We start from the raw sequence: 72,089 nt of genomic DNA, 5'->3' as shown, positions 1-72,089 counted from the left end.
ATGGGCCCAGAGCAGAAGACCAGGGGCAGAGACCTGTTTGGGGCCTTAGGCCAGCTGGCAGGTAGCCATCATCTGAGGATTAAAACCTGGCACCACTTCATGAAGGTAGGGACTGGGCCGGGAGGTGGGCTGGTGCATCAATTTCCTACTATACTCCAAAGTCACATCGAGTCTCTTGCTCATCACTCAGCCATCTCTACCTTCCTCAACTGCTGATAGTGGTGTAAACTAAAAGAGGGTATCTAGGTACTAATGGGAAGCCTGGAATGTGGAGAGGGCCACCATTCTTGCATCTCATTGATCAGAAAGAAACATGAAAGAATGGGGGTGTGGCCAGAATCCTGTGATGCCAGCAGCATGGGCAGAGTCAAGATGACAGCGGGTCCTCCAGCCCTTTGCAATGGAACTCTGTCCAATTCAATTGGGGAAAAGAAGGTGACCTGCTTTAGCTGGATGGCTGCACAGATAGTTGTGTATGTCTGTTTGTTGCCAGTCCTGGACCTTGAACTCAGGATCTGGGCACAGTCTGTGAGCCGTTTTTTCTCAAGACTCACCCTCCACACTGAAGCCACAGGACTTCTGGCTTTGTTGGCACTGAAGTTTGTCAGGGGTCTCAAAGACTTTCCTGCTTAGGGTGACTTTGACCATGATCTTCACATCACAGCCTTGTAAGTATCAAGTAGGAGTGCTGAAAGCCACTGGTGCCTGCCTCATCATTGGTCTTGCTGATGTTCTTGGACAGACATGTGAGTTCCATATTCATGGGTTGAAGTGGTGGGAGCTGGAGCCCACAGTTCTTATCCTGGTCCTGCCACCTCCAAATGGCAGGAGATCCTAAGAAACTTGTTCCTATCCATATAATTAACAATGGAATGTGATATATGTCATGATTTAATGCGCAGTTCTTTTATGATTTTAGGATAAAATTATACACAATTATATTACAGGACACTGATCGATTTTAGTTAATATTTTATGAAGCATTTAAACAATCACATTCATAAAATGGAGGTATAATGAAATACCTATGAATTGGGCCTCACATAATATAAAGGTGCCATTTTTTATGCCAGGACTGGGATTTGAACTCATGGTCTGGGTAACTCTGTTGCACTGTGTGGGAAGGGAAAGCTTGCCTCCCTGAAGTCAAGAAATTCAAGTATTTTCCTTATGCCTGAAATTGATCCCCACGACTAGAAAACATCCTATTCATGTACAATTTATACATATGATTTATATTTATATACATATGTTGACTCCATATTGTGTTAAGTATAGCTATTTTATTTTTTGTTTTATTCATGTATTGAACGTTTATGTTATTGGCTATTATGGCACATAGAACATTGACTACATTGATTAAATGGGATATAGGTCTACATATGTATTCTACTTCATACCTGACACCGAGGACATTCACAGAAAAAGAAAACATGTGTCACCATCAGCTTCTTACTCCACGATTCATTGCTTGGAAGTGCTGGCATCTGAATTCATGGCCTACAAGGCCAAACTTACAAATGGGTGAGTGTCATCACGCCATCCTGGGGCAAATTGAGTGGACAGGCAGAACCTGAGATTGTGCCACAGGTGTTAACAAAATAAGAACAGATTGACATTCAGATGGCAGTATGCTAATAAATATATATTTTATAGAGAACCAGAGATGTCTATACATTATTAAGTTATATAGACTACATTCCTACCAATTCCTGGGTATTTATAATGCCTCCATATAATTGTTATTGTTTTCATCCTTAAACTATTAATGAAATCAATCAGTGTCCTGAAGTTATTGTGTTACTGTAATTAATAATATTCTTTTTATGCATCATAAATAATAAATAAAATCAATCAGCCTCCTGAAATGATGCAGTCTAATTTTATTTTATTTTATTATATATATATATATATATATATATATATATATATATATATATATATATATTTCACTCTGAAAATTCTGTACAGAGGGGTTACAATTACATGGGCAAGATTATGATTACATTACTTATCAAGCATTGTAGCCTCCTCCTTTGTTTCCCCTTCACATCCCTTCCCATCCTCCTCCCTGCCCCCACCCAATCCTTCCACCCCTCCTCCCCCACCAAAGTTGTAATGTTCATTTACGACATTGTACATCTCATTGTTGCAAGGGTTCCATCTGTATCCCTACTTAAACGATTTGTTTTTCCCCTTCCCCTCCACAAATTATACCGACACCAAATACAGTGAAAGCAGGGGTAATACTGTGGGGGAGGGACATACAAAGCAACAAAGGAATAATCTTATAAATGTGTTAGAGACAATTGCATGAAAGAAAAAGAAAACATTTGCATACATGTCTTAGGGTTCATTTCCCTAACATCATCTGATCTGATCTTTTCTGCTTGATTCAGACATATATAAGATATTGCAAATAAGGGAAACCATTTGACCTATGTTTCTTTGGGCCTGGCTTACTTCACGTAATATAATTTTTTCCAAGCCTTTCTATTTCCTAACGAATGGGGCAATATCATTCTTTCTAATGGAGGCATAGAATTCCATTGGGTATATATACCATATTTTCTTGATCCATTCATTTACTGAGGGGCATCTGGCTTGATTCCAAAATAAAAGACCCGGAATAACAAAAACGGTCCTCAACAGAAAGAATACTGCTGGAGGTTTATTGCAGTCTAATTTTATAGCAGCATCACTCACGACCAACGCATTCAACTGTGGCATTGATAATATTCCATTGTTATTCCTATGGATGGGAATCAGTTTCTTAATATCTCCTGTCATTGGTTGGTGTCAGGACGAGGATTCAAAATCAGGACCTATGTTGTCACGTAGGCCTATGGCTTCCCTGAAAGTCTGCCATCCTTCAGCAATGCAAGGTGAAGTACCCTTTGCAACAGTGTCTTTCAGACCCAGGAGGGTTACCGTGCAAAGGAAGAAAAATTACAAAGGACATATTTTTTCTGTGCATTGTTTTCCCTGCAAGGACTGGGGGTCTAGGATCCCAGGAGCAGCTGTTTGTTCAGTTGCTGCACCCCAGCATAGGGTGATCAAAGCTAAGGCAGAGTTGCCACGACCTGAGTTCAAGCCCCACGCTGAGGAAAATTAAAAAAAAATTAGCTCCCTGGCTTTGGATTTGAACTCAGGATCTGGGTAAATCTGCAGCAATGTGGATGAAGGGGAAGATCACTGTACTTGAAGATAAGAAAGTCAGGACTGTTCACTAGTCCTGAATTCAAGCCCCATCTCTGGAAACATACATTGTAAAATAGGATTTATACTTACTTGTAGATGGTCAGTCCATGCATGTTTAGTGTTGTTCCTTGTATTTTTTGTTTTATTCATTTATTTATAGTTGATTTTACTATGATGAAACCCATTCTGTTTATTACATTGATGACATCCTATCACAGAGCATCAAGATTTGTAGAAATGTTCTCCATCATCCCTGACACCCAGGATTCTCAGAGAAAAGGAAAACAAGTTTCACACTTGGCTTCTTACTCCACGATCCACGTGTTGGTAGTACTGGATCTGAACTCAGGGCATAGCAGGACCAATTGGCCAATAAGTCTAGGTGAACACACCAACCTGTGAGCATCTAAGTAGCTAGGCCATTCCCAGCATCTGACATTGATCCCCAAGGTGGTCCACTATAGTCATAAATTCATAATTTAAACATAGAATCTATATTGACATACATGTGTGGACAGCCTTTTGTATTCGGTGTAGGTCTCCTTTTTTGTCTATAATTCATGGAGGTATTGTGTATTTTACTAAATATGGTGACAGCTATAACTGTGCTAACATGGATGATGACTGTTCCCATGGTTATAGAGTTGCCCTATGCATTCTCCATCCTAGTTGAGACCCAGGACTTTCACAGGAGAGGAAAACGTGTGCAACAACTGGCTTCTGACATCAGGATGAATCTTTTGTCAGAGCTGGGATTTGAATTCAGGTCTGGGCAGCTCTGTTGCACTGGGGGCGAAGGGGAAGCTCACCATCCTTGAAGACTAGAATGTCAGGACTGGTCCAGGGCCTGATTTGAAGCCACAACACTAGACAAAATAGCACTAGACAAAATATCTATAGGTGTGGTATGCATCTTGCGTTCAGTGTAATTATTCTTTTTATCTTGTGTCATATTCATGGATGTATTTTGTATTTTATTGAGTATGGTGACAGATATAACTGTGCTGACATGGATGACAACCTGTTCCCATATCTATAGAGTTGCCTATATAGCATTATCCATCCTCGATGAGACCGAAGACATTCACAGAACAGGAAAACAGGGTTTCTCACATCAGAATGAATTTTTTGGCAGTGCTGGAATTTGAACTGAAGGCCTAGCAGACCCAATTGGTGAATGGGTCATGGTGAGCACAACAGCCTGTGAACCACTGAGGAGCTAGGCCATTCCTGGGACCTGAGATAAAGTCCTGGTGGGGGTCAATATAGTTATAAATTCATAATTAAACAGAGGATCTATATTGACAAATATGGCTGGGCAACATCTTGGTTTCGGTGGAGTCACTCTCTTTATTTTGTGTCTTATTCATTGATGTATTGTATATTTTCTTGAGTATAGGATGACAGATATAACTCTGGTGACCTGGATGACAACCTATTCTCATGAGTGTAGAGTTGTCTATACATTTTCCATCCTAGGGAGACCGAGAACTTGCACAGCATAGGAAAATAGGTGTAACGACTGGCTTCTCACATCAGGGTGAATTATTGGCAGTACTGGGATTTGAACTCGGAGCCTAGGAGGCCCAACTGCCCAATGGATTCACATGATCACACCAGACTGTGAGCCACTAAGGAGCTTGGCTGTTCCCAGTAACTGAGATTGAGTCCCAGGGAGGCCAAAATAGTCCTCAATGCATCATTGAATCATGGGATATGTATCCACATACATGAGTGGACTGCATCATGCATCGAGTGTAGTTATTCTCTTTATTTTGTATGCTATTCATGGATGTATTGTGTATTTTTTGAGTATATGATAACAAGTATAACTGGGCTGACATAGATAACTTATTCCCATGGCCACAGGGTGGCCCACACATTCTCAAATCATAGCTCATACCCAGGACTTGCATGGGAAAGGAAAACAGGTGCAACAATTGGCTTCTGACATGAAGATGAATCTTTTGGCAGGGCTGGGATCTGAACTCGGGGCCTAGCAGGTCCAACTGGAAAATGGGTCCATATGAGCACACCAGCCTGTGAGCCAAAAGGAACTAGGCCATTTCCAGGACCTGAGGTTGAGCCTCCCCGGGGGGGAGATTGTGGAGCACAATAGTCATCCATTCATAAGCTGAAGGTAGTATGCAAAAAAGTACATATTTGTATTGAGTAGGAGAGATGGTGATCTATGATGGAATCCAATCTGTGTGACTACCGATTCTTGAACCTTTCCTGATGCCTCCATTTCATGACTGTGATGCTTGTTGTCATGCTTCATCAACTCTTCTTTACAAATAATCAACACCCCATGAGTCTTGCCTATCATTTCATACTCGTATCATGCACTAATTACTCATTCAAGGATGAGATCGATAGCATTCCATTACTCGTTCTAGGTCCAGAAACCAGTAACTCAGGATCTTCCACCATTCCCACTTCATAGCGGGGGTTGAATCAAGCCTCAGGCCTGGAAAAGATACTCCTTATATACATTTGAAAGGTAGGATTTATACTTTCCGTACAGATGTTCAGTCCATATTGTGTTTGGTGTGTTTATTCATTTTATTTCTTGTTTTGTTCATTTATTTACCATTTATTTTATTGACTCTGATGAAACCTACACTATTTATTACATTGTTTATATCCTACCATATAGCATCTAGATTTTAGATGTGTTCTCCATCATGCCTGGCGATGCTAGGATCTGAACTCAGGGCCTAGCAGGCCCAATTCATGAATGGGTGAGTTTGAGAATGGCAGCCTCTTGCCAATGAAGCTGTGAGGGGGTTCCCACATGCTGAGATTGACCCCCAGGTTTGGCCAAAACAGCAATACATGGATAGGCGGACGGTTGTATACAAATCAATATATATTGGTAAAGCACGCCAGAGCCATCTATCTATGATTGAATGACATCTACTACGTTCCTACCAACTCTTAGGTATTTATTTTACTGCCATGGAAGGAATATTATTCTTTTCATGCTTAATAAACTATTAATTAAAATCAATCAGCATTCTAGGATTATTGCATCTAATTTTAGACTAGACCAATGCATGAACTACTCTTTCAATCAGTATTCCTATTTATAGGAATGAGTCTCTTGTGATCTCCTGCCATTAGTGTCAGGACTGGGATTTGAATCCAGGGCCTATGTTGACAGGTTGGCCTTGGCCTACAACTTCACTGATACCCTACCAGCCATCAGCAATGGCAGGTCAGGTCCACTTTGCAACAGTGTCATTCAGATCCAGGATGGTCACTGTGCAAAGAGAAAAATCCTAAAATCCCAGCCCTCTGTAGCTCGGCACTCTTTATGCTTTCCAGCTATTTTTTTTCTTCCTGAAAGCTCTCTGGGCCTAGGATCTCATGTTCGGCTATGGGTCCGGAGACTGCACCCCAGCCTAGGGAGATCCAAACTGAGGCAGAGTTTCCACAACCTGACGTAAAGCCCCATGGTTGGCCAAAAATAAATAATTAAATAAATAAATAAATATCCAAAAATAAAAATAAATAAATAAATCATATAACTAGATTTTAAAAATAAAGCTCCCTGCCTGGTTTGGAATTTCTGCCAGTTTTCTTTCCTAGCCTGGGATTTGAAATCAGGATCTTGGTAAATCTGTAGCAATGTGAGGGAAGAGTTGCCACTACTTGAGTTCAAGCCCCGTGCCAACCAAATATGAAAAACTAAGTCACTGAACTCGGCAGAGGGAGGTAGTTGTGGAGATGGGAAGCAAGGGATGGTAGGGAGAAAACAAAGGAGGAATCAACAATGTTCATTAGTAAATGAACTCATTACCTTAGTCCTGTACCTGTAACCTTTCTATACAACATTTTAAAAATAAATAGTTACAAAAGAACAGGAACAATATAGTTCTCAGAGAAGCACTTTGGAGGTAAGGGAAGGATGTGTGAATAGCTGTACAAAATTCTACTCTGCCTTTTTTTAATGTTCAGTATGGAACTGTAAACATAACTGCTTCCATTAAAAAAGTAAGTTACTGTCTTGGAACTGGGGACAGTATTTCCATCATTGCTAGGATTTGAGCTCACCGTCTAGGTAAGTCTTTTGCACCATGGGTGAAGGCAAAGCCCACTGTCCTTGAGGAAAAGAAGTTCAGGCTAGAGTTCCCAAGGCCTGAATGAAGGCCCTGCAATAGAAAAAGTATTTCATTACATGTGTAATATATTATATATCCTTACATATATATGTTAATTTCATATTATGATTTTATTATTGATTTTGTATTTCGTTTTTATTTGATTCATTCATTTATTGATTATTGTATTTATTATACACAATATAGGTTACACTTTGCACATCTATTATAAAATTATATACAATAATATAGGACATTGACTCATTTTTCATTAATATTTTATTAAGTTTTGAAACATAATACATAATTAAATGGAAGCATTTGTCACAGTATTCAAATGTTTAGAGTCTCTCCCAAGTATGAGTTTGTCTTATCTTTGGACATCTTCCTATTGGGATTTCTTTAGATGATTTATAGTCAGATGCCTTTTCTTGAGGATATGAAAGTGAGGGATACAATTGTAAGTGTGGGGCCAGAAATGTGGCTTAGTGGTAAAGAGCTCGCTCAGCATGCATGAATACCAGGGTTTGAAACCTCAGTGCCACATACTTAGAAAAAGCCAGCAGCTGTGGTGTGGGTCAAGTGGCTAGCCTTGAGGAAAAGAAGCTCAGAGACAGTACCAAGGCCCTAAGAACAAGCCCCAAGACTGTCAAAAACAATAGGCCACATGCCAGTGCTCATACCTTGAATGCTAGCTTCTCAGGAGGCTGAGAGCTGAAGACCACAGTTCAAAGACAGCCTAGGCAAGGAAAGCCTATTAGACTCATCTCCAGTGAACCACCAAAAGACCCCATGTGGTGCTGTGGCTCAAGTGGTATAGTGTTAGCCTTGAGCTGATGGGTTCGTGGACAGTGCCAGGCTTGAGTTCGAGACACACAATTGGAAAAAAGGGAGGGTTAATCAAAGTACTTTTCCTATTTGCTAATTATGAGAACATTCTTTGGAAAATGAACACTGATTGGCACCAGAATAGAAGTAAGAGCTCCAAGCTCAAGTGTAGCAGATCCATATGCCCAGCCTCTCAGACTCTAGCATTGTAACCTTGTGTCCTACCAGATTCTGAAAGGTCCAATGTTGAAAGGCTTAATATGTTCCCCAAACCCTTTGTGATAAGCAGTTGACTTGTATTGTCAATGTCATTGCAATTCTGAACCAAGCAGAGCACCAGTAGCTCAGGCCCGTCACCTTACCTCAGGAGACTGAGGTGTCAGGATCACAGGGTGAAGCCAGCCAGGGCAGAAAAGTCTATGACACTCAGACTTCCACTTATGAAAGGTCAGATGTTCAAGATCTTCCTATGTTTCCTTTGGTGATAAGTACTTGCACTCTAAATGTTCTTAGAGTTCGTGAGCTATAGAAGCAGGAAAGAAACATTATTGACCCATCCTGGGTTCAAATGAAGTTCTCAGGATCCAAACCCTAGCCATGTTAGCAGGAAGAACAACAGTGTAACACTGTAATTGAAGGCAGAAAACAGTTTCCAAAGCCAAGCTAGATGCAGAGACCAGCCCTACAGGATTAGGAGGCAGAATGTACACACTCACCAGGGAAGGGAGCTGCAAAATCACTTCATTCTTTCCAGGAACAGCCACCAATGGGGGGAAACCTGAAACAGTTGTTAGAGTTGAACTAGGGTAAGGCTTTTCTCAGCCTCTTAAAACAATGAGTAATTAACCTTCTTCCCTCAGGTGAAGGGAGCCTCAGGCTATCTTTAGGTAACCAATAGAGAGCCAGTTTAGTGGGTGAGAGGGGAGGAACAGAGTATAAAAACACTGCTCTCTGGTCTTAGGGAGTGGGTTTTTCACTCTCCATCTGTCAGATTTGAAGGCCCTTCTTCTATCTCTGCCAGTCCTTTCTCCTTCCTTCATTCTCCATGTCATTAATGCAAATCCCCAGTTCAAGCCCCTGAGTTAGAACCTAAGTCTGCCCGTTTGATTCTGGGGCCCTTGGATGCCTAAGAAGTGAAAAAGAGACAGTATTCCTGCCCTGTGGTTGTGTGAAGGCGATGCTGGTGGTCTAGCACACTGCAGAAGGCCTCATGACTGGGAATTGTTCTCTTCTTTCCTCCTGATATCCAAGACCAGATTCATCTATCATCTTTCTATCTATCTATTTATTCTATCTATGTATCTATGTATTTGTGTATGTATGTATGTATGTATCCATCTATCTATGTATCTATGTATGTATCTATCTATCTATCGATCAACCCACCTACCTAGGTATCTCTTTGCCAGTTCTTGGGTTGAACTAAAGGCCAGGACAATGTCTCTAGCACTCTACTACTTGAGCCACAGCACTGATTCTGGATTTTTCTGTGTATGTGCTCCCAAGGAATCGTACCCAAGGCTTCTTGCATGCTAGGAAAGCACTCTCTCAGCAATCCACATTCTCAGCTTCCTCATCTTTTCCTTAATGGTAGTTTTTACATAAGTGTGCTACCATTTTATGTCCCCAAGTTTAATTTTCTGAATACTGGTTACTTCTATGAAACCTGATCTTCACTCCCCCTGCCTGATTTGTGACTATTCTTGCATTGGTCCCATAATAAAATGTAAATAAAAGCTGCTGAGAGCTTCAGTGTGCATAATATAAGGAGACAGGCCTGGAACCCTGGAAGAGAAAAACCATGGGCCTGAAATGCAGAATGATGCAGTGTGTGCAAGGAGCATATCTGAAAAATAAACCAGTAAATAAAAGGAGACAAATTGCATATGGTCTGTTTGCACTCAGGGAGGTAATATACACACATAAGGGCATAAGGCACTGATACATAAACTTGGCCTTCTCTTTTTGAAAATTTTTGTGGCCATCCCAGGGCTTGAACTCAGGGCCCGATGCATTCTTCGGCTGTTTTTCACAAGGCTGAGGCTTTACCACCACCACAGATCCACTTCCACCCATCTGGTCATTAATTGGACATAAGCGCCTCCCAGGTTTCCTGCCTGGTCTAGCCTCTGTCTCCTGCTCGGCTTTCTCTCTGAAAGCTGGAGCTCTACCTTTTGGGCCACTGCTCCACTTCTGGTTTTCTGGTGGTTTATTGGAGATAAGAATCTCATAGACTTCCTGCTCAGGCTAACTTTGAAGGACGATCTCCCGAGAGGCTTCAAGGGGCTTTCCTTAGGGACTCACCGAGTAGTCCCTCCACACAAGCCCTTAATCTAAATTTTAAGAGGCACTAGAGAAAAAGAGATACATGAAGATGCTTCTATTGTGTTCTAGATACTTAAGGTTAGAGACACACAACACTCATAATTATTGGATCATTTTATAGGCAAAAGGAGCAATGCAGACAGTATGAGAATTGCTCCAGCTTTCGATCCTCTCATCCTGAGACAGTAAATTCACTGCAGCTTAATGTTAAGTGACAGAACTGGCATGTAATGTGGACATTAGCTGCCAAATCCTGTGATCCTCACTTCTCACTTTTGGCTTCAAACCTATGACCAGAGGAGAAGATGAGGAGAGAAAATCCTTTTCAGAGAAAGCAGCTGTAAAGAACATTGGGGTAGTTAACTTTTAAATTCAAGCCATTGGAATGACCCTGTTAAGAAGTCAGATTGTCCAGATTAAAAAATGAAGAAGGGAAGAAAGGCAGGTGCCCGTGGCTGCTGACTATTATCACAGCTCCTAAGGAGGCTGAGATGTAGAGAATCTTAGTTTGAATACAGCCAGCATAGGAAAGTCCATGACACTGTTATTTCTAAGATATCACAGGAAAACCCAGATGTGGGGCTGTGATTCAAGGTTAATGCATTACTCTTGAGCAAAAGGAGCTCAGGGACAACACCTTGGCTCATAGTTCAACGCTGGACGTGCCACCTCAAAAAGAGCCTGTACTTCCATGTCTTTGGGTATGTATGGGTGTATTCCTATAGGTGAAGTTCCAGAGTAGCTATGATGAACAGCACCAAGCAAGGAAATTTGTATTCAAGAAATTTATTTCATAACAGAGACTGCTTTCATGACAGTGCATGTTCCGGGGTTCCCTTCACTGTTCCCAGTGTAACCTGAGGGTTACTCTGCATCCCAGGCCTGCTGGAAGAAGTCACTCTTATTGTCTGGACAGGCAGACAAAAGACCTCACTCCTGTACAGCTGTGTAACAATCAACTCCATCCAGGTCAGATAGTGAGAATGATTTTGGGAGGGCTCTGAAGGTTAGGAGAAAAAGGTCTCTTTGTAGCCCAAACTATCTCTATCCCCAGTGCTCTGGTTTGATAGGAAGCCTTCATTTGTGCCACTTCCAGTGGCAAGCCAAGTCCTGTGCATTTATCCTGCCATTGTGAGACTATATTCCAGTATTCAGATACAGTGCTCAATATAATTCAGGATACCTTCTGGCAGAAAACCAGGGCACTGAACCTCATGAAATGTTTCATTGAGCGCGATGATGGGCCTATGATGCCTCTCCTAGGATTCCAGAAGCTTGGGAAATCCAAGCACATATCTGATATCACAAAGCTTCCTATCATCTAGGGCTGGTGAATCTCATCAGATTTTGAAACCTTTGACCTCTCCTAGTTGGTCCTTGGGTGGCTAGGTTTGGGGGTTGAACACAGGGCTGGGGTGCTGACCATGAGCTCAGTGCAGAAACCCAGTGCTTTACCATTTTGTGTAACAGCATCACTTCTAGTCTATGTGTGTGTGTGTGTGTGTGTGTGTGTGTGTGTGCTTGCACATGTGCTCAGGCTCATACACCATTCCTGGAAGTTGAACTCAAGACCTGAGCTCTGTACCTGAGCACTGTAACTAGTTTCTCTTGTACAAGGATAGCCTTCTTCCACTTGAGCCAGAGCCACTTCAGGCTTTTTTTTAGTGATGTAGTCCTGAGAAATCAAACCCAGGGTTTCATATATGCAAAGAACTCTATTCCTAAGGCACATTCCCAGCCCTCTACTTCAGGTTTGTTAGTTTGTTTCTGTCTTTTTGTTGTTGTTATAGGAGTTGATGTCTGGGCCTGGGTGCTGTCCCTGAGCTCATCAGCTCAAGTTTTGTGCTCTACCATTTGAGTCAAAGTACCATTTCAGTTTTTCTGGTGGTCCATCAGAGCTTAGTGTCTCAAGGACTTTCCTGCTCAGGCTAGTTTTGAACCATGATCCTCAGATCTCATCCTTCTGAGTAGCTAATATGACAGGCATGAGCGACAAGCACCCAGGTTCAACTTCAGGTTACTTAGTGGTGAATTGGAGATAATAGTCTCATGGGACCTTTTGTGTCTGGGATAATTTGGAACCCAGATCCTCAGATCTCAGCTTCCTGAGAAGGCAGGATGACAACCTCAGCTATAGCCCCCTAGTTGGCACTCTGCTGCAAGGGGGTCCTTGGGTCCATGTGGTAGAGTGCTAGCCCAAGAGGTAAGGGGCAGCAATCAGGCCCCTAGTTCAAGGTTCATGACTGAGAAAAACCAAAACAAAAAATAATATTCTGCAGGAGACAACTCATTACTTTTCAGTAATACATAATTTTTTCTCTGCCATGGGGACATATCTGAGCCTCAATATTCTTGTCTGCATCATCATCTCAGTTGTGGAGTTCTTACAAGGACTTGATGAAAGAATGCTCCCTGTGAAAGACACAGCACATGGCACTCTTTCCATGACTCAGAACACAGCATCCTGTGAAAGACTCAGCACCCAGCACCCCATGCAGGACTCAGCACACTGCAATTTGTGCAGGACTCAGCACAGAGCACCTCATGAAGGACTCAGCATGTAGCTCTATTCAACAAGCTGTCATTAGAATTAGGGTGCTCTCATTGGTATCACCATTCTTTGAGGAACATTTCACAAACCACTCAAGTTCACATCTAATGGTTTAGTGGGGTGTTGTTTTTGTTGTTGGGGTTAGCCATGGGGCTTGAACTCCAAGCATGGGGTCCTGTTCTAATACCATTTGCTCAAGGCTAGAACTCTACCACTTCAATCCATATTTCAAAGAGTCTAGCAGACTTCCTGCCAGGTTTTAAAGCCCCCGAGCAGCCAGGATGTTGGTGGTAAGCCAAGGTAAACCAGGATGACAGGGGTAACCCATTGAGCTGGGTTGCAGCAGTTTACATCTGGCCAAGCCAGGTTAGGTGGCAGCTGTCAGCACCAGACTACTAGCTTTCTCTGTGATGAGGTAGTGGAAGTCCTGTCCTTCTCTAGTTACATTTGAACATTCTACCTTTTTGTGGCTTTAGTCCAGGAGCTTGAGTAAGGGCTTTGACACTGTCCCTAAGCATTTGTGCTCCAGGCCAGCACTCAATTGATTGAAAGATAGCAGAACTTCCGGGTTTTCTGTTTATGTCACACTGAGGAATCGAACCCAAGACTTTGTGCTAACTAGGCGAGCACTCAACCACCAGGCCCCAGGAGTGAATGAGGCATAGATAGAGATTACTGTTTATAAATATTATATAAACAAAAAGATTTCTGTATATTATTAATTTATAGATATTACTACCAATTATTAGGTATTACATTATGTCTCCATTTAATGATGTGTCACAGTAAACAATTAATAAAACATTAATTAAATATCCTATTCGTATTTAGTACATATGTACATACACCCATATATATAATCACATATTTTATAGAATGAGACAGATGTCTATATATTATTAATATGCATCATCTCTTTTTACCAATTATTAGGTATTTAGGTTTCCATGCAATTTTTATTCTGTTAATGCTTAATAAAATATTAAACTTAATCTATGTCCTATAATTATTGTGTCTATTTTATCCTAGAATGATTCACTACTAATTCAATCTTTTTTTCATTTATTGTAGTGACAATTCTTCCACTTATGACATTTTTTACATTTATGACATCCTATTACATAGCTTATAGATTTGCATCTGAATTATACATCCTACCTGTCACCGAGTACTTTCAAAGAAAAAGAAAACATGTGTCACGCTTGGCTTCTCACTCCACAATTACATTTTTGGCAGTACTGGGATCTAAACTCAGGGTCTAGAAGGTTCAATTCATGAATGAGTGACTGTTAGCACAGCAGCCTCTAGCCAATTCAGCTGCCAGGCTTTCCTATGCCCTGAGATCGAGCCCCAGATGTTGACCCCATATTGAGCTTAATATAGCTATTCATTTTATTTTTGTTTTATTCATTTATTTACCATTTATTTTATTAACTGTTATTAAACATGAAATTTTTATTACATTTATTACATAGGATATAGATTTGCCTATATATGAAACTTCACACCTGACACCCAGGACTTTCACAGAAAAGGAAAAAGTGAGTCACCATGGAGTTCTTAATCCACGATTCAATTTTTGTGAGTACTGGCAACTGAATTCACGGCCTACAAGACCCAATTCATGAATAGGTGAGTGTCAACACACCAGCCTGGGGCATATGGAGCGGACAAGCATCTCCAGCACCTGAGATCTAACCCCAGGCATTGACAAAATATGAACAGATTGACATGAAGATTCAAATAAATACAGATATTTATAGAGTGCCAGAGATGTCTATATATTCTTCAGTTATATACACTACATTTCTACAAATTCTTGGGTATTTATTATGCCTCCATGTAATTAATATTATTGTTTTCATCCTTAATGAAATAATAATTAATTCAATCGCTGTTTGGAAACTATTGCGTCCATGTAATTAATAGTATTCTTTGAATGTGTCAAAAAATACTCATTAAAATACATTGTCCGCCTAAACTCACTCTGTCTAATTGTATAGTAGTATTCAGAAACAACCAATTCCACCTTGCTATTCATAATTTTCCTATGAATAGGAATGAGACTCTTAGGATTTCCCTCCATTTGTAGGGGACAGGAAGGGGCTTCTAACATAGGACTTATGTTGCTATGTTGGCCTATGGCTTTCCTGGTAGCGCGCCAGCCTTCAGCAATGCCAGATTATCAACCTTTTTCAGCCGTGTCATTCAGACACAGGATGGTCACCTTGCAAACCAAACAAATGTAAAACTGGCAGCTATCTGCAAGTTACCAGGTTTTTGTTTTTTTTTTAATGTGTCGCATTATTTTTTTTTTCCCCTGTCAGCCTTTGGGGCCAAAGAACCCAGGTTCAGCTGTGGGTCCAGTGGCTGCACACCAGCCTAGAGTGATCAAAGCTGAGGCAGAATTTCCACGACCTGAGTTCAAGCCCTGTGCTTAACAAAATAAAAAGAAATAAATAAGTACATACATTGATACATTTAAAATATTTAAAATATTATGAGGCTACTTGTCTTGGAATTCATGCCCTTTTATCTGCCAGACCTGGGATTTGAACTCAGGCTCTGGGTAAATATGCAGCACTGTGGGGGATGGGGAAGTTCACCTTGCTGGAAGACAAAAGTCAGGCCTGTTCCTAGGGCCTGAATTCGAGTCCTAACACTCTAAAGAATAATATGCATATACATTTTAATACATGATTTATATTTACATACACATTTACTGCATATTGTGATTAGTGTACTTATTCATTTTATTTGTTTTTTATTTATTTCTTATGTATTTTAGTGAGTATGATTACACATATACCATTTTTTGCATCTTTTTACATAAGACATAGATTTGACTATGTATTCTACATCATTCCTGAGACCCAGGGCTTTCACCAAAAAGGAAAACAAGTGTGACAATTGGCTTTTCCACCAGTATTAAGTTTTTGGCAGTTCTGTGACTTGATCTCAGGGCCTAGCAGACCCACTTCAGGAATGGTTAAATGTTAGCATACCAGTCTGATGCAAGTGAAGTTGGTAGGCAAATTTGAGGACCTGAGATCAAGCCCTAGGAATGGCCAATATGTAAACAGATAGATGTTTAGATTGCAGTGTGTGTGTGTGTGTGTGTGTGTGTGTGTGTGTGTGTGTGCGCATGTGTGTGTATTTACATATTATATACATCTACAAATATAAAAAGAGTGAGACAGAGACTTTTACATAGATTCTAGTGTGTAACCCTATATAAAGAGTTATGTCTATAGCTTATATTTATATATTCCATTCCTACCAATTATTTGGTCTAAAATTATGCCTCCATTAATTAATCACGGTAGAACACTTAATAAAGAATTAATCAATGACCTATATTTATTGCATACAATCTTATACTGGAATGACTATCTAATTAGTCATTCAGTTAGTATATTTCAAACATTCTGTTAGTGTTCCTATGCATAGGAACAAGTTTCCTAGGATCTTCAGCCGTGTATAGGTGGCAGTGCTAGGATCGAACTCAGGGCTTAGGTGTCTGGGTTAGACTCAGGCTTCACTGACAGGCCCCAGCCTTCATCCATGCAAGCTCACGTAAATTTTCAAGCTGACTCATTGAGACCCAGGAGGGTCACAGTACAAAGGAAACAAAGGTAAAATTATTGTGTAAAACTTCCTGTTTTTCTACTCCTCCATTTTTGTTGGTTGGATGTACTTTTGCCAGTGCTGAGAGTTGAACTCTGGTCCTAGGATCCCTAGATCATTTGTGGGTACAAAAGCTGCACCCCAGCCTATGGTAATCATGGTTTAAGACAAAATAAAATGGTTCGTTGAGCCAAAGGAGCTTAGGGAAAATGTCTAAGCTCACAGATCAAGCCTCAGAACCTGCCACAAAAAAGAGCCATTAATTCCATGTGTCTGTGTATGTATGCATGTATTTGTATCAGTGAACATCAAGAGTTTTTATGAAGAAAGCTACCCAGCTAGGAAATTTGCTTTGAATAGAATGATTTCATAGCATAGAGAGTGATTTCAAGACAGTGCATGTTCCGGGATTACCCTCACTGTTCCCAGGGTAGCATGAGGGGTTCTTCATACCTCAGGCTGCTGGAGGAAGTCTGCCTCATTTTTAGAACAGGCAGACAAAAAGCCTCACTCTTATATAGCTGTGTAACAAGCAATTCATCTGGGCCATTTAGTGAGGATGAATGTGGGCATGCTCTGAAGATCAGGAGAAAAAGGCCTCTTTGTACCCCAAGCTATCTCTCTCCCCAGTGCTCTCTTTTGACAGGAAGCCTTCATTTGTGCCACCTCCCGTGGCAGGCCAAGTTCCCTACACTCATCCTGTCTTTGTAAGACTATGTTTCTGTTTTGAAACAAACTACTACCATTAATTCAAGAGTCCTTCTGGAAGACAATTAGGGCGCTGAACCTAATGAAATAATTCATTATTGGCAACGGTGCCTATGTGTGTGTGTGTGTGTGTGTGTGTGTGTGTGTGTGTGTGTGTGTGTGTGTGTGTCTGTGCTTGCACGTGCACGTGCGCACTAATGCACGCGTGTATACACCAGTCCTGGTGCTTGAATTCAGGACCTTATCACTGTACCTCAGTTTCTCCTGTACAAGGACAGCACTCTACCACTTGAGCCACAGTGCCACTTCAGGGATGTGGAACTTTTCTATGGATGTGGTACTGATGATTCAATCCCAGGGTTTCACACATGCAAAGCATTCTAACCCTAAGAAAAATTCCCTGCACTCCACTTCAGGTTTCTTTCTTTCTTTTCTTGTAAGTTGGAGGAGTTGAAGTCTGGGTCTGGGTGCTGTCTATGATCTTTTCAGCTCAAGTCTAGTGCTCTTCCACCTGAGCTACAGTGCCCCTTCAGGCTTTCTGGTGGTTTATTGGAGATAACCATCTCAAGGAATTTCCTGCCCAAGCTGGCTTTGCACCATGATCTGAGATAGCTTTGAAACGAGACTTTCAACTTCCTGAGCAGGCAGGATGATAGACCTCAGCTAAAGACACCTAAGCCATGACAATTTGCTTCAAGGGGGTTCTTGGCTCCGCATTATAGAATGTTAGCCATGAGCCCAAGAATAAATTCAGCACCTAGGCTCTGAGTTCAAATTTCATGATGGAGAAAACTAAACCAAAACAATTGCCTACAGGAGACAAGTCACTAGAGCTCAGTATATACATAAATTTGGCCCTGCCTTGGGGACATATGTGAGCCTCAACTTTCTCATCTGCACAATCATCTTACTTGTATAGCTCTTATAAGGACTAGATGAAAGTAAACAACTCATGAAGGACTCAGCACATAGCACCCTGTGAAAGACTCAGCACACAGTACCCCATGAATGACCCAGCACCCCATGAAGGACTCAGCACCCAGCACCTCAGGAAGGACTCATCACCTAGCTGTATCCCATAAACTGTCATTAGATTTAGGGTGCTTTAATCAGTATTAACAGTCTTTCAGATACACGTCACAAACCACACAAGTTTACATCTAACAGTTTAGATGGGTGTTTTTGTGGGGAGGGTCATCAGCCTCTGGGATTACACTCATAGGTTGGAGGTACTGTCCTAAGGTATTTTCCTCAAGGCTAGAGCTCTACTACTTTGAGGCACAGCTCAGAGTCTCCCAGACTTCCTGCCAGGGCTGAGTTTTCAACCTACCAGTGTCTGATCTCATCCCCCACGCAGCAAGGGGTGAGCCAGCAGCATCTGGTTCTATGGTTGACCTTTGGCTAAGTCAGGTTAGATGGCAGCCATCAGCTTCAGACCCCCAGCTTGCTCTGTGATGAGGTATTTGAAATCCTGACCTTCTATACTTGCAGTCAGAACACTCTAATTTGTTTTTGGTGCCAGTCCTGGGACTTGAGTATGGGTCTAGACACAGTCCTTAAGCTTTCATGCTCAACACCAGTGCACTACTGCTTGAGTGACAGCAGTACGTCCAGCATATTCTGTGCATGTGATAGTGTGGAATCGAACCCAGGGCTTCATACATTCTAGGCGAGCACTCTACAACTGAGCCCCAGGAATGACAAGTGTAGAAATAGATATGTAGATTGTTACACACACACACACACACACACACATATATATATACATATATATATACACATATAGAAATATATATATGTAAGTATGTATGTATAAAACGAGACAGAAATGTCTGTATATTAGTTAATTATATATACTATATTACTACCAATTATCGATAAATTATTCCTTCCTTTTTTTAAGTATTATGGTTGAATACATAACAAAGTATTAACTGAAAATTAGTCAATGTACTATAATTATTGTGTATAATTTTATAATATAATCATACACTAACTACTAATATAATTGTTTCTTTGTAACATTCCATTCGTATGGATATATATCAGAATGCGTTTCTTAGAATCTACTGCCATTCATAGGTGGCAGTCCTGGGATTCACAGACGGGGCCTAGGTTGCTGATTTTGGCTATGCCTTCCCTGAGAGTCTACTAAACTTCAGCAAAGCAAGGTCATGTACACTTTCTGTGCCCTGTCATTTAGAGGATTGTTGCAATGCAAAGGAAAAACAATGTAAAACTGCCTTCTGGGACTTCCCAGTTTTATGCTTCTCCTTTATTTCACTCTCTTTTTCTTTTTTTTTTTCAGTTTTGGGGCCAGAACTATGGGTCTGGGTGCTGTCCCTCAACTCTTCAACTCAAGGCTATCGCTCTACCACTTGAGCCATAGCACTACTTCCATTTTTTCTGCTTATGTGGTGCTGAAGAATCGAACCCAGGGCCTTATGTATGCAAGGCAAGCCGTCTATTACTGAGCCACCTTCCCTGCACTTCTCCTTTTTTTTTTTTTTGGCCAGTCCCAAGGTTTGAACTTGGGTCCTAGGATCTCAGGATGGGCTGTGGGTCCTGAGGCTTCACACCAGCCTAGGATGATCGAAGCTGAGACAGAGTTGCCATGAGCTGAGTTCAAGCCCCAGGCACGGCCAAAATAAAATTAAGGCCCTGGCTTGGAATTTTCACCACTTTTCTGGCAGGCCTGGGATTTGAACTCAGGGTTTGGGTAACTCTGTGGCACTGTGGGGGAGAGGAAGTTCACAATCGTTGAAGACAAGATTTTCAGCCTAGTTCCTAGGGCCCAAATACAAGCCCCAGCACTGAAAAAAATAATATCCATATATGAGATCTATTTACATACATGGGTTTAATCCTTATGACATTTATTACCCTTATTTTTTTTATTTTATTTAGTATTAGTATATATATAGCATCTATTTCATTTATTACATCTTATCACATGGATCTATTTGCATATGGATTATACATCTTACTGAGAGCAGGACTTTCACAGTAAAGGAAAAAAACATGTCTCAAAATTGGCTTCTAACTCCACATATAAAATTTTCGCCATGCTGGGATTTGAATTTACAGCCCACAATGCCCAATTCATGAAAGGGTCAGTTGTAGAAAAAAAGGCTTTGGCAAACTGAGGTGCCAGTCAGTTCTGAGGACCTGGGAACAAGCCATAGTAGTGATTGATAGATATAGATAGATATAAATATAGATATAGATAGATAGATGTATAGTTTGCAATATATATGAGAGAGAGAATGTGAAGATATTAAATTATATATATATTATGAATTATTAATAAATTATGCCTCTATTTAATGAAGTATTATGTTTGAATACTTATTAAAGTATTAATGTAAAAGTAGTCAGTATTCTTTAATTGGGAGAATCATAACACATGGTGCTAGAATGGAAGACATAATCCACTACTTTTTGTGTGGCATTCTATAAGAAAATCATGAACCAGCTGCAAATTTAATTGTTACTTTTATAACATTCCTGTAAGCATTCACATGAATAGGAAAGATTTTCTCCAGATTTTCTTCCATTTGTAGGTGGCAGTCCTGGCAGTCAACTCTAGGCCTGGGTAGTTTACTTCTAAATGCAAACCATTAGAATGACACTGTGAAGATTTCAGTTCATCACAATGAAAAAAAAAGAACAAGAAGAAAAGAAAGGTAAGTGTCAGAGGCTCCTGCCTGTAATCCTCGCTCTTCAGGAGTCTGAGAGGTAGAGAATGCCTGTTTGAATTCAGCTTGGAAAGGAAAGTCCACAGCACTCTTATTTCTGAGGGATCACAGGAATAAAAAATTGCCATGAATGGGGCTGTGGCTCAAAGAAAGAGTGCTACCCTTGAGCAAAAGAAGCTCAGGGACAGTGCCTGGGCTCATGATACAGCCCCCAGACATGCCAAACAAACAAACAAACAAAAAACAAGTAACTCCATGTCTCCCCAGGTATGTATCATGCATTTCTATTGGTGAAGGTCCAGAGTCCCTATAATGAAAGGCACCCAACTAGGAAATTTCCTTTGAATAGAATGATTTCATAGCACAGACAGTCTTTTCAAGACAGTGCATGTTCCGGTGCTTCCCTCACTGTTCTCAGGGTAGCCTGAGGTTTTCTCCTCACCCCAGGCTGCTGGAGAAACTCTGTCTCATTGTTGGAACAGGTAGAAAAAAAGCTTGACTCCTGTACAACTGTGTAACAAACAATTCATCCGGGGCAATTAGTGAGGATGAGTGTGGGCAGGCTTTGAAGGCCAAGAGAAAAAGACCTCTTTGTACCCCAATCTATCTCTCTCCCCAGTGCTCTGTTTTGACAGGAAGCCTTCATTTGTGCCACCTTCTGTGGAAGGCCAAGTTCTCTGCACTCATCCTGTCTTTTTTAGACTATGTTTCAGTTTTGAAATAAACTGCTACAATTAATTCAATGGTCCTTCTGTCAGACAACAAGGGATCTGAACCTAATAAAATGATTCATTATCGGCAATGGTGCCTTACTAGGTTTCTGGAAGTTTGCAAAATCTAAGCACATGGGTAATAGAACAATGCTTCCTGTCATTTAGGGCTGGTGAAGCTCATCAGGTTTTGAAACCTTTGACCTCTCCTAGTTGGGTCCTGGGTGGCTAGGTTTGGGGTTGAACAAAGGGCCTGGGTGCTGACCATGAGATGAGAACAGAAGCTCAGTGCTTTACCATTTGGTGTCACAGCTTCATTTCTGGTATCTGTGGTGTGTGTGTGTATGTGTGTGTGTGTGTGTGTGTGTGTGTGTGTTCATGTATGTGTGTGCATACACTTGTCCTGGAGCTTGAACTCAGGACCTGAGCACTGTATCTGAGTTTCTCCTGTACAAAGATAGCACTCTATCATTTGAGCCACAGAGCTACTTCAGGCTTTTTTTCTAGTGATGTGGTACTAAGGAATCAAACCCAGGGATTCATACATGGAAAGCACTCTACTCCTCAGACACATTCCCAGCAGTCCACTTCAGGTTTTTTTCTTTCTTTTCTTGGAAATTGGAGGAGTTGAAATCTAGTCCTGGGTGCTGTCCTTGAACTCTTCAGCTAAAGCCAAGCACTCTACCACTTGAGCTACAGCACACCTGCAGATTTTTGGTAGGTCACTGGAGAGAAGCCTCTCAAGGATTTTGCTGCCCACCCTGGCTTCAGGCTGTGATCCTCAGCTCTCAGGCTCTTGAGTAGCCAGGATGACAGGCGTGAGTCGCCGGAACCCAGTTTCCACTTCAAGTTTCTAAGTAGTGAATAGGAGATAATAGTCTCATGGGAACCTTTGTGTCTGGGATAATTTGGAACTGAGATTATTACATCTCAGCTGCTGAGTAGACAGGATGACACACCTCAGCTACAGACACCTAGACTGTAACACTCCTTTGCAAGGGGTCCTTGGTTCCACATGGTAAGATGCTAGCCATGAGCCCAACAGGGAAGGGTCAGTGGCTAGGCCCTGAGTTCACGGTCCACGACTGAGAAAAATAAACCAAAACAATTGTCTGCAGGAGACAACTCAATAGAGTTAGGTACATACATCCTTTTGGCCCTGACATGGGGATATCTGAGCCCCAATTTTCTCATCTGCACAATCATCTGACTTGTGGAGCTCTTACAAGGACCAGATGAAAGAATGTACCCCGTGAAGGACTTAGCACACAACACCTCATGAAGGACCCATCACATAGCTGTATCTCACACGCTGTCATTAGAATTAGGGTGCTTCCATTAGTATCACCATTCTTTCATAAACACATCACAAACTATACAAAGTTCACATCTAATGATTTAGAGGGGTGGGATTTATTGGGTAGGTAGAGTCAGCCACGGGGATTGCACTGAAAGGTTGGGGATACTGTCCTAAGATCTTTTGATCAAAGCTAGAACTCTAACACTTTGAGCCACAGCTCAGAGTTTCACAGATTTCTTGCCAGCGCTGGGTTTTAAACCCACCAGTGTCAGATCTCAGTCCCCCAGGATCTTGGATGATGGGGTGAGTGAGCCAGCAGCATCTGGTTCTGTGGATCTGAGTTGCAGCAATTTACCTCTGGCTAAGTCAGGTTAGATGGCAGCTGTCAGCACCAGATTCCCGGCTTGCTCTGTGATGAAGTATTTGCAGTCCTATCCTTATATAGTTGCAGTCAGAACATTCTATCTTTTTTGGTGCCATTCCTGGATCTTGAGTAAGAGTCTAGACACAGTCCCTAAGCTTTTATGCTCAAAGCTAGTGCTCAGCTGGTTGAGCAACAGCATGACTTCTGGATTTTTATGTGCATGTGGCAATGAGGAATCAAACCCAGGGCTTTATACGTATTAGGCGAGCACTCTAATACTGAGTCCCAGTAGTAACAAGTGTATAAACAGATAAATGTGTAGATTGGTAGATAAATAGATAGATAGATAGATAGATAGATAGATAGATAGATAGATAGATAGATAGATAGATAGATAGATAGATAGATAGATAGATAGACAGATAGATAGATAGACAGACAAACAGACAGACAGATAGATGCATGAAACAAGAGAGAGATGTCTGTATACTATGAAAATTCATACATGATATTGCTACCGATTATTGGAATGAAATTATGCCTTCCCTTTTTAGGTATCATGATTGCATACATAATAAAGTATTAATTGAAAATTAGTCATGGTAGTATAAATGTTGTGTATAATTTTATAATATAATCAAACAAATTGAAAATTAGTCATGGTAGTATAAATATTGTGTATAATTTTATAATATAATCAAACACTAACTACTTATTTAGTTGTTACTTTTATAACATTCTATTTGTATGGATGTACTTGAGAATTTGGTTTCTTAGAATCTCTGCCATTCACTAGTGGCAATCCCAGGATTCGTCCTCCACACCTAAGTTGCCAGTTTCGGCTATGGCTTCCTTAATAGTCCACCAAACATCAGCAATACAAGGTCATGTACTCTTTCTTTGCATTGTCATTTACATCCAGGATGGTCACAATACAAAGGAAACTAAAGTAAAACCATCTTCTTGAACTTGTCAGTTTTATGCTTCTTTTTTTTTTGCCAACCCCAAAATTTGAACTTAGGTCCTAGGATCCAAGAGTTGGCTGTGGCAGAGGTATCAAGACCTGAGAGCAAGCCCTGTGCTCGGCTAATAATAATAATAATAATAGTAATTCCATGGTTTGGAATTTGCACTATTTTTCTGGCAGGCCTTGTATTTGAACTCAGGGTCTGGATAACTTTGTGGCACTGTGGATGAAGGGGAAAGGCCCACCATCCTTGAAGACAAGAAATTCAGACCAGTTCCCAGGGCCTGAAATGAAGCACCAGCACTGGAAAAAGTAATATTAATATATGAGATCTATTTACATACATGGGTTTATTGCATATTATGTTTATTACCCTTATTTATTTAGTATTATTACACATATAACAGTTCTTTTATTACATCATATCACATAGGATATATTTGCATATGGATTATACATCATACTGAGACCCAGGACTTTCACAGAAAAGGAAAAAAAAGTGTCAAAATTGGCTTCTTACTACACGAATAAATTTTTGGACATGCTGGGATTTCAACTTATGTCCTACAATGGCCATAAATGGGGTCACAGTCTTAGCACACCAGCCTCTAGCAAACTGAGCTGCCAGAAAGTTCTGAGGACCTGCGATCAAGCCACAGGAGTACCCAATATAGATAGAGAGATAAATTGGTGTGTAGATATATACATACATACATATATATATATGAAGAGAGAGAGGGAATTTGAGGATATTAGATAATATATATAAAACCAATTATTAGTTAGCAAATTATGCTTCCATTTAATGAAGTATCATGTTTGAATACTTATAAAAGCCTTGATTAAAAATTAGTCAATATGCTTCCATTAGGGGAATCATACCATGGTGCTAGAATGGAAGATATAAATCCAATAATTTTTATGTGGCATTCTAAAATAGAATCATGAATTAATTGCAAATTTAATTATTACTTTTATAACATTCCATTAGCATTCACATTAATAGGAATGAGTTTGTCAGGATCACCTTCAATTTGTGGGTGGCAGTCTTGGCATTCGAACTCTAGGCTTGGGTAGTTTACTTATAACGCAAACCATTGGAATGACAGTGTGAAGATTTCAGATTGTTATGATTACAAAAAAGAACAAGAAGAAAAGAAACCCAGGATCCAGGGGCTCCTGCCTGTAATCCTAACTCATCAGGAGGCTGAGATATAGAGAATGCCAATTTGAATTCAACCGGGACAGGAAAGTCCAAGACATTCTTATTTCTAAGAGATCACAGGAAAAAAACAAACAAACATGAATTGGGCTGTGGCTCAAGGGCCGAGCACTACCTTTGAGCAAAGGAGCTCACGGACAGGGTCTAGTCTCATAGTACAAACCCGGAACTGTCCACCCCCCCCCCCCAAAAAAAAGAGGCAATAACTCCCTGTCTCTGTGTATGGATGGATGATGGGCATTCAGCAGGTTGCCCATGCCCAGCCGTCCAACCTGGGGAAGCTGGGACAAGACTTGAATTGTACTAAGTCTGAGCTGGCAGCTTGAACATAGTATCCTTTTCTACCATTTAATAACTGAAGTCCGATGGGACACCTAGCAGCAAGCCACTTCCTTCAGGGAGACCACAGTACCTATACTGTAGGAGTTGACAAAGTTTCTGGCTCCATATTCTCTATCTCTCTGTAGAATGTGAGACTAGACCTCTGGGGAATGGTGGATATCATTCATTTATCATTCCTCATTGCTGAGTCACAGGCTAGTCCCAAATCATGGCAAAGACATGAAATAGTCAACAATATCTATGCCGAAAGGGGTATGCCAATCAATCTCACCCTCATAATTCCTGTTAGAAGTGAGCCTTGATCTGTGATTGTGGCTTAGTGGTAGAGTGCTTACCTAGCGTGCACTAAGCCCTGGGTTTGATTGCTCAGTAGCACACAAACAGAAAAAGCCAAAAGTGGGACTGTGGCTTAAGTGATAGAGTGCTAGCCTTGAGCAAAAGAAGCTCAGAAACATGTCCAGAACCTGAGTTCAAGCCCAAAGACTGGCAAAAAAAGTGAGCCTGGTGAGACATATTCTTCTAGGACTCAGAGGAAGACCGAGGTTATAGGTAAGAGGTAGGGTAGATGGCAGGTGCTGATGGCTCACCCTTGTAAGCTACTCAGGAGGCTGAGATATGAGGATCCCAATTGCAAGCAGGAAAGCCTATATGAGACACTTTTCTCCAATTAAACATCCAAAAAGCCAGAAGTAGAGCTGTGGCCCAAGTAGTAGAGTGCTAGCATTGAGCACGAAAGCTCAGGGATAGGATAGCATCCAGGCCATGAATTCAAACCCCAGGACTGGTACACCCATGCAGACACACACACACACCAAGATTGAACATTTGCCAGTCAGCCTGCAAAAGTGTCATCTCTAGCAACTCAATATTAAAAAAAAAAAAAAAGAGGGAGAAGGGAAGAAAAGACTTGCTCCACGAGGTGATATAACCAGTGCAAAATTCCACAGGAGTTCTAAGATTTGGATTCAGGACAGAGGGTCATCAGGTAGAAGGTCCAACATGGGCAAAGGTCCTGAGGTGTGTGTAGAGCAGATGGTGTGGGTGGGATAAAGGTTCTGTGGCTTCAGACAAGTCTGGGAGGACATTCAAGGTTGGGTGAAGGTTTGTACTTGAGTCACAGGTAGGGTACATGGTCGGGTCCCAGAATAGGGCCCAGGGGGAAGATTAGCTTGCTTTTTACCAGGTACCCCAGCCATTTCCTGTGGCTGAAAGCTTATTTTTCACAACTCTTGACCCTCAGACCTCCTTTGCATGGAGGAGTCAAGGCAAACACAGGGAATAAAGCTTGCTTAAGAAAAGCTTCTAGTCCAAAGCCACCAGTGGCTCAACCCCTGTAAATCTTAGCTACTCAGGAGACTGAGATAGAGATCCTGGGTCAAGCCAGCTCAGGGGAGGAAAGTTAGTGAGAGTCTTCTTGCTAATTAACTACCAAAAGCCAGAAATGGAGCTGTGGCTCAAGTGGTAGAGTGCTAACCGTGAGGGAAAATGTTAAGTGACCAGAGCCCAAGCCCTGAGTTCAAGCCCATGTACTGGCACAGATATAATACAGAAAAGCTTTCAGGAGCTCCTAGTCTATTGGGGGTGAAAGGCTAGATCAGCTGGGCACCGGTGGCTCACACCTGTCCTCCTAGCTCCTCAGGAGGCTGAGATATAAGGACCACGGTTCAAAGCCAGCCCAAGCAGGAATCCAGGAGACTCTAATCTCCAAGGAACCTCAAGAAAACTGGAAGTGGCTCTGTAGCTCAAGTGGTAAGCTAAAGAGCTTGGGGACAGAGCCCAGGCCCAGAGTTCAAGCCCCATGACCAACACCTGGCATGTTTGACCGCCCTCTGTTGCTCTAGGCAGAGTACTTTCCAGCTACTGAGGGTCTCCCAATGTCTAGGTGTCCTACAAGTCTTGAGAGAAGCCTGTTTGGAGGCCATTACCTATAGAGCAAGCCACAGTACCCGAGAAGGGATGAGCCTTGGGGCATGGAGATAATCAGAATGGCATCTGTCATGGGTGTAATATGGATCTGAGCAGTAAATTGACATCTCAGACCACGGTTCTGGGCCAGGAGGGCAGAAGCTGCAAGATATCACACCAGGTAATGCCCACTCATGCAGGTATCACAAGAGTGTGAATTTGTCAGGCACACCTTGGGCAGGTGTTGAGTTTTGGCTTATGAAAGAATTGTAGGCTCAGGAATTCACAGCTGGCTGGTTGCTGCTTGTAGCAGTCGCTGGCCCTGGAGTCCGAGGGCTGAGGCCTGCTTTCCTCACCAGTGCTAGGGGGCAGATGAAGTTCTGCAATTGTGGGCCGACTACAAATAAGCATCAGTAGTGTCCTTCCCATGGTCCTGTGGGCCTGTACATGGATGTATCTCTTGAGAGTTTACTGTGACTATGCCTCATGACTGACTCCAGTTCTAGTTCAGCTCATCATAACCACCTTTCAGTGTGTGTTTTTTGTGAGTGTGTGCATGAGCATCTTGGGACTAGGACTTGATTTCAGGGCTTGGGCTCTGTCCCTCACTTTTTTCATTCAGGGCTAGCACTCTTCCAGTTAATCCACAGTTTTTCTTCCAGCTTTTGCGTGGTTATTTGCAGAAGAGATTCTCATAGACTTTTCTAGCTGGGCTGCCTCTGAATGGCAATACTCATATCTCAGACTCCTGAGGAGCTAGGAATATCAGAGCATGAGCTATTACCAACTGGCCAGTTTCTTTCTTGGCTAAAACAGACTACCTCTCTCCAGCTGAGCACCCATCTACAGCTACCCCTCCTAACCCTGACTTCAGATGAAATATAACCTTCTCCCCTGAGAAAAAAGAAATGGGATCAGGTTTGAGCTTTATGTTCTTCACACAGTCAGGGGCTGCTGGGAGCTGATGTGGAGGTCAGAGATCTAGGCCAGGGCAAGACAGCTGTTAGAACAGAAGAGATTATGAAAACACAGCCTTGCAGCTGGGTGCCAGTGGCTCATGCCTATAATCCTGACTACTCAAGGCTGAGACCTAAGGATCAATCAAGATTCAAAGCTAGCCTGGGTAGACTCTTATCTCCAATGAATCGCCAAAATGATGGGTAGCAGAGCTACTGTAGTTCAAGTAGTACAGCACCAACCTTGTGCAAACAAGCTAAAGCATACCACTGAGGCTCTGAGTTCAAGCCCTGGTAAATACACACACACACACACACACACACACACACACACACACACACACAAACACACACACACACACATCCTTAGCAGGTGCCAGTGGCTCATACCAGCAATCCTAGATACTTAAGTGGCTGAGCTCTTAGGGCGACAACTTGAAGCCAACCCAAGCAGGAAAATATGTGAGACACTTCTGTCTACTAAACTAAAATAGATGAAAGGTAGGCTGTGGTTCAAGTGTTAGAGTGTTAGCCTTGAATCAAGGAAGCTCAGGGACAGTGCCAAAGTCTGAGTTTCAGCTCTAAGATTTTTTTAAATACACCCCAATCAGGCCATAAATCCAGATTTTGGTCATTCTGGATCTCACTTCTACTCCTGCCACTTCCACAGCACAAGTGGCGGGTGTGTGGCCAGAACTGGGTTAAGAAGTGAACTTACACAAAGGGGACATAGCCAGGTCAAGGATAATGCCACAGAACATTGAGGTACTAGCCAAACCAGTTTCTCATCCCCCAGTTCCTTGGCCCTAGAGGAGTCATACCCTCCTGTATTGTGTGGTGTGAATTTTACTACAATTCTGAACCCTTCCACCTAATATCGAGTCATGAGCAATAATTTATTTTTTCATATTAAGATGAGTGCTACGTGTAGGATACACTTTGAATTATTACATTAATTTATTAAAAATTAGTTTCATTTTTTCTTTTCTACATCTGCAGAAAGTAAAATTATATATTAAACATTCAATATGAAGTAATCAATTATAAGTAAACTATTTTTCAAATGATATACTATCAAACTGTGATTTGAGTTATAGTTCTAACAAATTGTGATGTAAACAACATTTAATAGAATTACGGTAATGTTTTTTAAAGTTACCATCTTGTTATTGTTTTCTAATTCTGTCATTTTTTATTCTTGATCCAATTCATCTCTTCACCTCAATTGTTTAGTTTTCTATTTTATCTCTATTGGTTTGCTGATTATGCATCTTGTTTTCCCTTTTTAATGACTGACATGATCTGAAAATCTGTATGCTAGTTTATTACTTCCTACATTGAAGTCAAATTGCTGCTCTCCACAGCTGTTCTACTTTGCTTTGTATAGTACAGAGTTTCCCCTAGTCCCACCGACTGTATTGCTGCTCTCATATATTTTATTTTATTTTTTATTTAAATTTTGTTGTCAAGGTAATGTACAGAGTGGTTATAGTTACATAATTAAGGTAATGAATTAATTTCTTTTCTAACTTTTTACCCCTTCACCCATTTTTCTCCCTCTTCCCTCCCAACGCACCTCTCAAGATCGTTTCCAACCTATTGTTTTGTGAGTATCACTGTTGCATAGGTTCCCCCTTTGTCCTTTGTCTCACTATTTTGTTTTTTTTTCCTTCCCCTTTCCCAGTTCAGATCAACATATTTACAATACACAGGGTATCAAAATCAAATACAGTGACTACAGGGGATAAACCATAGGTGGGGAAACCACAAAAGGATAAAAAGAAATCATGGAGTACATTAAGAACAACAAGAACAAAGAACATGTCTTGGAGTTCATTTCACTTAGAATCACCTTATAGGGTCATATGTACATATCTGTTGAGCTATTCTACTCATCTACTAAGATTATCCTTGATGTACACAATAATGCTCCCTATTACCCAGTAATCCCACTTCTGGGCATTTAACCTGATGACCACAAACAAGGCCACACTAAAGCTATCAGCACAATTATGGTTATCACAGTAATATTTACCATAGCTAAGATATGGAATCAACCCTGATGCCCCTCAGTAGATGAATGTATCAAGAAAATGAGACACACACACTCACATACACACATACTATGCTTCCATCAGAAAGAAAGATACCACCTCATTTGTAAGGAAATGGAAGGTCTTGGAAAAAATCATATTAAGTGAAATAAGCCAGACTTAAAGAAACATAGTTCCCATGGATTCCCTTATTTCTAATAATTAGTTACATCAAGGATAATCTCATGTATTTTAATTTGACTGTTTGTTCTATGTTGAGCGTGCAACATTATTGCTATATTGTTTGTTATCATTTTTGCAAACAAGGAGGTATATTGAAAGTATTACATTCATCTTATCCATTACTGAAAGAAGAACAACTAAAAGAGCAACCCCTACTAGGAAGAACAATTCCCACTTACTTAGCTTCATTCCTATGTAAGGCCAGTGTTGTCCCCTGTATCCTCATATTGTACATTTCAACTCTATACCTCATATTGTATTTCTAGTATGTTCTACATTGTCAACTAAATGCCACAGAAGTTCCACTTTGCTTTATTTTGTTTTAAAAAATTCTGTCTTAATATTTGATGTTGATGAGTGTGTGTGTGTGTGTGTGTGTGTGTGTGTTTACAAAGATCAGAACACAACATTTTTCTTCATTTTGAATACGTCTTTCAGGTCATTGTAAGTTGTGGCTAATGGGAGCAATCTCTTGTTATTTTAAGAATGAAACAGAAAAAGGTATTTGTGCATGTATCATAGTTGCTTTATTAGTCTGTAGTTGAACACTGAACATTAATTTATATCTTGGCTGCTCTTGTGAATAATGTGAATAAAAATGAACTACAGATATATTTAAAAGTTACCCAGAGAGAAATAATCACATGATTGATGGTTCAACTTAACTTTGGATTTCTATAGAAACTTGCATACTACTTTCTACAACGAGGATACTAACCTGTTTTTTGACCAATAGTGTAGAAAATTTCCTTTTTTCCACACTCTCACCAAAATTATTACCTTTTATTCGAAGATAATAAAGGGCAGTTTTTTACTATCTGCAGTACCCTATACTGGCATTAGACTTAAATCCAACCTCCTAAATGCTTGGAATTACAAGACTTTACCACCATAACTGGTTCCATTGATTTTTTTGATGAGTTATAATATTTATGAAGTTGTATCATAGTAATTTTGAATTATATTTCTCTAATGACTTCTGCTCAAAAAGTATTAAGGCAGCTTAGAAGTTGTATTAAACACAACTTTGTAAACCCACAGGAAATTTTCAGGGCTTTATGGAGAACATGTCTATTCAGACTTTTGTCCATTTTTAATCTGGTTTCTGGTTAATCTCATCTTTAATCTCGCTAAACCAGATCAATAATTAATTCAAGGTAGTAGAAAAGAAAAAAAATGTAGCAACTCCCAACATTTTTCAGTTTTCAAAAACATGGTATTGCTTAAATCATTTTCTGTTAACAATTGACACTATATAACTCAATTTAGTTAGACCTGTTACAAGGCTGTAGTTTATTTATTTTACATTGATTGCTCTTTCCAAAGCCTGTTTTTCTAATTTCCCTTGGTTTCTTTCAGTCTCAAGTAGCTCAGATTTCAAACTGAAGAATAAATGGAAGGAAGCAAACAAAAAAAAATACAGTTCCTCTCATCCGATGATGCCTGTATAAGAATGAGGAAAGAGTTCATCCTTCTAAGGACCTATGATAGGACAACAAAAAAAGAATTTATTCTTCTATGTCTTCTTTATCTTTGCGATGTAACTAAAATGTTGTAAAACACAATATACTGCTCAGATATTTTAATGTTTTATCAGTTTTGCACATTTTCATATGGATTTCACCTCAGTCTACAACATTCCTTCATCATCCTGTCCCTGATATTTTTACACTATCAAGACATAAGATAACCAATTTGATTTACAGCATGAGAAGTTATCCACCTGGCCTCCTTGGAAGCAGAGCATGATCAATAGATATTACTTCTGGTTGCTCACTACATGTAATGGTTTCTGTACTACTTATCACATTCTATTTAGTATTTTAAAAAGACTGCTGGCTAAACTCAAAGCTCATTCCTAGAAGTTTATGTTAAGTATTTCCCACTTTTGTTCCCTTAATTGTTAAGATAACATATGCTATCATGCTAATGTTATTACCATTTTAGTGTTGGGAAAAATTGTAATTAAAAGCAGTAAGTGCATGGCCTAAAGACACATACAGTGAGGAAGGAAATGAGTCAAAGTTTCTGAAAGTCTTTCAGCAATACACAAAAGGTAGATAAAAATCTCTCCATTCTATGACACTCTCAATTCAATATTCATATTGTACAAGAAATAATAGCATACTAAATATTGCCCATGGTGATTGTTTTCTGTCACATTTGTTTTCAACACAGATTGTGTTGGAGACATTGTTTTATCATGCACAGAGCTGAGCTTATACATTGAGGTCCAAAGAGAAGCAAATTTCTTCTGTCCCACAATTCCAGTACCCTTTTTAAAAAGTACTAAAAATTTAAATATCATCACCTACCTCTTATAAGTATCCAAAAATAAAAAAAATCATAAATAACCACTCCAAAATGTTTTAAAATTGGAGATGCTAATACGTGCCCCTCTGAAGTAAATTTTCTTCTACTTTTAACGTTATTCTGAAAGCCTTTGCTTGTTTGTCACACCTGTAATCCTAACTACTCGGGATATCTTCTCAGGAGCCTGAGATCTGTGGCTAACAGTTGGAAGCCAATCAGGGCAAAAGAAATTCATGAAATTATTTTTCAAAAATTTTAATGAACTAGCAAAGGGCCAAGAATGGAGATGTAGCTCATTTAGTAGCTCACCAATCTAGAGAGAAAAGGCCTAGCAAGTTGGTGCAGTGTTCATTATGACAGGTCCCTTGTATAGAATAATTGAATGCACATCCTACACATCTCTTGAACAACAAATATCTGGAATTATTTTGTTTGTTACATGTCAATCTTGACTTTATTCTTAAATGTGTATTTATGTAAGAAGTACATGGTTCTAAAATTCTTTTAAACTTAGTTTTTGATGAATTGTCTAGTTTAAGAAAATCAATTACAATTTATATATATATAAAAAGTTCTGTGCTCAATTCAGCATCACTGATTTCAAACTCTGAGCATGCCAACACACATGCAAGTGCTTGAGCACATGCGTGTGTTAACACACATATTTATTCAAAATACCTTCATATCGGAGTTTTTCATGAATTTCTTTGCTAACGATATCATATGAGTAAAATAAAGGAAATAAACTCTTCCATCTCAGAACAGTTTTATACGTTCTTATTGTAAAAATACTGCACAGAGGGGTAACACTTACATGAGCAAGGTAATGAGTACATTTCCTAACAAGTATTGTTACCTCCTTCTTTATTGTTCCCCTACCATCCCTTCCCTCTCACTTCCACAAGTCCAATAACCTCCTCCCTTTCCCCGCCTCAATTGTAAAGTTCACTTTACAACATAGTTTCTTGTGAATCTCATTGTTGCAATGGGTCAACCTGTATCCCTATTTATGCATTTTGTTTTTTTTTCCTTCCCCTCAGCAAATTAGAGGAGAATATATACAAGATGTAGGCTCACCAACTTCAAATATAGTGAAAATAGGTGTTATAGCATGGGGGAGGAACATATAAAGAAACAAAAAAAAATCCACACTGTAGGTTATAAGTATGTGAGAAAAAATAGCAAGAAAAAACCACTTGTGTCCCTAACTTGGGGTTCATTTCCATTAACATAACCTTATCTGGTCATATACACATAACTTTTGACATTTTCTGCTTATCCCAGACATATATTAGTTATTGAAAATTAGAGAAACCATGGGACCTATGTTTCTTTGGATTTGGCTTACTCTACTTAATTTTTTTTCCAAGTCTTTCCATTTCTTAACAAATTGGGGGATGGAATGCTTCAGGAATTTGCCTGTCATCCTTGTGGAGGGGCCATACTAATCTTCTCTGTATCATTCCAATGTTTTAGTATATGTGATGCTGAATTGAGCACAGAAATTTTTTATATATAAATTGTAATTGATTTTCTTAAACTAGACAATTCAACAAAAACTAAGTTTAAAAGAATTTTAGAACCATGTACTTCTTACATAAATACACATTTAAGAATAAAGTCAAGATTGACATGTCAAAAACAAAATAATTCCAGATATTTGTTGTGCAAGAGATGTGTAGGATGAGGAATTCAATTATTCTATACAAGGGACCTGTCATAATGAACACTGCAGCAAGTGTTAAGGTTTGTTAAAAGTTTTAATGTTTTAAATATATTAATTTTGGGAATTTGCTTATATATGCCAAAACTGGGACTGTTTGGTAGGTCATAATACTTTTCTATAAAGTATTTAAGATTTATGGTAGCAGATAAATACTGCTAAGTATGTACATTTCAGAGTTTATAGAAACTTTACTAATGAGAAGTTGCAAAGTCTTTGTGTAAAGGAGCAGAATAAAGAGCTGACTATGTTAACTACACAGTTTCTGCTAAAACTGTAGGCCTTCCTTACTTTATATGTTAGTGAGGAACAAATGATGATATAAGCCATATACAAATTATGAGATGAACTATAAATGGTCATCTTAGTGGGTGATTTAAACTCTACTCATAGCCTATAACATTCTTGTTGAACATCATAATCTTAGCCAGTGTTAAATGTAAAGAAATATGACAATAATAAAATCTAATTTGTAGTACACTTCAAATACTGAAAACACTGGTAATTGTTTTGTTTTTTATTTTATTAATCATTAATATTAAATTATTGCTTTTCTTTATTTGTAGCATTTTTTCCTTGTTGTAATATAATAGAACTTTTCGTAAATTGTCATTAGGAGGTACTTTGAGAAGGTTATTGGGATGGCCATACCATTTTTTATAGGTGCATGTGAGTTTATAAAGATGAAAATTAAGAACAAAATATGTATTTTAAAAATGATCAAATAGAGTCTGATTCAGGAGTGTTGATAAATGTCCACACTTAAAATGTTAGCCCTAGGCTGAAGCAGAGTTATTACAGAGTTGAGGCAACAAAAATAAGAGACTGTGTTTTGTTTTGTTTTTTATTTTTATTTTGTTGGTCACGGGGCTTAAACTCTGGGGCCTGGGTGCTGTCCCTCAGCTCAAGGCTAGTGATAACACTTGAGCCACAGCACCACTTCCATCTTTTTCTGCTTATGTGATGCTGAGAAATCAAACCCAAGGCCTCATATTGCTGAGAAATCAAACCCAAGGCCTCATGCATGCAGGCACTCTACCATTGAGCCACCTTCCCAGTACCTGAGAGACTGGGTTTTAAAAAATCATCTAAACAACATTTGTTTTCTGCTTTGGGTTATATAATGAAATATATGATTATCTTTTTATGTTTTTGTGCATTGTCATACTTTATATTTATACTAACTTCACCCACTTTATCCTTGTCAAAGTCATGAAATATCTCTGAGAGTTTGCTTCTGTGAAGATTTTTTTTTTTTTTCGGGAGGGGGGGGTCAGGTAGTGGGCCTGAACTCTGGGCCTGGGCGCTCTCTCTCAGGTCTTCAGCTCAAGGCTAACTCTCTACCACTTGACCCACAGTGCCACTTCCTGCTTATGTGGTGCTGAGGAATCGAACCCAGGGCTTCATGCATGCAAGGCAAGCGCTCTACTACTGAACCACCTAACCATCCCTGTGAAGATTTTTTTTACATTTATCATTTCTTCTGAGTCATTTTTATTTTTTATCAAAATCACTTTATATTTCATGTTTATGGGTATTTACACAGAGACAGGGATATAGAGGATATAGTTTACCAACTGAACATTAAAATTAAGCTCAAAAATAAAAATCAACCTTAACACATATTTTCATATCTTTCCCCACATTCTCCCTAAAAGAAGACAATATTAAAAATGTCTGAGGGAAGCTTTTTAACTCCAATTTTCTTGGGCTTCCTAAGTTTAGAATTCTTTTGCCCTTCAGACTGTGTTTCTTGTTCCTCCCTTTTCTCGACTCCATTATTAGAGATTTTTCTCAGAGATGACTCCATCTCCAACTTTTCACTCTGCCTATCTGGACAAATGAATTTGCAGATCAAGACTCTTAGAAAGATTTTAAGAGCCTGAATCTAACACACTTCTCTCATACACCATCCCTACAAAGACACAAGTACCAAAACAGGATACAGAGTTTCATTTTTTTCTACCAAGGCCAATGCCTGAGGTTGCTTGCTTCTGAGGGTGCCTGTTTGTGACTTTCCTGATGTTGCCGATTAATTTTATACCTAGGTCCATTATCAGCTACCAAGGATGGCATGTTTAGACCATCCAGGAGGTTGGCTCAACAGGGCGTCTGGATGTGTCTCCTATGAGGGGCTCCTAGAATCCCTCATGAATGGCACAGAAGATCTGTGTTGGAAATACCGGGAGCAATTAAGGTATCCTACAAACACCATCTCAGCAAGGCAAAGTTTACTCTGGCAGAAGACATCCTGTCACATGTCCAAGTTGAATAAGCACAGTGGATAGGCAGCCCACCACTGGCTCCCATGAATTTGAGCTTTGGGATCATCTTTCATGATGGCTCAAACTTTTGACCCCTTTCAAACCAGTCAAAAGCTTTAATAATCAACCAAATCCGAACACCTGGCCATATGAAAAATAACCAACTTTTACCCACCTGGTGTTCTACTACTAGTGCCATGTCTCTAGCCCCTAGCATTCTCTAAAATAGCATTGGTAAGGTTTTGACTACCTTTACAAGGGCAGTGCTTATATCAGTCAAGCACTTCAAGATTTAACTTCTACAATTCTCCCATCTGGTTTTGCTTTCTTTTCTTCCAAACAATAATAATTGACTTTCCTATTCAGCAGTATCCAATAAGATATTTTGATTTTAAAAAGGGTTTGATTAAGGCAGATTTTCAGTCAGTCACTGAACAAAACCTGTTATAGAAGAGATAAAGCACCCATGCACACATTACTATGAAAACAATTACTAAAGAGGTAAATATTGAGACCATGAATCATTGTTAAAATTCTTGCTCTATCATCAAACTAGTAAAGGGATCTGCCACCACACACAGACACACAACCTTTTTTATAAGTGACTGGGGGCTGGTCTTGGGTTTGATCTCATGCTCTGGGCATTGTCCCAGAGCAGTTTTACTCAAGGCTACCACTTTAGCCACAACTCCAGTAGTATCTTTTTTGCACCTTCATTGGAAATAAAAGTCTCATCTTTCCTGTCTGGGTTGGTTTCAAACAGATCCTCAGAATTCAGCCACCTGAGCATTTAGGATTATACTCAGTATCATCTCAGTTTTTAGGTAATTTGTTTCCTATATTCAATCCTTGTAAGTCTTTCTGTACCATTGGCCTCCAACCACCACACAGATTACCTTTGAAGTATATTTATTCTTTCATTTTTATATATTTATTGTAAAAGTACTGTACAGAGGGGTTAGTTACATGAGCAAGGTAAAGCATACATTTCCTATCAAGCATTGTTACCTCCTCCTTTATATGTCCCCTACCATCCCTAATCTCCAAGCTCCAAAACTACCCTATACACTACCCCGAACCCCGCCTAAATTGTAAAGTTTGTTTTTCAACAGTGTCTTGTGCATCTCATTGTTACAATGGGTCAAACTGTATTCCTAATTAAGTATTCTGTTTTTTCCCTTTCCCTCTCCAAACTAGAGAAGTGTGTATACAAGATGGAGGGCACCAACATCAAAAACATTGGAAACAGGTATTATGCTGTTTTTTGGGGACACAGAATACAAAGAAACAAAAATCACACGAAACATTATAAATATGTTAGAAACAATAGCAAGAAATGTAAAAAAAACCCTTGTGCCCCTATGTTGGGGTTCATTTCACTTATCACCATCTTATCTGGTCAAGTATTATATTTAGACCAAATTTTTCCCATTCAATTCTACCAGTGGCTCCTAGTTACTTTTACATGGTGGCATTTCCAATAAACAAATCCTGCTGATTAATAAAAGCACATATTGGAATAATTCGATTATGGAGATCATAGATTGTGGAGATCAACAGAATAAAACTAATTTAAGCTGCTTTTTCTGGTTTCTAGCTTTAAGCTCTTTGGGAAATTTTCAGGAGCTCCTAAGTAAATATGAAATTTGTAAATATGGAGTTTGTATTTTCAAATATGAATTTTGAATGACCCGCTAACTAAGAAGTCCCTCCTTAATTTAAGGTGTTTGAAAATGGTCAGGGGTGGATTGGCCAATGTAACCAAAGCACAGATTCCACTCCAGTTGGCCAGTAACATCTCCAATAGTGGTCTCATGGAATACCACCAGACTTTTCCCCTGGCTACGATTTGTACTTCCTGCTCATCTCAAAGGGTTGGCCTTCACTACATCCAGGTAAGTTTCTCAGAAATGTCCAATTTTGGCCAGGTAATTGACCTGGAAAGAATGGAGTTGATCAGTTTCAGGGGTTTTTGGAATAGACTCTTGCTTCTGAGAAGAGCAACAAGGTGTTCCAAGTTGTCTCGGATCACATTTTGCTGACCTCTCATGAATTTCATGCACATGGGGTCTGAGCTCCATGATAGCACAAATAGGACCTCTTGTGTGGCCTCCCTGCCACACAGTCATAGCAGTACTCCATATGTGGACAGAATCACCACAGTATTTACCAAACTTATTCAGTCTCAATTTGAATCTGGGTAGACTCAAAATTGGAAGACATACACAGAGTGTCTGCTCCAAGATTGAATTTGCAGTCATATCATAAGATTAACTAGAGGGCCCATTGAGGCCCTGGAATTAAGCATGGTCACTTTAAGGGCATTAAGAGTGTTTGGAGTTCCCCAAGCAGGATGTTTTCACAAGTCAAACATTAGACATTTATCTGGGCATTATGAAACTGAATCATGTTTTGACCAATTTTATCAGTAACACCCTCCTTACTAGCAGGCAATGCCCCTGCCTACTAGAAGGGAAACTAGCATTCTTCTTAGATAGAAACCCCCAAAACTCCTTCCCTCTTGGTAGGAAACCCTTCCTCCCTCTTGGTAGGAAACCCTTTAGCTGTAACTTACCTTTTTTTTTTTTTTTTTTTTGGTAGGTCTTGGAACTGAACTCTTTGCCTGGGTGCTGTCCCTCAGCTCTTCAGCTCAAGGTTAGTCCTCTACCACTTGAGCCACAACACCACTTCCAGCTTTCTCAGTGGATTATTGGCGATAAGAGTGTCACAGAATTTACCGGCCTTGCCTAGCTTTGAATGACCATTCTCAGATCTTAGCCTTCAGAGTAGCTAGGATTACAGACGTGAGCAACCAGTGCCCATATTTTTTTCTTTTTTCTTTTCTTTGTTCTTGGGTTTGTCGGTTGTGAGGCCTGAAATCTGGGTCTGGACACTGTCCCTCAACTCTTCAGCTCGAGGATAGCTCTGTACCACTTGAGCCGCAGTGCTTTTTCTGCTTACATGTTGCTGAGGTATCGAACCCAGGTGTTCATGCATGCAAGGCAAGCACTCTACCACTAAACCACCTTCCCACCTCTTCGTCTGAGTTTTTAGTTAACTCACTTGCCAATGTTCAAACCTTGTAAAGTCTTTGTGCAGGGTCTGGGAAGGTGGTTCAGTGGTAGAGTGCTTGCCTTGCATGCCTGAGACCACGGGTTCAATTCCTCAACACCACATAAGCAAAAAAGAAAAAGCGGGAAGTGGCACTGTGGCTCAAGTGGTAGAGTGCTAGCCTTGAGCTGAAGAGCTGGGGGACAATGCCCAGGTCCAGAGTTTAGGCCCCATGACTGGACCCAAAAAAATAAATAAATAAAAGGTCTTTGTGCAGCTTTGGTCTCCAATCACCACAGAAGCTCTTCCCTTGTCAGGTAATGTTTCTTTCTAGAGCTAATTTTCCCATGCCATCCTACTAGAGCATTTAGTTTATGGGTTAAAAAAATTTTAGTATAATTAACAAATCTCTTTTGATTTTATTCTACTCTATATTTTATTTTTGCCAGTCCTGGTGCTCCCTGAGCTTCTTTTGCTCAAGGCTAGCACTCTACCAGTTGAACCACAGTGCCACTTCCAGCCTTTTCTGATTATGTGGTTCTGAGGAATAAAACCCAGGGCTTCATGCATGCTGGACAAGCAATTTACCACAAAGCCATATTCCTAACCCCAAAAATATTTTATTTATACTAATCATAAGAATAAAACTGATTCATAAGGTGCTGTCTGGTTTCAGGCTTTGAACTTTTTGGAAACTTAGTTGGGGGTGATCCTGAAAAGCACCTAAGTAATTAGGAAATACGAATGACCCTCTAGGGAAGGGTCTCTCCTAACTAGTATAAAATGTTTGAGAATGGACAGGTGGATGAAATGCTAGGGTGAAAGGGATGGCCAATTGAACCAAAGTACAGGTTCTACTCTAGTTGGCCAGGAAGGTCTACAACAATGGTCCTCCACAATACCATTAAACATCTCCCATGGCTATATTTAGTGATTACTGCTCATCTCTTCAAGGTTTGGATTTCACTGCATCTTGATAAGTTTCCCAGAAATGCCAATTATCCTTCCCCGTACCTAGAGAAGCAAGGGGTTTATTTGGCTTGGGAAGACAGGGTTTTTGTCTTAGATCCATACTCTTGTGAACAGCAATAGCAGGGCCTTACAAGTTTCCCCAGGCCGTGTTTGACTGACAGATCATGCATCCATGCCCTTGGGGATCTGAGGTTCATCATAGTAGGAAGTGGACCACTTGTTTATCTGGTTTCTGTGCCATAGAATCTTAACAGTAATGGTGGGCAGAATATTTAACCCATTTCACCCAAGCATTATTTTCTTCGTCATAAGACTTGAGCTGAAGGGCTCAGGGACAGCACCCAGGCCCAGAGCTCAAGGCAAAAGCCCTACTACTTGAGCCACAGTACCACTTCCAGTTTCTGGTGGTTAATTGGAGAAAAGAGTCTCAAGGACTTTCCTGCCCGGGCTGGCTTTGAACTCTAATTCTCAGATCCTGAGTAGCTACGATTGCATGTGCAAGCCACTGGCACTTGGTTTTTGACTTGAATTTTAAGTCTACCCAGAGAGTCTGCTTCTGAAACTAAGATTCAATGCCATACATCCTTGGATCAGCTAGAGGATCAATCAAGCCTGGATCAATCCAGGCTTCAGAGGCAAAGTGGGCAGCTGAGGGAGTTTAGTGAGTAGGAATTTTTTGAGTTCCCCTTTCAGGATATAAGATTTAAAACACACACATGCAAGCACATATTCATAACAAGTTTTTGTTTGGACAAGTGCACATTATGGAGCTCCATAATGAAAACCATCCATTATTTAATAGTGTTCTCAGACCTTTGTCAACATTCTCCCAATGGATTATCAGAAGCAGGTCCTTAGATCATTTTTCTTGGGTTCCTTAGGCCTAGAATTCTTATTCCCCATTTTAGCAGGTCTCTTGTGATTTCAGTTTTTGGTGCACTTAATCCTCCCTATTGTAAGTTTCTTGTGCACCCTTCTCATATTTAACTTTCCCGTTACTGGAGATTTCTCAACAATAGATTCCTCCAGCTCCCACATTTTTATTCTTGGGCCAGAGAATGAAAACACACATTGAGACTCAAGTTCTCTTTGTGCCTAAGACACACTCAGCCCATAAAAATCCCCAACCAACCAGGTAGTATGCTCTAGTCCAATTTTTCCTCTCATGGCTGATGCATTAGATTACTTTTTATTGAGGTGCTTCCTTGGGCCCTTTCCTGAAATTGCTGATACACTTTCCTTCCTTTACCACAACCGATGGTGTATAACCCAACCTTGAGCTATCTCAACAAGTCAGGTTGTGTCTCCTCCTGAGGGTCTCCCTACATCCCCCTTTCATAACATGGATCCTGGACTAGTCCCCACATTGTTGGGAATACTCCCCTACTGTAACCCAATATCCCTAGAAAGACCACCAAGTTGAAAGGAACTTAGCATGGCAAAGTTTAGTCCTGTTAAAGGGCATGTTATTGACAGGGAGCAACCACTCTGAGTAGGAAGTCTGCCCAAGTTATACCCCTAATGAGTTACTACTTCGGGTATTGATCACAAATTGTGTTCACAATCTTGCTGTATTGGCTCTTTTGAAGCACAGCTAGTTATTTTGAAAGGGGTTAACAGTTTCAGAGCAATCCACTAAACCAGGACAACCAGGCCAGAAATTGTTAGAAAATTCTTACTCAGCTTGTGCTTTATGAGTTAAACTATTCCTAAAGTCCCTAGAATGATTTTAGTAACAGGATATACTTTAGTTATATAGCTTTGTGGAAGATGATTATGCTTAGTCAATGCTTTGCCTCAATCCATCATTTTCAGAGAAAAAGATTATTCTAACTCCTACACAGTCCATTTCCACACAGAATTTATTATAAGCAGCTCCCTTTTTTTTTAATTTAAGTTTTTATTTTTTGTGAACATAATGTACAGAGGGGTTACAATAACATGGGCAAGATAATGAGTACATTTCTTATCAAGCATTGCAGCCTCCTCCTTTGTTTACCCTTCACATCCCTTCCCAGCCTCCCCCCGCACTCCCAATCCCGCCCCCCCCCTCCCGCACCAAAGTTGTAAAGTTCATTTTTGACATGACGACTTGTACTTATACTTGCATCGGGTCCACCTGTATCCTTAAATGACTTGTTTTTCCCCATCTCCTCCACAAATTATACCGACATCAAATATAGTGAAAGCAGGGGTTGTACTGTGGGGGAGGGACATACAAAGCTATAAAGAAATAATCTTATAAATGAGTTAGAAACAAATGCATGACAGAAAAAAAACATTTAAATACTTATCTAAGGGTTCATTTTCCTAACATACCATTATTTGATCTTTCCTTCTTGACTCATACATATACTAGATATAACAAATAAGGGAAACCATGGGACCTTTGCTTCTTTGGGCTTGGTACTTCACTTAATAAAATTTTTTCCAAGACTTTCCATTTCCTAACAAATGGGGAAATGTCATTCTTTGTAATGGAAGCATAGAATTCCATTGTGTATATATACCACATTTTCTTGATCCATTCATCTACTGAGGGGCATCTGGGTTGGTTCCATATCTTAGCTATGGTAAATAATGCTGCAATAAGCATAGTTGTGCTAGTGCAACTCCCTTTTTGGAATGGAGGCTTATGAGCTTCCAGGTGAAAACCCCTTATTTGCATATTGCCTTGGTTCCCTTAGGTAAACTCGCCTCAGCAAGTGGTTATGAAACCTACAGCTATGTATGGCTGCTTCATTATAAAGAACCTGTCTTGTACCGCTAATAGAAAGAGGAAAGTCTGCTCTCTGGAAGCACGTAGCTATGGACTTAAGCACGCTTACTGAACCCTGAGCACAGAGCACAGATTGAGCTGCAGCTTTTTCAGAGCCATAGATGAATCAATCAGATACCAGCTGCTTGGCTGACCACAGGGCACACTTCTGATGCCTCATTTCTGAGGCAAAGCAGTTCTAAGCTGCCAAGACATTATGGTAAGAAGAAGCCTGAGGGGGAATTCTTGGTGGGAAGGAGAAGGTGAAAGTTTAGATTTAGGTTTTAGAAAATGCAAGCCACTTTCTGAATTGTTTGAGGCAATGAGCAGATCATCATATTTTCTAGCCCTCTAGATGCAGAGTATGAGAACACTTCCCACATCTCACACTCAATCCCTCCTGCCTTGCAGTCTTCAATTCCCTCTTACAGGAGTTAAGCAATTTTTAAGAAAGCAAAATTCAGCGAACCTAATTGAGCTTGTGAAGAAAACATATCCTCTGGCTTTAGAATAGATCAATTTCTATCTCAGAATAAGAGGAAGAAAAGAAACCATATTCTACAGAATTTAACACCTTAAACATGCTAGTTTGCTGCATTAAATTTTCATTTATTAGATTCATGCAAGAAAAAATTAGAAATCTGAGAATTTCTGGAGCCTTTGCTAGCCTAATATAAGGTTCTTGCTGTTTTTTATTTGTTTGTTTGTTTGGTTTTTTCCTAATACTTTAGAGATTCTAGTTAGAAGAATTGAGAAAATGCAGATATTAGCCTGGTTCAGATTAATATGAAACCACAGCACCTAAGTTATCAAATTCTAAATCTAGTCTCAAAGATGAAGCTCAAGGCTTCCCTCCACGCAACATCTTCAGAATAACAGTTTTGTCTATGTCTCGGGTTTGTTTGTTTGTTTTCTTTAAAGAATTAGAGAGCAGAACAGTTTTAAAGCAGTTTTTCTTCAAAGCGAAAAGAGAGCAGTGCAACAGTCTCTTCTTCAAAGCAAAAACAGAGCAGTGAAGCAGACTCCCTAGCGAAAAGAGGGACATAGTGTCTCATAATTGGTTTCCTAGTCTCCGAGCATGAGTAGGGAATTTTTCCTTATTGGATGCCCCATCTCAGAGCACAAGCACAGAAAACACTTTTGATTGGATGGGAAGTAGAAAGACACTCCCCAGACCATAGTCAGAAAAAGATATGTGTTAGCACCTAAAGCTTCGTAGGAAAAGGTTGTGTATTTTTTGCTGCATCATTCATTCCCACCATGTTGGAGCCAGTTCCAACCATTACTTCTTATCCGTAACTACCCAGATGAAGTGGTTTAACTCCCTCTGAGTGGCACATAACCACTTCTTACTCACAGGGCACTGTACATTGTGATGTCCCATCAACACTATGTTGACAGAGAAATTCGATGTCTAAATTGCTGTTTTGAAGAAGCAAAGACCTCTGACTTAAACTTGCACACTTAACTTAAAATTTATTGTCTTTTTTCAACTCAGTAGCATTACTTACTTAAATAAGTGGATTTTTCATTTTGATATATCCACATAGCATACAATGTACCATGATTATGTTTAACCCCTTCAGAATTCTCTCCCAGGTTTTATTAATCATTTTAAGAATATAACATAGTAGTAATAAGTACATTTACAATATTGTACAATCTCAATGTCCATACTCTTTACATTCTCCAAGTTTCAAATTCTTTATTCATTAAAACAATTTTCCACTCTCCTCTGCTTCAAGGTACACATCAAGTATAATTTTGCTTTCTGTCTCTATCAATTATACTGTTCAATGTAACTACTGATATAAGTAGAATCATGTAATATTTGGTCTTTTTATGACTGGCTTTTTTCACTTAGCAGTTTTCTAAAGATTCATCCATAATATAGTATATGTCACAACATAATATTTTTTTGGGGGGGGGTTCGGTCGTGGGGCCTGAACTCTGGGCCTGGGCACTGTCCCTCAGCTCTTCACCTCAAGGCCAGCAAACTACCACTTGAGCCACAGTGCCACTTCCGGCTTTTTCCTTTTTTCTTATGTGGTGCTGAGGAATTGAACCCAGAGCCTCATGCATGCAAGGCAAGCGCTCAACCACTGAGCCACCTTCCCAGCCCCATAATTCTTTTTAAAGTTGAAATAATATACCACTGTATGTATAAACCGCATTTGCTTTAGCTATTCATTTGTTGATGGCCACTAGATTGCCTCCATGTTTTGAGTATTGTACAAAATGAATATGAGTACAAGATCTTTTCCAGACCTTGCTTTTAGATGTTTAGATTATATGGCCAGAAATGGAGTCACTGGATCACATGAAAACTCTCTTTTTTTCTTTTTTTTTTAATTTTTTTGTCATGGGGCTTGAACTCAGGGCCAAGTCACTGTCCCTGAACTTTTCCTCAAGGCTAGAGTTCTACCACTTTAAAACACAGATCCACTTCCAGTTTTCTGCCCAGGCTGGCTATGAACCGTAATCCTTGGATTTCAGACTCCTGTCCTGAGTGGTTAGGATTACAGGTATGAATAATCCTGTCTTTAATTGTTTGAAAAGATGCCATTCTGTTTCCTATAGAACGGTTCCAATTTTACCACACTTTTGTCAATATTGTTACTTTATTTTTTTGTAGTTATCCTACCTAATTCATATGAAGTGGTAATTTTCTTCATTATTTTGACTTACACTTTCATGGTGATTAGTGATGTTAAACACCTTCTTCGTGGGCTTGTTAACACTGTCTTCTCTGGAGAAACATCTGAGTTCTTTGCACATTGTAAAATCAGGTTGTGTGTCGTTGCAATGATGTTTTTATACATTTTTGATGTGAACCTCTTATCAAATATATACTTGCAATAACTTTATATTCAATTCTGTGTTGCTTTTTTGTACACTGTTGATTGCAACCTTTGGTGCATCCTGATTTATGTTTTCCTACAATGAATGACCCTTCATTGATGTCAGTTTCCAGTATGTCTTCCAGTCCTGTAACTACGAACCATCATATTGATTTGCACTCCTGCTATGGTAACAGTGAAGTAAAGATACATAATTATGCTCTGGTCACCTATCTACTGCCACTTTTGGATCTCTCTCTCTGAGCTATTCATAAAGGCCTTGGGACATACCCACAATTTATTTGGTCCTTAAAAACCTGTAGAAAGTTACAGGACTTAAATTTAGTTAGTTTTAATGGAAATACGTGACTTGCAATTTCTTTTTTTTCTTTTTGTACATTTTTGATTGTAAGAATACTGTACAAAGGGGTTATAGTTACATGACAAGGTAATGAGTACATTTCCTATCAAGCATTTTTGCATCCTCCTGGCAAATAAGATGAAATTTGAGACCTTCGTAATATAGAAGCACACCAAAACTCTAGGTATGTATTTTTCTTCATATGAGTATTTATAATTGTGTGAAGCTAGAGATTTAACCTATTTGCAAGTTAATAATGAACTTGTCACACTTTATGGATGTTAGATGATTTATGATGCTCTTGGGTCAGAGACAAAAAGCACCTAATTTTTACAGTAATAGTGATAGCCAGTGAGATATGTGTGTATGTGAATATTTATATATTTCAAGTGTCGCTCCCATCCCTCAGTGCCACTGAGTGAAGTAAATATAGCCATGTGAAGCCTATACAAACAATGGGTTCTGAGTTTGAGCAACTGCGATCTTTATAGTGAGCAATAGGCATGCCTGAACTTTACCCTGGAGGATGACAGTATCTTAGAAAAAGCTTGCAAATATACTATGGAATATAGAGCAGCTAGTGTTCACTTGAAGATATGCAAACACTTGAGACTGCCGTGGAATTGTTCTTTTTCTTTTGTTTCTTGAATGTTCCTAGCTACCAAGACCAATACATATTTCTCCTAATAAACACATAGCTCCCCTTAAAAATGAGGCATGACAATTTGCTGAGAATACTTATTATTTTACTAGCCCTAAGCCCTCAATCCTATCTAGAATACAATTCAACAAAAGAAATAGATGAAATTCAAATTTAACACATCTAGAATCTTTTATCTTAGAGCCATTTCTTAATGTAGGTGTGAAAGAAATTAAGGGAAAAAAATAGGCCCACAAATATATATTATGAAGATATTCTATGTATTTTAACAGTAATAAAGGATTACATTTCTGTTTTTTAGTGTGTGAATATTTACAGAGTATGTACAGAGTGCCAAAGTTTATGCCAGGGCCTATCATGGAATAGAATGTAGCAATTTTTCTCTATATTGTTTGTATATTTATAGAATTCACCTGCCTGACTTATCTCCCATTTTGATAAACAGAGCACCTGTTTGATTGAAATACAATCATTATTTTTCTACCTTCAGGATTCCACACACTTTGCTGTCTACTAAATATAGAAAAGTTTCATGCATAACCCTCATCTTCAAGTAGCAATTCTCAGTATCCCAAGTAGCTTGTGTTTATCTCCCACCCCTTTCCTCCCAGCTATCAATCTAGGTGAGTGATGGCTGAATTCTATAAGAAAGAAAAGCTCAGAATATTCAAAGGCATTCAGTTAGTAGCTAATGGAAACTTCTTCACTTGGATTATATTTTATCATCACCTTTGTGAGCACTTCAGCTTCCTTATTTGGAAACTGAGATGTTCAGTTAACAGTGAGTAGATGAATCTTATTATTTAAAAATTCATTTAACTGAAATTGGAAGAATTAATTTTTCAGACACTATTCACATTTGAGATTTATTAGCTACATATAGCCAGTGGCTAGTCTGTTAGACAATGCATATATAGAATATTTCCATTATCACATATGTTTCTGTTAGAACTGTTTTAGACCATGTTTTAGCTTGTTAAGGCATGGTCCATGTTCATAAGCTATATATGTTCCGTAGGTGGTAAGCAGACTGAAGATCCAACCAGAAAGATAGACAAACATGAAGTTAAGATATAGGTATAAATTGTTCTACATAGGCACACTTATTTGTGAGGAGGAAGAGGATCAAACAGTCAATGTCAGCAGAATCAACCCTCTTAACTCCAGGAAAGAAAAGGTAAAAATTTTAGCAGTTCTTTGTAGCTTTGCTTCCGTGATTGAAATTGACTGTGGTATTCTCAATGGTGATTTTGTTGGAAAATAAAAATGTGTAATTATCACATTAGCTCAGTGAAGAATTAGGGTTTTTGCTTTGTAAATGTAAATTGGTATTTATATGTGACATTTCAATTTCTGTTGGTATCAATACACCACAAATACCTTTATATGGTCTCTGAGTTGTTTCTTTCATTAATTTTGTTGTTCTTACAGCAGGCATTTTAGAAATTAGTGGAAAAGTTAAAACTTTCTTGTGTTTTGCAATCCCATTATTTCTCCGTAAGCTTAATAAAAAATGAGAATCCAAGAACTATGTGAGGAAATTGTATCTCCAATCACCTGTTCACTTTCATTAATTACTGGACCAAAGGGAACTGGCTCCCCAGAATCTCACCTTCAGAATTGAAGAATGAGGTGGGAATAAGACAAGGAAATAGAAACATAGTAATTTGCACTGAAGTTCCTGTGCTGTCACAATGAACACTTGTTCTCATGCAATCTTTTTGAATCCCACAGTTAGCTTTATTGTGGTTTTTATTAGTATGACAAAGATGATTGACTTTCCCAGATTTACAGTTGGAAGTGTGTGGGACACATTCCTTTATCTAGGAATCTTCCTTAAAATTGTGCATCATTCACTTTGGGTCTCAGTCCCTTTTCCATCCTTGTAGCAAGTATGTATTTCTACAAATGGATACGTTGGTTCATCATTTGTCTTTAAATGATTAAATTATATGGATTTTGGAGGTTGTGTGATTTGCAGTAGAAGGGAGGTATTATGCATAGGACCCTTTGGTACATGTTGACATTTCTTTGTGGAATTCTTATTTGGGTCCTCACTCATGAACTCATGTGTAAGTAATTCTCCACATATTCCAGTATACTCCAGTAGAGTGGGGCAATGCATTAGAAATTTAAAACATGCCTATAACTTTTTTAACGTATACTTTTAAATATAATGATATAAATAAAAGCTTTTGTTTTGTTTTTATTTTTTATTTTAATATTATCGTCAAGGTGATGTACCGAGGGGTTACAGTTACATAAGTAAGGTAGTGATAACATTTCTTATCTAACTTGTTACCCTCTCCCTCATTTTTCTTCCTCTTTCCTTCACTCTCTCAATCCCTCCCCAGTTGTACAAGTCATTTCCAACATAATTAACATTTGATTTCCTTTAATTAAATGTTTGTGATGTTCCCAACCTGGAACTCCACAATGTAAACACTAGAACAACACGGTTAGACCCTTCTGACATGCATATATACATACGTATATTTTCCTACAATTTGGGGTCATATATTTGTTTGATTATTCATTTGTTTATTGCCCGAACTGGAGCTTGAATCCAGGGACCACACATTGTTCTCTGCTTTTTTTTTCCCTCAGCGCTAGCCACAGGCCCATTTCTGTCATTTTGGTGGTGAAATGGATTTTCTTCTGGGGGCTGGCTTTGAACCATGATACTCAAATCTCATCCTTGTGAGTAGGTAAGATTACAGGTGTGAGCCTACGTTATAAGTTGACTTTTCATTGCATTATATCATTCATATATTTCCTATCCTTAGAAATTTCATACTGTTCTAAGAACATCACTTATAATGATTACATGGGAGTCCAGTGCTTATAAATTCCATAATTAATTAAACTCTCCCTATCACTGAAAATCTTTGTTGTCTCCAAAATATTAAATGCATCATTAAAGTTCTTTTGGATTTTTAATTCTAGTATTTATTTTTATAAATAGGTAAGTATCTGCTAGTTGTTAGAAAGAACCAAATACAAAATTTCTTCTTACATAATGATCCATATTAACTTGGCTCATCTAAAACAGTATGTTACTCCTCCCCATAAAGTTATTCTTTTTCCCAGCATGCAGTTCCAGTTTTGTAACTTTTCACACCTTACCCACTACAATGCTTTTGTCGAAAATCCCTCTTGCTATCATCCAGTTTTTGTAAAAACATTTTCCATGGTATTTCATTAATAGGAAAGCATATTTAACTAATACAAACTCAATGTCATCATTTCCACGGGTATTAGCATTTTAGTCTGGATCAGAACTTGATTCTAAAAATATTTCATTTTAATGGAAGAATCAGAGTATTAATCGGAATGCTGAGGGTTCCCTTATGAACAAATTTTTTCATTCATTGTTTATTTTTGTTTTGGTATTTCAAGGTTAAAGATTACCAGCTCACATATCCTCTGTTGTCATTGTATTTGATTCCAGTTCTCTACATCATGTATATACATTTTTCTTATTTGGGAAGGGGAAGGGAAACAACAAAATGCTGAAACAAGGATACAGGTTGACCAATTGTAACAATGAAAAGTACAATACACTATGTTGAAAATGAACTTCACAACTTCAGGGTAGGGGGAAGGAGGAGTTGGGGAAGTAAGGAGGGAATGGAATGTAGGGGGAAAACAAAGGAGGGGGTAACAATGCTTAACAGGAAATGTACTCATTACTGTACTGAAACTGTAACCCTGTAACCCTCTATACAGTTTCTTTACAATAAAAATATTTTTAAAAAGATTACCAGCTCTTACTTCCATGGTTAACTTGCTATGCACCTTAAATACTTCATATGGCTCAAAAGGGGAAACCAAAAAGAAAGCCGCTTTCAATATACATAGTTATTTATTGCTGTAACACCGAGATGCCAAATCCAGTGCCAAGCACACAAGAACCCAGAGTACAGTCATTAACCTCTAGAATTCTGAGTTGTTTTCTTTGGCTGGAAATCTCTTAATTGTATTATGCACAATATGCAGAAATTTCCTGAAAAAATATTCATGGATAAAAACAGTTCTACAAGATCAGGAAAATTTGCACCATGATAAAAAGAGGAAAATAAGACAAGAAAAATTCTATTCTTGTTTATATAAAAGCTAGGATTGGACATGGGTCTACCAATAGACTGAAGAAGAGAGACAATTAATTAAGTGAGTTGTCATTATAAATGTAATAATATAATGATATACATGATAAAATAGAACCTGATGATGAGCCATGAACTCTGCCTGGGGAGTTCAAGAAAATCATTATTGCTACTTATCATGATACATAGGAAGGGAGAAAACAAATATTTTGTAAAATGAAGAAAATCTTATGAAGTTCAGTAATCTCCAAATATTATGATCAAGGAACGTAATGTATCAGGAACAAGGTAGCAGTGAATTGGAGAGTGAAATTGGAGAGATTGAAATGACCATATTGCTTGGTATTATGGTACTTCCTTAATATGCACAGGGCCCTGGGCTCAATCTCCAGCACTAAAAAGGAAGGGAAGAAAGAGACCAAGAAAGACTTGCAAGGTGTGCCTGACACCATCATAAAAGTTTTATTCTCTAGCCCTGGATTTCATACTGTTAATTACACATTATTACTGCATGGGTGATTTTAAAAGTACAGTTGCCCAAGTCTCAGCAATTTTTATATGCGTGGGTACAGATGTATGAACTACAGCTGATATGACTTAGGGGCACCAGTAAAGCACCCAGGATAGAGATATTATGGTAGCACATATGAGTCTAGAACTTGAAGCAAGGTCTGTGAGCCTTTATTTCTGCAGAGAAATAAATGCACATGGTATGTTAGCCTAAGTATGGATCTAGATTAGTCTGAGTTTAAATGTACCAATATACCAGCTTTGCAACCTTTGGTAAATTACCTACCTCTTTTTAAGCCTCTGTTTCCTATTTTGGACATGGGAGCCAATGAGATTACAGGGCAACAGTGTTCATAAAGTGTTTTCTGGCTATATATTTTTAAATTTATTATAACTACCATTAGTTGACTTGATTACATAGTGTGAATGTGCACCAGGTGCTGATGAGCAAGGCAGAAGACGATGAAGTGTCCTGTCTTAGGTCTCTCAGTTATTTGATGTCATTCCTTACACTCCAAAATTTATGAAGACAGAGTTGGACAATGGGGCAGTTTTAAAACTTTTCTCTATGGAGCCTTAGCCTCTGGAAAGATGGAAAAATTAAATAGAGAAACTGGGGCTAGGAAAGTAGCTCAGTAGTAGAGTGCTTGCCTTGCATGCATGAGGCCTTTGGTTCGATTCCTCGGTTCCATTCCTCCGCAGAAAAAGCTGGAAGTGGGGCTGAAGCTCAAGTGGTAGAGTGCTAGTCTACAGTTTTAGAGCTGAGGGACAGTGCACAGGTGCAGAGTTCAGGCCCCATGACCCACAAAAAAAATACAAAAACAAAAAACCTACAAACAATCCATTTCAGATGGCTTACTGTTAGCCCTTTAGACCTACGATGACAAATTACCCGTGACTGAATTGGTTTTAAACAACAAATTTATTTCTACATTCTGCAGCCTGGAGATCCAAGATTGCAATGCCAGCATAGTCAGGATTTTTTTTCTGCGTAATTTACTGTATTAACTATCAGAAGTAAAATCTATTTGGTTTTATTTAAATCTCATTCATGAAGGCCTGCCTCCATGACTGAATTACCATCCACATATAAACAAAGGTCCACTTCTGCCTCAAACTGTAATCATCCTACTTCTGTCTCTCTTATCAATATATGGCACCAGTTTGATTTAGATATTGAGGTACCAGTATTCTATTTTTACCATACCAACAGCAAACCTTCTATAACTTCCAGTGTCTAGTTCATAAGTAGTTAGAATTATAAGCATGGACCACTACATCAAGCTGAATTTTTCTAAAAAGAAATCTTCAGTAGCTCTGCTAACAAAGAGATATTCAATAACTTCTCTTTAGTCACCAATTCTATGCCTCTGGAACTTCTTTCTCATTTTTCTCCTCACAGAAGCTGGCAAGTTTGTGATAAATTCAGTTTGTTAATGCTTTCAAAATATTCCTTTTTAGACTACATTTTTCATGCCTCATGTTCCATAGCATAGTGATTTTCCTTACCAAAAATATTTGTCTCAGCCAGGAGAGGTGACTGATGCCTACAATCCTAGGTACTCAGGAGGCTGATATGTAAAACTTTAGTTGGAATCCAGCCAAATATTTTCTATCTAAATGGAAACTGGGTGCCTTTTATTAACATAAAAATCATAATTCCATATTTGTTATAATAATATCTTACAAATTTAAAGTTATTCATTTGATAACCTTAATAGAAACAAGCAATGAAATATGGATTATCTAAGGAAATAAAAGTCATTCATTACAATCCTAACTTGTTTTAGGAGAGAGCTGAAATCTCCTTCAGAAGACATAACCAGGTGCCATTGTTACATTTTCCTTTCTGTCATTATCAAAGATGCTTCAGAGGAAACAGACCTAAACAGATATGAGTCCTGGAACATATTGTAAATGCCAGCATTGAATGATCTCTCCATGGTAAGAAAGACAATCTTCACAAATTTTCATGCACCTGAACAACCTATCCTGTTGCTTTGCTCTGAGCCTAGATGAGTTTTCCCCTTTGTCTTTCTGTGGCACTGCTTCTGGGGCACATGTGTGTCTTTTACTTGATTCAGTCAATATGGAGTCTTATTTCCTCTTGCAAACATTCTGAGAAGATATTGCCAGGCCACAAAAAGTATAGATAAAATTTTCATCCTATATTTTCCCCTTACAGTTCTCTTGTCCTGAAAACTCTTTACTAAACAAAATGGAACAATGATTGCACAGTTATATAAACCAGAGTGAGCAGTATCACACTAGTCATAACACCAGAGAGGAACAAATAGAGGAATCATTATTTGCATTTCACCAGTATCATTCGACCTACTGCTCCATATGTTTAAGTGGGACAACTAATAGATGTTTTGCTAGCTGCCAGTGGCTCACACCAGCAATCCTAGCTACTCAGGAGACTGAGATCTGAAGATTGTGGTTCAAAGCGAGCCCAGGATAGAAAGTCCATGAGATTCTTACCTCTAATTAACTACCAAAAAGCTGGAAGTGTTACTGTGGCTCAAGTGGTAGCAAAGCAGCTCAGGGACAGCACACAGTCCCCAGAACTAGCACACACACAAATACAGATGCTTCTAGTTTTCCTGGCCATGTTGGTTTTTCGTTTGGTGAAGATTTTGTAAGTCAAATAATCTTGATGCTAACTAATAGCTATGCTGTCTTGTGATTGTAGTCCTCATCTTCATCATCCTAGCCTGTACAATGAAGAAAATTCTTTACAAAACTGGTGCAGTAGGCTAATCTAGTCATAACGTAACTGTGTGAGAGTGTAACCAGGTAAATTGAGGGGGTGGGTTGGGAGAGATAGAGAAGAATGATCAAATTGGTGACATTGACCAAGATGTACTCACAAAATGACATATTAAATTAAAACTCCTCAAAATAAAAAAATAAAAAATAAAAACACCCTTTTACACTACTTATGTATAATTTCTTAAGTAGAAAAAAGTGTAACAAATGCATCAGTGCAATCCACACTTCTTAGGTATAGATTGCACATAGTTGTTTTTTTTTAAAGAATACAGAACAGTGAAGAGTGGAGCAAATCATTTCCTGAATAAAACTGATCAACTCTACCCCAAAGTTATCATCAATAATGATGTTGACATACACCCTTGATTTCATGCACTGAGAGTATATTTCCCTTCCATCCCTCAATCCTGGGTTTGAACTCAGGGCCAAGATTCTGTCCCAGAGCTTTCCCTCACCCACACTCCATCAAATCTAGTGCTCTAACATTTGAGCCACAGCTCCAATTCTGGCACTTTTTGGTTAATTTTAGATGAGTCTCATGGATTTTCCTGCCCAGGCTGACTTTGAATCATAATGCTCAGATCTCAGGCTCAGAATATAGGTGTGAGCCCCAGTGCCCAGCTTGAGAACATACTTTTGCACTGTAATTCTCCTCCTTGAAACCTCATAGACACAATCTTAGGAGAAAAGATTCAGAGAGCCCCCAATTGAAGAACATTCTACAGAATGCCCTGTCCCATACTCATGAAAAAGCAGAAATGCCATCCATTTCCCTTTGGTGAAAATAATACATGTTAGATTATTATGACAATAATAATAGATATTATTATAATGCTCACAATATGTATTCCCATCCCCATTGATACCAGGCTTTGTTAAATAACTTACTTTGAAAATGACATGTGAGAAATGATGATGTGTCCTTACTGAGCTTTAGTCCTGTGGTTTCCACTCTTTTCTTCCCCTGGGCACCCCCAGCAGTCAGTGAATCCCAGAATGGACACCATGCTGAGTGGCAGTGGACCTGGAAAAGGCTTGGTAGCATGTGAGAGAGTAATCAAAGTTGTAAACTATTGTGTCATTGTGGTTGGTTTCCCACAGTAAAATTAAGCTCACACTCAGGTCCGAGTTCTAGGTAATCTAGGCCTCTTTCTCTCCACTCCCTCACACCCCTACTCATTCTTCTGAATATTTTCTCTTCTACCACCTTCTCCTCAGGTGACACCAGTTCCTGAGTCTCCTTATCCAAGAAATTGTTTATAGGGTTAAGCATTGCAGCTTCTTATATTACATTTTCTTTTAGGTGTTTCCTCACTTTTGTCTTTCTGGGATATTTTTCAGCCAGAAGCTCCTAAGTGTGATGTATCCTGAGATAAAATCGTTCTGCTGGGGTTGGGAAGGTTGGTCAGTGGTAAAGTGATTGTTTTACATGCATGAAGCCCTAGGTTCAATTCCTCAGCACCACATAAGTAGAAAAAGCCAGAAGTGGCGCTGTGGCTCAAGTGGTAAAGTGTTAGCCTTGAGCTGAAGAGCTGAGGGACAGTGGACAGGCCCAGAGTTCAGGCCCCACAACTGACTCGGAAAAAAATCCCTCTGACACATCTCCCTTGCTTGCTTTCACTCACCTCATGTTGGTATACTAAGAGGCCAGAATAAGATGAATTTCCAGAAACCTTTTGGAAAGAAAAAGAAACCAACGCATGGGAAGTGAGGGCGTTTTAGAAGAGATTGGGAGCTGAACACAGGCAGGAGGGTTCATAGCTTCAACCTCAGCTGTCTTCTGAATCATTGCCCAGTTACCAGCTGTGAGTCTTTGCTCCAAAATCAATGTGGCGAATTCTGCATTTCTTATTGACTCATCCACATTCACAGACCTAGTTAGGCATCCAGAATGACTTAAAATATAGATTTCCTAAATCAGAAAAATCTGTACCACAGAAAATGGACAGAAAGAGCTTCATTTAATCAGGTTCAATTCATTTTTACATGCTTACAATTTAACTGAAAGAACATCAAATTCACCCAGCCTTCACAAAATCAAAATATCCAAGCAACTACATTTTACAGGAAGTAAATATTCACAGCACAAATCAGAATTTCTGAAGAAGTGGTGTTCTCAGAATATAAGGAATTTAGGTTCAGGACACATGGCAGACATTTCACATCAGCATCAAGATTAAATTCATTAGCACAGGCTGCAAAAGTTGCTTACTCGGGCTGGGAAGGAGGCTCAGTGGTAGAGCGCTTGCCTTGCATGCCTGAGGCCCTGGGTTCGATTCCTCAGCACCACATAAGCAAAAAAGAAAAAAGCCGGAAGTGGCACTGTGGCTCAAGTGGGAGAGCACTAGCCTTGAGGTGAAGAGCTAAGAGACAACGCCTAGGCCCAGAGTTCCAGCCCCACGACCGGACCTCCCCACCCCCCCAAAATAGTTGCTTACTCTCAGCATGTAAGCACATATCATTTTTATTTGATCATTAATTTAAAAACAAGGTGGGAGAGTTTGATTTCCCTTCTCAATTTCAATTCTCAAATTCATATTTTCTTCTAAGGAAGTCATTCATCTTACTCACCTGAAAATACCGAATATGTGTTCAAAGGAGGGTTTTCTGGGCATCAGGGAGCAAAATAGGAGTGAAACAGGCTACAGGAAGCTTGATTGTTCAAGAATAAAACATGTTTGTAATTCCATGGAAAGCCTCGATGGCACAGCTAAGCTAGTTTGAAAGGGCTTGTCCTTTCCACAACCTAGGTGGGAAGGTGGTTGGGTGGGAGGGGAGAAATGTCTTAGTTTCAGAAAAAGGCAAAAGAATGGTTCATGGGTTTTCTTCTCAGAAGAGAACCTTTAAATAGGATACATTTTTCTCTTCACAAAACACTTAATTATACAGTAGTCCCCTTCACTGTAATTTCCCCTTCTGTAGTTAGGTACCTGTGCTCAACTGTGCTCTGAAAAGATTAAAAGGAAAAAATCTCATATTTTGAAAGAGATCACATTCACATAATATCTTTTTTGGTTTTGCAGATGTAAGGTCTCACCGTAAATCTCTCATTATTTTCCTGTCTCGACTTTGATTTCTGGGATTACAGGTGTGCACTTCCACACTTATTTCACATTACTTTTTTTACAATATATTGTTACAATTCTTCTATTTTATTAGTTACTGTTATTATTGTCTTACTGTACCTAATTTATAATTTAAGCTTTATCGTAGCTATATTTGTCTGGGTAAAAGCATATAATGGTCATCTTGGTATTTATAGGGTGGCTTCCAGAACTGATTGAGTGTACTAAAATCAGCATAGGCTCCAGGCCCATATAGAAAATAGCATAATATGTCATAAAAAGTAAGTTATACTTTACATCACGTCAAGGTTATATCTATTACCGACATATATGTAACAGTATGTAAATAGTTGCTATATTGAATGTGAGGGGACTGTCATCTAGGGAAAACTTTGCTGATTATATTTTAATTTTTTGTTTAGTTAGCATTTAAAATATATTACTATATAATTTAAAGCCTATTTTTAAAATTTCCTCATAGGAACAAAGTCCAACTAAATTTTTTTGCCATTTTTATGTATAAAGTTCAAAATGCTGTCTCTATAAGAATCTTTTAAAACATTCTTCTTTTGTCAGTCATGGGACTTGATCTCTGTGCTTGAGCGCTGTGTCCCTCAGCTCTTCAGCTCAAGGTAAGCACTCTACCACTTAAGCTACAGTGCCACTTCCTTAAACCATTTATAAATAAATTTATAAATGAATGTATCTTTTTAGGCTATAAATATATGTTTATAAATAAATATATACCTATAAATATCTTTGTATATCTTCTTAGACTTACATTCAGAATAGCTTACTCAATTCTGGCCCCATGTACTCTCCAGAGGACAAGAGATGATACACAATATAGCCCGGACACTGGTGCTAAGGCCTCAGTGCTCCTACACTCAGTAATTCTGACTTCTACCATCTCCTTAGAGGCAAAGCTGAAGTCTATATATTTAATATTCTAATCATCATATGCAATAATTAAGAAGGATAAAAAAATAGAAATCATGAAAAATATATCAAACACAATAAAAAAGACAATTACCCATCAAATAGATGCTTATCATCTTGACAGTTGGAGAACAAGAGTCTGAGAATTTGCAAAATTCCTGAAAGGACAATATTTGAATTCAAAAGAAAGAGGAAAACACTTAAAATATTGAAAGACAAACATGCACCAATCGGCCATGCCTGTAATCCTAGATGCTCAGAAGGCTCATTAGTGGCTAAAGACAAGCAAGAATAAACTAAATAACATCAACTGATAATCTTTCATATTTCAAAAAAGGACAGTATAACAGAAGTGAAAATAAATGCAACAGATAGCATATGTTTGTTAATGTTACAATGTTAATGCTACAATGATACTGAGTCTTAAGTATTTTTATATCTTCTAATTCTATATAAATTATTTCTGATTAGGATATTTCTTTAACGAACATACGTAAATTAATAGTCAATAGGAGAAGTTTAGGAAATAAGCTCCTCTTTAGTATCTAAGAAAAAAGAAAAAGAAAAGTGACTAATGTGACCATTATATAAGAAGATGACACAAAATATATTAATGCATTTGTGGAGAAACTGCTATACTCTACATAGCAGATCGATTTGTATAATACTGCAATCATTTCAGCAAGCAAGTTTTCAAGTCTTCAAAAGGACAAAGAGAATTGTATAGGATCCATGCATTATACTTCTATGAATGTATAGAGAAGTAAAAACTTGTTTGCACAGGTAATATAGTTCATTGACAGTACACTGGAACGGTATATGTTAGACCCAAGAAATAATCCACAAAAACAAATTTTGAAAAGACACACTATAGAGGATGTATGCTGGACAAATATCTGTAACTAAATTTTATATCTATTTTAATGTCTGTTCTAAAATTTACAGATTTTCTATTTGAAGAAATGCAAGTTTGTGAAAATTAGGCTGGAAAAACTCATGATTGTACAATTCACTTCCAAACCACTAAAATGTATACAATAAAAGGAGATAATATATTGCATGTGAATTACATGTCAGCAAAAAAACTATTGTTAAAAATACTTCACACAAAATGCAGAATACCTAGAAATATTTTCGGAGTTGTCTAAAAACACTTTGTAAACTACAGTTTTTGAAATGAAGATGTGATTTCTGTTTATTTTGGGTTTATACAGAGATAACTCAAAAAGTGTATGTGATAACTGGAATACCTTGAAATAAGGTATCTCATGAGTAATTAGTAACTTTTTCTGGAAGAAATTTTAGAAATGACAGAAGACACAATTATATGCATCTGCATTTTATGAAAGCCATATGTTACTTGCTCAATCAAATTGTTTTTCTCTACTTTGCTAGGAAAAAAGTATTCTCAACATAAGAGTCAATAACAGTGAAAAGAAACAAAATACACAGTCATGGTGATTTATTTGGGAAAATAAATGAAATAAAACAATTCCACTTATGGGCCTCCAATATCAGTGTCTATGAAGATGTTCCTGAATGCCAACATCCATTGAATTTTTGGAATTTTAATTTCTATGAACATATGAAAACTAGAACAAGAAAAGAAATATAGTCTTAGAGCAAACCAGCCTTGAGGGGGTCAGGTGTAGAATCTGAACTCTGGGCCAGGGTACTGTCCCTCAACTCTTCAGCTCAAGGCTAGCACACCACAATTTCAGCCACAGTGCCTCTTCCGGCTTTTTACTTTTTGCTTATGTGGTGCTGAGGAATTGAACCCAGGGCCTAATGCATGTAACGCAAGCACTCTACCACTGAGCCACCTTCCCAGCCTTGGAATAATTTTCTTAATTGTTTTCTTTAAATTTTATTAATAATTTTTTTATTGTGGAAATACCTGCAGAAGAGTTACAATTTCTTTTTTTTAAGGTCTTCAAGCATTAATTTATTTTATTTTATTTTTCATTTTTTTCTTACTGTGAAAATACCATACAGAGGAGTTACAATTACATGGGCAAGATAACAAATACATTTTTTATCAAGCATTGTTGCCTCTTCTTTGTTTCCCCTTTCCATTGCTTCCCATCCACCCCCTACCCACCTCTCAATCCTCCTCCCACCCGCCAAAGGCGTGAAGTTCGTTTTTGCACATAATGTCTTGTATATCTTATTGTTGTAATGTATCCACCTGTATCCCTATTTAAACTATTTGTTTTTTTGCTTCTCCCCCATAAATTGGACCAACCTAAAATACAGAAAAAGCAGGGGTTATACCATGGGGGAGGGACATACAAATCAACAAAGAAAATAATCTTATAAATGTGGTAGAAACAATCACCTGAAAGAAAAAAAGCATTTGAATACATAACTTAGGGTTCATTTCCCTAACATCAACTTATCTGACTTTTTCTGCTTGACTCAGATATATACTAGTTATTGCAAATAAGGCAAACCATGGGACCTAAGTTTCTTTGTGCCTGGCTTACTTCACTTAATATAAATTTCCCAACGCTTTTCATTTCCTAACAAATGGGGCAATGTAATTCTTCCTGATGGAGGCATAGAATTCCATTGTGTACATGTACCACATTTTCTGGATCCATTCATATACTGAGGGGCATCTGGGTTGCTTCCATACCTTAGCTATGGTAAATAAGGACGGAATAAACATAGTCGTGCTAGGAGCTTTAGTGTGGCCTTGTTTGTGATCATTTGGGTAATTGCCCAAAAATGCGATTGCTGGGTCATAGGGGAGCTCTATGTGGAGTGTTTTGAGGAACCTCCATACTGCTTTCCAAAGTGGTTGAACAAACCTACATTACCACCTACAACGCAGTAAGGTTCCCTTCTGTCTACATCCCCTCTAGCATCTGTAGTTATTAGAGTTCTTGATTATAGCCATTTTAACTGGGGTGAGGTGGTATCTCAATGTTGTTTTGATTTCCATTACTTTTATGGAGAGGCAGGTTGAACATTCTTCATGTGTCTATTGGCGATCCTTCTTTCCATTTCACAAAAGATTCTCTTTAAGTCTTTAGCGCCCACTTATTTATTGGGCAGTTGTTTCTTTGAAGATTGGTTGTTGGTGTATTTAATTTTTTGAATTCCAGGTATATTTTAGATATGAGACCCTTGTCTGTTGTAAGGCTAGTGAAGATCTCCCAATCTGTGGGCTTTCAATTGGTCTTGCTAGCTATGTCCTTTGCCGTGCAGAAGCTCTGCAATTTCATGCCATCCCATTTGTCCAGCCTTTCTTTGATTTCTTGTGTTTCTGGGTCTCTATTAAGAAAATTTTGGCCTCTGCCAAGGAGTCCTACGGTTTCTCCTATTCCATCCTGTAATGTTGTCAGGGTGTCTGTTTGACTCTGAGGTCTTTGGTCCAATTGGAATTGATTCTGGTGCAGGGTGATACATAAGGATCTCGCTTAATTTTCTGCAATTAGTTAACCAATTTTGCCAGCACCATTTACTGAAGAGGCTGTCTTTCTTCCATTCTATTTTTTTGGCTCCCTTATCAAAAATTAGATGGCAATAGGTCTGTAGGTTCATTTCTGGATTTTCAATTCTATTCCATTGGTCCTGAGGTCTGTTCTTGTGTCAGTACCAATCTGTTTTGATTACTATGGCTTTGTACTAGAGGTTGAAATTTTGTATTGATATTCCTCCAGCACTGTTATTTCTGTTGAGGATCGTTATAGCTATTCGGGGTCTTTTATTGTTCCATATGAATTTTTGGATTGCTTCTTCTATTTCCTTAAAGAATAAGGATGGAATATGGATAAGTATTACATTTAATTTGTAGATAGCCTTGGGAAGTGTTGCCATTTTCAGGATTTTGATCTTTCCAATCCAGGTGTATGGGAGTATTTGCCACTTTCTAAGTTCTGTTTTGATTTCCTTTTTCAGGTTTTTAAAGTTTTCATCATAAAGGTCCTTCACTTCTTTGGTTAAGTTAATTCTAGGTATCTTATTGTTTGTGGGGCTATTACAAATGGAGTTGCTTTCCTAATTTAAGCCACTCTTTTCTCATTGTTGTCATATAGAAAAGCCACTGACTTTTGATGGTTAATTTTATACCCAGTTACTTTGCCAAAGTTTTGAATCAGCTTGAGTAATTTGGGAGTGGAGTTTGTGGGATTCTTTAAATACAAGATCATGTCATCTGCAAAGAGGGGAGTTTTACTTCTTCTTTCCCTATCTGGATCCCCTTTATGTTTGCATTTTGTCTTATTGCTGTAGCTAGGCATTCTAATACTAGATAGGAGAGCACTGGAGACAATGAATAACCTTGTCTCCTTCCTGAGTTAAGAGGAAATGGCTTTAGTTTTCCACCATTAAGTGTAATGCTTGCTGCAGGTTTGTCTATACAGCCTTTATTATATTGAGGAATGTTCCATGGATTCCTAATTTTTCCAGAACCTTCATCATATAGGGGTGTTTGATCTTGTCCAATGCTTTATCTGCATCTCTTGAAATACCCATGTGGTTCCTATCCTTGCTCCTGTTGATGGATGAATTATATTCATTGTTTGGCGTATATTGAACCAGTTTTGCATCCCTGAAATGAATCCTGTTTGAACGTGGTGTATGATGTTTTGGATGAATTGTTGAAGTGGATTGGCCAAAATTTTGTTGAGAAATTTTGCATCAATATTCACCAAAGAAATGGGTTTGCAAAAAGAACAAAATTAAAAAGGAAAGAAATGGATCTCCAGTTCTCTTTCTTTGATGAGTCCCTGCCTTCTTTTGGAATGAGGATTATTGTAAAGCACATGGGCACCAAAGATGGCGCTGAGAGTGAGTTGAATGGGCAGAGCCCAATTTGCTTTATGTTCAGTGTGTAACCAGTTGGAGGAAGTATAGGTGCATGATAGGGTGTGACCTTGACAGTGATTGGTTCCTTCTCCTCCACTACCATGCCACTTGCTGCTCTTTTTTTGCTTTAAAAAGGGCTTGCTCTGGGTTAATAAATGAGTTTTCCTGCTTGACTTGACTCCCCGGTGGTTCTGAATGTCTCCCAGGCTAAGGGAGGCTGAGGAACGTGTGAGCATCTGCGTTATCTTTCCCCAGACCCCGTCCATCAATTGTGGGATGGAGGAAGACCGGACATCTGGCACCCAAACTGGGGCTTGAAAGGAAAAGATACCAGCTGAGGCTAAATGGTCTTCCAGGGTAAGTGAAACTCTTAGTATGTGTAATGTTATCTCACAGAAGAAGGAGGAGGAGGCAACATTAGGCCTAGAAGGAGTCAAGCAGGACTAGGGAATTGAGAAGGAAAAAGAATGGGTCAAATTTGATGCAGAACACACTGAAACATTCACAGTGGAAGTCAAAATGAGGGTGAAAGTTACTCCCTCTGACTCAGGTGCTCCTGACAGTCCTAGGCCCCCTCCCTATTCCCCCGATTGGGGAGGAGGTACGGCATCATACTCGACCTTCAAGAGGTCCATGCAAGACCCAGATCCCTACCAACCTTCTGTGTAGGGGCCAAGGCCTTGGGAAGTAACGTACTCGGAGGCCTACCCTGGAAGGGAAGGGCCAGTTGAGAGCCTGGACCCTAGGCCAAAGGATTCGCTTCCCCACGTGTATCTGGTCAATCTGGCACCAGGATCTAACAGGCCCTGGGAATGGTATCCATGGGAAACTAAAGAGCTCCACAAGGCGGTGGTGGAGCATGGCCCAAACTCTCCTTGGACCCAGAACTTTTTACAGGATATTGCTTATCTCCCATGTGTCCCTAAGGACTGTCTGGATGTAGCCAAAACTGTTTACCAGTTCTCAGTTTATTAAATGATGTGCTTTCTTTAAGGAGGAATGCGGAGTGCAAGCAAAGAATATATGGCAGGCTCAACCCGAGATACCTATTACGTACGCCATGTTAACAGGAACGGGGAAAGGGTACTCCACTGGAATCAAACAGGCCGAAATACCTGGCCTGTACCGTGAACAGGTGAGGCAGGCAGGACTGGCCGCATGGTACAAACTGGATGATGTGCCTACTGAGTCCCCCATAGCAGGAGTGAAACAAAAACCTTGTGAGCCTCAAGCTGAGTTTGTAGACTGAGTCCAACAGAGCATTCACTGGAAGCTGCCAGCAGGGAACTTCTGAGATCAGTTCATAAAGCTGCTGGTCTGGGAAGGAATGAATGAAGATCATCGCATGGCCTGCACGGGATTGAGAGAGAGTTCCTTGAGCAGAGGGTGGTGGCCTCGCAGGATGTGGGAACACAACAGCAACAGTCCCAATCATTAGCTTTAGCTTTACAGGCTCAGATATCTGCAATGACTGAGGCTATTACCCAGGTGCGGGAGCCCAGGGCCCAGGAACCCCAAGACCATCAGAGAGAGGGATTTGTTTTAAATGCGGGAAGGAGGGGCACTTTAAGAGGGACTGTTTACAACAATCCCTGTCAAGGCAGCCCGGGGTGGGGGTGGGGGGGTTGCAAACCATCCCCTACACCCTGCCCCAGGGGCAGGGAGGGATATGATAGGAAAAAGGATTGTCAATCCAAGTTTGTTTTACACCAGAATCCCTATTTGGGAGGAGCATCGGCCATTAACCAAACCTAAACTTGTAGCCCTATACCTTCTGGCAGAGGAACAGATAAACCTTGGGCACATAAGCCCTACTGTGAGACCTTGGAACACACCCATATTTGTTATTCAAAAAGCCTCTGAGGCTTGGCATATGCTCCAAGATCTATGTTAGGTAAATGAAAGGATGGAGCTAGTAGAAAAACCCCTAAGGGGCATGCCCTGGACTCCCACTATACCTTCAGAATATACCTTAGTTTTGATTGATATTAAAGATTTTTTTATATCCCCTACATCCAGATGACTACGAGAAGTTTTCTTTCTCCATCCCTTGTCTTAATTTCGCAGCCTGCTCGGAGGTTTGAATGGATGGTGTTGCCACAGGGAAGGGCCAATAGCCCGGCCTTTTGCCAATAATACTTGGCCACAATTTTAGTGCCTATGCTGGGTTTAGATTCCTCCATTGCTTATGCCTACATGGATGATATAATTCTGGGGCAACAAGACCCCGGACACCTGGAGGGTCTTCTGGCCCAGGTTCTTGCCATATTAAAAAAGGGGGGCTTTACCATAGCCCTCAATAAAATTCAAAAGGTACTTCCTTTTAAAATGCTGGCTCATGCCACCCTACTTAAGCCTTTGCTGGATATTCCAGCCTTTCTAACCTTAATCCAAAGGGAAATCAATTGGATGTTGCCATGGGTTTCTGTCCCTAAAGATAGTCTTTTGCCCTTATTTGTCCTACTAAAAGACAGGATGCCCCAATAAGTTATCACAATTACAGAAAGCCATCAGGCAAAATTTTTGCAGTTCCATAGCTTTGTTTACCATTAATATTTTAAATTTCTCAAAAAGGGCAACTGAATCCAGATTTCACAAGCACTGGGGACAACTAAACTCTAAGCCCCAAGTAAAAGTCAGGTGAAATGACCCTCTGACACAACAATGGAGAGGACCTGACCCCCTAGTTACTATGGGCAGGGGATTTGGATGCGTTTTTTCCAATAGGGGAGACAGCGCCCATTTGGATACCTGCCAGGAACCTAAAGTTCTTACCCATTTACTCTATACAAGAGGATGTACAAAGATAAACTTACCAACAAGAAAAATGGCTATGGTGGCCGAGGCTTGTGTTTAAAAGAGGAAAGCCGGAAAGATAACCATTAACCATCCCCAAGGGCAACCAGCCCTTGAGAAGCTCTTGTGTTCTCTAACAATTGCAGAAGGCGATATTCCAGCTGTTGGCTGTCCTGACCCTCCCAGTCCTGGCAATGGCCTTACCGAATCTGCATCAACCTCAGGGGTGACTTGGGCAGTGATCAGCGCTGGCAATGCAGAAATCATCAGTAGCACCACAAGAGAAGCTGTCCCTTTGACCTGGTGGCCTGACTTTCATTTTGATCACCACCCTATGTCATTATGTATGGACCATTTAATATTTCTGTAGGAGCTAATTATTTTAATGTTACCTGCTTTAATTGTCCTTTTACTAATTGCTTGTATAACAGCATTATTCAATCCATACTTATTGTTAAACAATCACCATTTGTTATGCTTCCAGTTTAGATCTTTTTCAACCCCACAGGCAAATAGCTGGATTAAAACAAGCCCCACCTCTGGACTCTGAAGTGGCAAAGACTGCTATCCCATTCTTGACTAATCTTAAAGGACTTCTAATGACTTTGCTTGTCCTGGTAATGCTTTTGCTGATGGTTTTTCTATGCCTTCCTTGCATTACACGTGCACTGAAAAACTCTTATGAGCTTAGCCAGCCAGTTACATAAGATCAAGCTCCAAGAGAATGAATTTCCCTTGAGAAGAATCGCAGCCAGAGACGGGTAAGAAGGGGTGTCAGTCTGACCAACCAAAGACAGGGCCTTCAGCTTCGCCCTGAAGAAGTTCCTGATGACGGGTAAGGCAGACAAGGCAATCCACCCAACCTAAGACAGACAGGTTCACTTCTTTAAACAAAGAAGGGGGAGAAGTTGGGAGCCATTGGGAGCTGAGAGTAAAGCTCAAAGGTCCTCTTGACCCCTGTGCTCGCTTAAAGGCACATACAAGAAACTGGCTTACTTAAAAGACACCAGATGCCCAGGATTACTTTGCTACGTCTGCAGTTAGTTTTATATTTTCCATGTTTTTCTGGACTTTAGTAGAATGGCCTAAGTATGGGGGCCCACGAGGATGCACTGTGCCCCATGTGTAGAACTCCCAATACCCAGGCTTCTCCCATGTTCTGAAGAGAATGACCTTACAAGATACTGACTTTTATATATGCCCAGGAACTAATTGAACTGCATTGGACATTTCTAACTGTGGTGGGGCTGATGTTTATTACTGTGCTAGGTGGGGATGTGAGGTAACTGGGACAGGCTCTTGGATCATGCATGAGGGCCCTATCTATCCTTGTCTGGCGAATCAGGCCCCCCAGACTTGCCTCGAACCCCCAGAGTGGCCAATGCTATTCTTACCAATGTAATCCTGTTAAAATAACCTTTACAGAGGAGGGAAAATTATAACTCATTGGGAGGTGGGTCTGCCATTAAAACAAAAAAGGGGGAATCTGTAGAGCACATGGGCACCAAAGATGGCACTGAGAGGAAGTTGAGTGGGCAGAGCCCAATTTGGTTTATTTTCAGTGTGTTACCAGCCCGTGGAAGCTTAGGTGCATGATAGGGTATGACCTTGACAGTGATTGGTTCCTTCTCCTCCACTGCCACGCCACCACCTGCATTTTTTGCTTTTAAAAAGGGCCTGCTCTGTGTTAATAAATGAGCTTTCTTGCTTAACTTGACTACCCGCTGGGTCTGATTATCTCACAGGCTAAGGGAGGCTGGGTAACGGGTGAGCGGCCACCTCAGCTTTCCTTGGCCCCTATCCGTCATTCGAGGGACGGATGAAGACCTGAGAGTTTATGATGGCTTCATAGAATGAGTTCGGTAGTGAACTTTCTTTTTCAATTTCATTGAAGAGTTGGAGGAGTATTTGTGTGAGCTCTGCTTTGAATGCCTTGTAGAATTCTGCTGTAAAACCATTTGGTGCTGGGCTTTTCTTAGATGGGAGGACTCTAATTGCTGTTTCTACTTCAATACTTGATATGGGGCTGTTAAAATGATTGAACTCATCTTGGTTTAGTTTCGGCATCTCAATATTTTGCTAGGAAAAGGTCCATTTCTGCCAAGTTCTCAAATTTATTGGTACAAAGTTTTGCGAAGTATTCCCTTATAAAGTTCTGAATCTTGGTTGTTTCTCTGGTGATGTTGCTATTCTAATCTCTGAGTTTATTTATTTAGGTTGTTCTCTTCTTTTTCTGATAAGGTTTGCTAAGGGACTGTCAATTTTGTTAATTTTTAGAAGAAACAACTCTTTCTTTTGTTGATTCTATAGTTTTTTTGGATTCTAATTCATTTAATTCTGATTTAATTTTAATTATTTCTTTTCTTCTACTGGATTGGGGTTTATATTGCTGCTCTTATTTAAGGAGGCTCAGATGCCTTATTAAACTGTTGGTTTCAGATCTTTCCAATTTGTTGATGTAGGAACTCAGAGCTATAAACTTGCCCCTGAGTACTGCCTTTGCTGTGTCCCAGAGGAGCTGGTAATTTGTGTGTTCATTTTTGTTGAATATCATGAACATTTGAATTTCCTTTCTAATCTCTTCCATGACCACTCGTGATTCAACAGTGTGTTGTTCAGCCTCCATGTGTTACAGGACTTTCTTTGGTGGCTTTTGGTGTTGATTTCTAATTTTATTCCCTTGTGGTCTGAGAGAATGCAAGGTATAATTTCAATGATTTTGAATTTGGACAAGTTTGCTTTGTGGCCTAAAATGTGGACTACTTTGGAAAAAGTTCCATGTGTTGCTGAGAAAAACGTGTATTCTTATGTTGCTGGGTGAAATATTCAATAGATGTTTGTTAAATCTAGTTGATCTATGCAGTTGTTTAGATATGCGATTTCTCGAGTTCATCTATCTAGTGGGAAAAGTGGTGTGTTAAATTCCACAACAATTAATGTCTTTGGATCTATGTGGGATAAGAGGAAAAGTAGTGTTTCTTAGATAAATTTGGGTGTCCATTTCTTGTTTAATAGGTATTTACAATTGTAATATTCTCATTGAGGAGAGATCCCTTAATTATTAGTATGTAGCATCCTTCTTTATCACTTCTTACTAATTTTAATTTGAAGTCTATTTTATCTTATATTAGGATTGCACCTCCGGCCAGTTTATGGGGGCCGTTTGCTTGGTAGATTTGGTTCGAGCCTTTCATGTTGAAAATGTGCGTGTTTTTATGGGCAAAATGTGACTCCTGAAGGGAACAGATAGACGGATATTGCTTTTTAATCCAACTGGGCAGTCTATGTTGCTTAATTGGAGAGTTAAGTCCATTAATGTTGACAGATAGGAGTGAGAGGTATTTGGGAGTTTCTGCCATTTTGTGCACTTTCTTTGGGGCTGTAGCATCTGGGTTCTTCCTATGGTTCTTGGATTCTCAGATTGGGTGTGGATTCTTGGCCTTTATTGTGGTCTTGTTGGTTTTCTCTGTGTAGGAAATCATTAAGAATCTTTTGTAGGGCTGCTTTGGTGGAGATATATTGTTTCAGTTGTTCTTTGGTATGGAAGGTTTTTAGTTTACCTTCGGTTATGAAGGAGAGTAAAGCTGGGTACAGTATTCTTGGTTGATAGTTGTTTGTCTGTAGTGCATGGCATACATCATTCCAGGCTCTTCTTGCTTTGATTGCCTTTGCTGAGAAATCTGAGGTGATTCTAATTGGTTTCCCTTCATAGGTGATTCATCTTTTCTCCTTGACAGCTTTAAGGATATTTTCCTTGGTCTGAATGGATCCAGTGTGGATTATAATGTGACAGTGGGATGTCCTATTCTGGTCTGGTCTATTTGGAGTCCTAAAACTTATTGTATCTGAATATGCCTATCTTTTTTCATGTTTGGGAAGTTCTCTGCTAGGATCCTGTTAAACAAAATTCTTAGACCATTAACAACTGATTTTAAGTCTTCCTCTATACCCATTATCCTCAGATTAGGCCTTCTGATGGTGTCTTCCAAATGTTGAATAGATCTATCATATTTCTTGGATTTGTCTTGGATGGTTATATATTTTTTTCTCTATAATATCCATGCTGTCTTCCATCCCCGAGATTCAATCTTCTGCATGTTCTAACCTACTATTAAGACTTTCTACTTTGCTTTTTGTTGTTTGTGTTTTTTTTTTTTTTCTTTCTAGTTGGTCAGCTTTGATGGTTTCAAGTTCTTTTTTGGAGCTTTGTTTTAGATCTTTTATGGACTTCTTTACTTCCTTAATTTGGTGTTCAGTGTTTATTCTCAAATCACATAGTTGATTGGTTATGGTTTACTTGGACTCCCATTCTTTCTGCTGGGTTCCATTCAGCATTCCCTTTGTGGACTCCCTGATTTCTTTCAGTTCTCCATTTATGGATTCCACGAATGCCTTTAATGATCTTTGTGTATTCTTATCCTACTCTCTCAATTCCTGTATTCTTCTTTCATTAGCTTCCTCTGTTCTATACGATTCTTATAGCTCGCTTTGACTGATCTCAGCCTGCTCACACCATTCCTTTATTTCTGTTTGAGTGCTCTCAAGCTGCTCATGCAATTCCTGTATCAATCTTTGAGTAGCTTCCTCATGCTCATGATATTCCTGTATTGGCCTTTCTTTGCCTCCTCTCTCTCCCTATCATGCTCATACAGAGTCCTTTGCAGGTTTTCAGTCGATTCATTTACCATGTTTACCAGAAGTGTTTGTAGAGCTTTTAGGGAGCTCTCCTCTGGATTATTCATTATCTGTTCTGTCCACTGATTGTCATGATTGGGAGTTGAGATACCCGGACTTGCCATTTTTCTAGTGTTTTTCCTGCTTCTCCTGCCCATTTGGGATGAAAGTAACACCACTTTTGTGCTAGATCACTATCTTAAGTTAAGCATCAACCAAAGTCTGTAGTTGCTCAGTCAAAGTCTGCAGATACACTCTAGTTCAAAAGATATATATCTTGAACATCAAACAACTATGTATTAATTGGTTACGAACCGCAAAGAAGAATTTGGCAAACCAGAAATTATTAGGTTTAGGGAGAGATGTGGGTAAAAATAGGG

At 39.3% G+C, this 72,089-nt stretch overlaps 1 pseudogene; it reads right to left on the bottom strand.

Moving 5' to 3' along the window:
• Positions 1-34,784: 34,784 nt before the first annotated feature.
• On the bottom strand, positions 34,785-34,899 carry LOC122127772 (annotated as a pseudogene).
• Positions 34,900-72,089: the final 37,190 nt, after the last annotated feature.

The sequence above is a fragment of the Dipodomys spectabilis genome, unplaced genomic scaffold (assembly GCF_019054845.1).
Source record: "Dipodomys spectabilis isolate Male_0828 unplaced genomic scaffold, ASM1905484v1 ptg000311l, whole genome shotgun sequence".
NCBI classification, from domain to species: domain Eukaryota; kingdom Metazoa; phylum Chordata; class Mammalia; order Rodentia; family Heteromyidae; genus Dipodomys; species Dipodomys spectabilis.
This window is presented reverse-complemented; position numbering and strand designations above follow the sequence as displayed.